Raw genomic sequence first — 60,948 nt, 5'->3', positions numbered from 1 at the left:
ATTAGGGTTAGGGTTAAGATCAGAGGGTTGAGGTTAGGGTTTGGGTTAAGGTCAGGGGTTAGAATTAGGGTTAGGGTTAGGTTTGGGTCAGGGCGCTAGAATTAGGGTTAGGTTAAGGTCAGAGGTTGAGGCTAGGGTTAGGGTTAAGGTCAGGGGTTGGAATTAGGGTTAGGGTTTGGGTTAAGGTCAGAGGTTTGGAATTAGGGTTAGGGTTTGGGTTAAGGTCAGGGGTTGGAATTAGGGTTAAGGTTAGGTTCAATGGGTTAGAATTAGGGTTAGGGTTAAGGTCAGAGGGTTGGAGTTAGGGTTTGGGTTAAGGTCAGGGGTTGGAATTAGGGTTAGGGTTAAGGTCAGGGGTTGGAATTAGGGTTGGGTTTGGGTTAAGGTCAGGGGTTAGAATTAGGTTAGGGTTTGGGTTAAGGTCAGGGGTTAGAATTAGGGTTAAGGTAAGGTTAAAGGGGTTAGAATTAGGGTTAGGGTTTGGGTTAAGGTCAGGGGTTGGAATTATGGTTAGGGTTTGGGTTAAGGTCAGGGGTTGGAATTGGGGTTAGGGTTTGGGTTAAGGTCAGGGGTTGGAATTATGGTTAGGGTTTGGGTTAAGGTCAGGGGTTGGAATTAGGGTTAGGGTTTGGGTTAAGGTCAGGGGTTGGAGTTAGGGTTTGGGGTTAGGGTTTGGATTAAGGTCAGGGGTTGGAATTAGGGTTAGGGTTTGGGTTAAGGTCAGGGGTTGGAATTAGGTTAGGGTTTGGGTTAAGGTCAGGGGTTGGAATTAGGGTTAGGTTTGGGTTAAGGTCAGGGGTTGGAATTAGGGTTAGGGTTTGGGTTAAGGTCAGGGGTTGGAGTTAGGGTTAGGGTTTGGGTTAAGGTCAGGGGTTGGAATTAGGGTTAGGGTTTGGGTTAAGGTCAGGGGATGGAATTAGGGTTAGGGTTTGGATTAAGGTCAGGGGTTGGAATTATGGTTAGGGTTTGGGTTAAGGTCAGGGGTTGGAATTAGGTTAGGGTTTGGGTTAAGGTCAGAGGTTTGGAATTAGGGTTAGGGTTTGGGTTAAGGTCAGGGGTTGGAATTAGGGTTAAGGTTAGGTTCAATGGGTTAGAATTAGGGTTAGGGTTAAGGTCAGAGGTTGGAGTTAGGGTTTGGGTTAAGGTCAGGGGTTGGAATTAGGGTTAGGTTAAGGTCAGGGGTTGGAATTAGGGTTGGGTTTGGGTTAAGGTCAGGGGTTAGAATTAGGGTTAGGGTTAGGTTAAGGTCAGGGGTTAGAATTAGGTTAGGGTTAAGGTTAGGTTCAATGGGTTAGAATTAGGGTTAGGGTTTGGGTTAAGGTCAGGGGTTGGAATTATGGTTAGGGTTTGGGTTAAGGTCAGGGGTTGGAATTGGGGTTAGGGTTTGGGGTTAGGGTTTGGGTTAAGGTCAGGGGTTGGAATTAGGGTTAGGTTTGGGTTAAGGTCAGGGGTTGGAGTTAGGGTTAGGGTTTGGGTTAAGGTCAGGGGTTGGAATTAGGGTTAGGGTTTGGGTTAAGGTCAGGGGATGGAATTAGGGTTAGGGTTTGGGTTAAGGTCAGGGGTTGGAATTAGGGTTAGGGTTTGGGTTAAGGTCAGGGGTTGGAATTAGGGTTAGGGTTTGGGTTAAGGTCAGGGGTTGGAGTTAGGGTTAGGGTTTGGGTTAAGGTCAGGGGTTGGAATTAGGGTTAGGGTTTGGGTTAAGGTCAGGGGATGGAATTAGGGTTAGGGTTTGGATTAAGGTCAGGGGTTGGAATTATGGTTAGGGTTTGGGTTAAGGTCAGGGGTTGGAATTAGGTTAGGGTTTGGGTTAAGGTCAGAGGTTTGGAATTAGGGTTAGGGTTTGGGTTAAGGTCAGGGGTTGGAATTAGGGTTAAGGTTAGGTTCAATGGGTTAGAATTAGGGTTAGGGTTAAGGTCAGAGGTTGGAGTTAGGGTTTGGGTTAAGGTCAGGGGTTGGAATTAGGGTTAGGTTAAGGTCAGGGGTTGGAATTAGGGTTGGGTTTGGGTTAAGGTCAGGGGTTAGAATTAGGGTTAGGGTTAGGTTAAGGTCAGGGGTTAGAATTAGGTTAGGGTTAAGGTTAGGTTCAATGGGTTAGAATTAGGGTTAGGGTTTGGGTTAAGGTCAGGGGTTGGAATTATGGTTAGGGTTTGGGTTAAGGTCAGGGGTTGGAATTGGGGTTAGGGTTTGGGTTAAGGTCAGAGGTTTGGAATTAGGGTTAAGGTCAGGGGTTGGAATTAGGGTTAGGTTTGGGTTAAGGTCAGGGGTTGGAGTTAGGGTTAGGGTTTGGGTTAAGGTCAGGGGTTGGAATTAGGGTTAGGGTTTGGGTTAAGGTCAGGGGATGGAATTAGGGTTAGGGTTTGGGTTAAGGTCAGGGGTTGGAATTAGGGTTAGGGTTTGGGTTAAGGTCAGGGGTTGGAATTAGGGTTAGGGTTTGGGTTAAGGTCAGGGGTTGGAGTTAGGGTTAGGGTTTGGGTTAAGGTCAGGGGTTGGAATTAGGGTTAGGGTTTGGGTTAAGGTCAGGGGATGGAATTAGGGTTAGGGTTTGGATTAAGGTCAGGGGTTGGAATTATGGTTAGGGTTTGGGTTAAGGTCAGGGGGTTGGAATTAGGGTTAGGGTTTGGATTAAGGTCAGGGGGTTGGAATTATGGTTAGGGTTTGGGTTAAGGTCAGGGGGTTGGAATTAGGGTTAGGGTTAAGGTCAGAGGGTTGGAATTATGGTTTGGTTAAGGGTTATGTAGATAGAAAAAGTGTGTTTTTTTTTTAAACAAGATTTAAAATAAAATACTGCTGATAAAAGTACTGTAAGTGTTTAAACATGGTTTGAAGACTGCTGAAGAGACTCAGTTCAAACATCAAGTGAAAGTTTGTTCCACCAGCACCAGAGTCCCAGAACAGAGAAGAGTATTGAAGTATGTCTTCCTTGTATCCTTAGAGATGTTGAGACCAGTCAAACAGTCATTAAACATTGTACGCAGTGTAAACAAACAAACTAACAAACAATTACGCACGTTTTAATTGATTATAATGTCCATCTTACAAGTCCATAAGAGCAAGCTGTTACTAATGAATGCATTGATATATAAAACTGTAAGAATTCTACAAATGTGATGACTAGAATCATTGGATTTTATTTTACACCTCCACTAATCCAGTTAGAATGATTTCCAAAAGGCCTAATTATGGTACAACCTTTACCTTTATTCTGACAGCCTTATATCTCCATCTAGCGTCCACAAAGAGGAATGACAGGTTAATCTCCCTGCGCATGCGCAATAAATATGACGAAAAGTTATAGCAAAATAACAAAAAAAAAAATACAAAATGCTACATTTATGTGACTTATAATAATAATAATAATAATAATAATAATGATGATAATAATAATAATAATAATAATAATAATAATAATAATAATAATAATAATAATAATGTATGAACTATAGTGAACTATCATCACCACCGTGAAACTTAAATTAAAAACAGGAAAATACAAATATATATATTTTTTATCTTCTGGGAAGATTTTGGTGTGTGATTGTGGAGATTTGTGGAGATTTATTCCGCCACATGGGTGTTAGTAAGATCAGGTATTGATGTAGGTTAGAAGTGTAGGAGGCCTGGGGTCTGCGTTCACATTCATCCCCAAGGTGTTCAGTAGGGTTCGAGCTTTATTGCAGGAGATCTTTCACTCCAACTCGTGTACAGCATATCTCCAAAGAGCTGGATTTGTGCACATGGGCATTGTCATGCTGGAACAGGTTTTGGTTCTTCAAAAGTGAATGCATCCAAATTCATACTGCGAGTCTCCAAGTTTGGGGAAGAACCACATATAAGTGGAAAAATCATGTGTCCCAATAATGTTGTTAGTACAGTGTTTTCTTTGTGCACTGACAGGAAATACAAAGAAACTCTATTTTAGATGTGAAGGTATTGATCAACTCAAGTTATGCATTTATTATGTAGTTTATTTTTAGATAAACGCAGATCGAACACGTGAGAAAAATGCTCCTTACTTCTAATCTTATTTAAAATGTAATGTAAAACCAGAATCATATTAATTTTATATTTATTTTAACATGCATCTGCAAAAATCGAAACGATTTGGCAACCTTATAAAGCGCTATTTTGTTGTTGTTACGGGAATCTGGCAACCACGCGCAGCGCTGCAGGGGGCGGGGCCGTTCTGATGTCTTGCACCGAAATACGACGTGGATTTGAAAATAGAAATAAATGCAAAAAAATTAGAGATGAAATTTAACATTTGTTGAAACGCAACTGTTATTTTTTTTATAGCGCAAAAAAGGTAAGAATTACATGTAAAATGAATGTATTTTGCACATGCGTGAGTTGCACGGCGCCTTTGATGCTAGGACGCGATGCTAGTTTACTTGTGAGCGTTATTGCTTACCAACATTGTTTTTTTTTTTTTTTTTAAATATATAAAACTAACGGCTTTTAGATTATAACACGTCCTCAGCATGAGTTTATAGATTTGAAAAGAAATACTACCCATTATAAAATAATGTTTGCATAAATAAACCATGTACTAATATATTCATAGGCGCCTGCAGTGGCCGTGTTCCAAATTCCTCCTATACACCCTACATAGTGTACACTTCAGTGTGCTCGTGCCATTCAAGGTCAATAATCAGAGTAGAAAATAATGAGTTATTGCACCCCAAAGGGGCAAAAGTACAAATCAAAGTGCAATAAGTCTGTACACTCCTCCTGTACAGTGCACTGTGTGTGCTGTGGGATTTGGGGCGAGCCCTAATGTTCCTGGGAGGAATGTTGTGTGTGTGTGTGTGTGTGTGTGTGTGTGTGTGTGTGTGTGTGTGTGTGTGTGTGTGTGTGTGTGTTTGCCCTCCAGTGTCCTTGAGCTGGACTTTCCTGAGTGATGAGAAAATAAAGTGAGCCGCAAAACAAAAAAAAAACATAAGAGCACATCATCCGATTGGTTGTTTCATCTTGTGATGTCACACTATCAACCCTCTTTCTTTCTTTCTTTCTTTCTTTCTTTCTTTCTTTCTTTTGTCTGTTATCTGTCTGTCTGTCTGTTTCTCTCTGTCATCGTTCTGTCTGTCTGTCTCTATCTTTCTGTCTGCCTGTCTCTTTCTTTTTGCTTGTCTTCTTTTCTTTCTTTCTTTGTTTCTTTCCTTGTTGTCTGTCTGCCTGTCTGTCTGTTTCTCTCTTTGTCATTGTTCTGTCTGTCTGCCTGTCTGTCTGTGTGTCTCTTTCTTTTTGCCTGTCTTTTCTTTCTTTCTTTCTTTCTTTCTTTCTTTCTTTCTTTCTTTCTTTCTTTCTTCTGTTCTATACTTCACTATATGGACAAGTATTTGGTCAGTAAACGGACTTTTCCAGCTATATATAAGTTTGAGAATTTTAATACTAATGTTTGAGGAAATGAGCTTCTGTTGAAGAAGCTGCTGATGAATGGAGAATCTAACAGCAGTGTGAGATCTCTGAGATCGGCCACACAGAGTCATTAGGGCGTTAGCCGTGTTCTAGGAATACACTGGAAACCGAATGCAGAGAAGTTATATAAGCGTCAGCTGCACTAAGAAGTGATTTATCTGTTTGTCCACACTGTAATCGAGGTCTTTTCTGCTGTTTTTTATCTTTTCACCCACAGAGTATTTGAGGTCTTATCTGCTGACCGCACGGCTCCACTTTCAAAAGCACCATGGGAAACACAAGCAGCGAGAGGTCAGGAGTGGGGCACGGCGAGAAGGCCAACCGCAGGGACAGCCGCGGTGCCAAAGAGGGGGAGCGGCCCAAAATCCTCATGGACAGCCCTGAGGACGCAGATATTTTTCATGGGGAGGATCTCAAGGTACTGAGTGTTTACTTACAAAACAAAAAAAGGACAACATCATGTCTCCATGGGTTACAGAGTAATCTGAGTAGTCTTCAAGTTCCTTTCAGTTTCCACCTTACAGAATAAGTCTCCTCGATTGTCTAATACCAGGTTCTCACACTTCATTGTGCTTTCAAACAAAACTTGAACATTGTTAAAAACGCTAAGAAAAGTTATTTTCATCACTTTGTTTCTCTTTGTTTTGCGCAAAACTGTGAGTTGTTGACGGAAGAACAGAGCAGATGGATAATGTCCTTATTAGAGGTCGACCGAATAGTTTTTCCTGGTTGCGTTACAGTATGAGAGCGGCCTCTAGAGGCAAATCACTCACACCACATTCTGTTTGAAGTTTTTTTTTTTATTTTTTTTATTTTTTTAATTAATTATAAATTGTAAAATTTTTTATTTATTTGGTGTGATACATTTTGTCTAATTTTAAATGCATGCTTTTTATTTTCCTCAATATTTACTAATATAATGAATATATTCATATTTGTTTTATTTAGCACATTTTTAAAGATATGTTTACATTTCTGCATTTATTTTTTAGATAAAGTAAGGTAGTTTGTGTACCTGTGTTAAAGGTATGTATTGTGCTGTGGTGCACTTGTCCTGCTTTTCACCTCAGGCTCCCTTGGAGAAGGAGGAGTTTTTAGCCTGGAGGCAGGACCTCGAGTCTGGTGATAAGGAGCTCTTGGCACGACCCACAGTGTTTCGCTGGACAGGTGCAGGAAAAGAGGTCTATCTCTCTGGATCCTTCGACAACTGGGCAAACAAGATCCCTCTAACCAGGAGGTAAACAAGGACATGGTATTAAACCGGTTTTAATCTCAACAGGCCACACGGACATGAGATGTGGAGTCACCTGGAGTCCATCTAAAGACACACTCTGTTTTTAATGACACTTGAGTTTATATCACAACGCTGTTCAATTCTCCAATCTCTGAAATCGCAATATTTATGCCGTTCTTCTAAAACATGTTTCATGTTCAAACATGTTCAATGCTCAAGTGAGGCTACAGGCAAACTACAGCAAATATTAAACAGTAAAGAGAAGAGGAGATGAGACAAAAGTAATAATGGAGCATAATGTTTATTATATATATATATATATATATATATATATATATATATATATATATATATATATATATATATATATATATATATATATATATATATATAATTTACTTCTAATTAAAATATGTAAAAAAAAAAAAAAGTCTTCCTGCGGACGTTTTCCGCCAAGACATATTATATATTCGATACTTTACCAGTGCATTCATGACCATTTTAAGACAATTCCTCAACATCCCCTTCTGAATCCAGACACAAGATGTCAAATCGGACCCTCAAGGCTTTACTCATGCCTTTCTAGGAAACTCTGATGAACCCCGAACACGTGCTCCCCAAAGAACAAAAAGGACCATTTAAACATGAATCAGCAACTAGAACAACACCAGAAACTGCTTTTACTCTGGAAATACATTTAGAAGTCCACAATGTTTTAAAAGAAAAAGTTCTGATTGAGTATTAAAGTGAAGGATCTCGTATAGCTGCTGTTGTCGATTTCAACAATACATACCTTTTACTACGTTGATCCTGCCATAAAAATGCTTGGCTTGGCTTTAGAAGAATGATGAACTAACCAACAAATAGATAACTTTAATATTTATGGAAGGAGTCTCCAGTGTATCAGTTTGGCAGGTGCTCTTATCCAGAGTGACTTCCACTTTTATTCAACCCTTCCTTCTGGGGCGAGGCGACTTGGAATGAGCTCTGACAAGTGGACCTTCTGCTTCAGCAACCTCTAAAGCGACGCTGCAGCACTCATGCGTCTGTTTTTTGAAGCAGCTTCCACACCTGACTCACAGCATGAGAACTCGACTTCTTTGAAGGACCCTTGCAAGGTCTGATCTGAGTGGAACCTGTCTCTGAAAAACCTCTGTACGACCACTGACCACTGTACCGTAACTCAGTACTGATCATCTTATCGCCTCGGCATCTTCGTGGAGAGCAACGATTCTAATTCTCAAATCCTCACAGAGTCTTTATCATGAGGTGCCATGTTGAACATCCAGTGGTCAGTATGAGAGAATTGGACTCATACTGCTCTAATGCAAGATACACAAATTCATTTGGTTCTGTCAAGCAGACAAAAACATCAACATGATGAATAGAACATTGCACGGCTGTATGTCGAGTTATTTTTCAGAGGACAGTAAATTCGTACTGCTACACAACCTGCACATTGACTCCTCTAAAATGTATCCAAATCTCATTTCTATAGTTTTGTCCCTTGAGAAGATTCACTAAAACGGTATCTGGAATGTGAGGGGTGCACTCACTTTTGTGAGAAACTGTATATGCTGTTACTAAGACGACTGTAAATTAAAGGAACGAACCTACGTTTTTTTTTCTCCTACAGGTGTCTCATATTCAGTACTTGCGTATTGACCCTGCTCTTTTCCTTCATCCAGCCAGAACAATTTTGTCACCATCGTGGACTTACCCGAAGGTGAACACCAGTATAAGTTCTACGTCGACGGACTGTGGACGCACGACCCGTCCGAGGTGACCGACCCGCATTCATGCTTTTAGGAAAATCACGCAGATTTTCAGCGCAATCTCCTCAATCGTGTATATATATTTATATATATATATATATATATATATATATATATATATATATATATATATAATGTATTTTTTTTTTTTTACGTTAGCCTGTAGTGACCAATCAGCTGGGTACGATCAACAACATCATCCAGGTGAAGAAAACCGACTTCGAGGTGTTCGATGCGCTCATGGTGGATTCGCAGAAATGCTCGGACATGTCAGGTAGATTTCATTATTTAATCAACCGATATTATTATTTTTTAATCGGATACTGGATTAAAAAAAATTAATCTAGTCCTGTACTTTATTACAAAAATAAAAATGTGCTAAATAAAAAATTATTATGAATATTTTAATTGAAATATAATTCCTTCTAGAAAGTACTTTGAAAGTTTCTTGAATTTCAGACACATGGATTCAAAGCCTGGAAAATACTTCAAAACAAATATCTTAAATATTTAAATATTTAAACAGCCTTTGATGCTTTTGTCTGTTTTTTTTTTTTTTTTTTTTTTTTTTTAAACAAATATACAAACTTACTGTTATTGTGAAATAATCATCTCAATAATTTCTATTTGATGTCCCAGGCCTTTTCCTTAATATTCCTTCAGATCTCTCAAGTTCTCCTCCTGGACCATACCATCAGGATGCCTACGTCCCCAAACAGGATGAAAAGTTCAAGTCTCCACCCATCCTCCCTCCTCACTTGCTGCAGGTCATCCTCAACAAGGACACGGGCATCTCCGTATGTGCCTTTACTCTTCTGGGTCTTTACAGTATTTCTTGTTCATGCTTCTGTTCATAGCACACTACAATATATGGACAAAAGTTTGTGGACACCTGACTATAAGGTTCTTCTGTGCTTATTGAACATCCCGTTCCACATCGTGTTCCTATTTGCTGCTTTAATAAGCTCCACTCTTCTGGGAAGATGTTCCACTAGATTTTGGAGCATAAGGACATCGTCATGCTGGAAATGGAATGGTTTGGGTGTCTTTAGTTGAAATGAAGGGAACAACTTTTTGGAAACACTATGGCTGGAAAAATTTTGTCAATATACTGAATCTTTTTTACAATTTAATTAATTATGAATAGTAAAAATTCAGTACACTCGGCACTGTATACATTTTTTTTTCCCTCTTTCTCACCAGTGTGACCCTGCATTACTTCCCGAGCCCAATCATGTGATGCTGAACCACCTCTATGCCCTGTCCATTAAGGTAAGAGATCCGTTCCAAATGAAAAATTAAGGACATAAAAACCAAAGGTGACCTGAAACGATTTAGAAAATGGAAAGGCCTTTTTATGATCACTTATTAAATGCATTCTCAAGAGCCTTGTCTCACAAAAATCGCTGTTAAGCTCCTGCTGACAGGATTCTTCTTATTATTCCAGAGAAGTGAAGAAAAAGGAGGCATCTAAAGTCAGTTCATGGAGCCAAACCAAAATGGAGGACAGAGTAGAAAACATCTACATTAGAAAATAGCTGGTGGGGCAGAAACTAGTGATTTTAATTTTTGCCCTAGAATAATACAGAAGGTGATTTGATAAGCGATTATGTTAAACATCTGTAATCTGTCTGAAGACACGATGGCGAACAGGACACTCAAAATGTAACACACAGATTTATACTAACGAGAGAAAATCCACCAAAACGCCAAACCTGTCCAATTCCGATGTCCATGTTATATGATGGACTGTAATACTTATAGCCTGGAGGAAATAGTTTTACTCTTAAACTCTCGAAAAGGTTTTGAAGGTTTTTTTAATTAATTAATTAAAAATTAATTAATTTAAAATGAACGCAAACGACGTATCAAAGTTTTAAGAGAAAAAAAATTAATCTAAAACGTATTTAAAATTTTCGGTCAAATTGTATAGCAAAACTAAGCTTTCGCCATGAATATAAACATAGAAGTGGACATGGCACTAAGAAGAGAAAGAAAGAAAAGAAACCGATGAGACAAAATGAGAAAACATTGAGTAGATATCAATCAGAACAGTGTATCATGATGTTAATACACCATATGGACACCTGACCAAAAGATAGGTAGATAGAGAGAGATTATTTATATATATATATATTTATTCAATTGTATTTTTTCCAACACCCCATTCCACATTTAGTCCCTATTTGCTGTTATAATAACCTTCACTCTTCTAGGAAGATGTTCCGCTAGATGTTTGAGTGTGTTTGTGGAGATTCATTCAGCCGCAATGGTGTTAATAATGTCGGGTAATGATGGAGGTGAGGAGGCCTGGGGTGCAGTCAGCGTTCATCCCAAAGGTGTTTAGTAGGGTTGAGATCAGAGTTCTATAGCAGGAGATCTTCCACTCCAACACTTTTAAAGCATATCTTCATTTGTCCTGCTGGAACTGAATTGAGTTTCTGAGTTCAAGCAAATGTGCGCCTCCAACAATATAATTAATGAAAAGATGAAAATCTGCTGTGATTGAGATCGATCGTGTCTGAGAAAGCCTGTATTCCAAATCAGGTGTCCCAAAACTATATCTATGAAAGTGTATATTGCATTGTTTACCATGTACAACACCTTCATGGGGAAAAAACAATAATATTTTATCTCATATATAAAATATACATCTCTATTTTTTATCATTCCCAGGATGGAGTCATGGTTCTTAGCGCCACACATCGCTATAAGAAGAAGTACGTCACCACCCTGCTCTATAAACCCATCTGACACCGGCAGCAACCTTCTTTTTGCTCAACAACACCAGTCCACTCCACTACTGAGAACTAGTGTCCAGTGAAGGCGTCTTATCCTGTCTATATATATATATATATATATATATATATATATATATATATATATATATATATATATATATATATATATATACACACACAATTTATGGCACTGGTTGCCAAATCTAACCATTATAAACTAGACCAGTAACGTAGACAGATGGCGTGGAGGAGACCAAAAATATACCTAGATTTAGATCTTTAAGGTTCTATCATAAAGAAAGGATGAAACACTCGGGCGTGTGCTGTTACATTTTGAAATGTTTTATTCCGTTTATTTTTTTATGTATTAAGAAGTTTGTTTTTGGTTGTTTTTTTTTTTTTAACCCGTTAATAGTTACATCATGGTATTGAACGTGTCGTCGAAAAAGCGACAAACTCTTGACCTCTCGCTGACACTGGAAACCGCTTTCAGAAATGAGCGACTTTCACATCGATGACTTGAAAATTTTTTTCCCCGACGGGCACCAAGTCATGCAATTATAAACCTGTGACCTGCAACCTCCACGAGTGTCCGAACTGCCGTTCTAGAAAACGTAAAAACGCCTCCTGACTAATCCAGAATTCAGGATGCGGAGTTACGTTTTAAAATAGCAGTACGAGATGACGGAGACTGAATCGGAGCTCAGGGTGAGGTATATATTTGTTGAAAGTGCAAAATGTGGAAACAAAAAGGGAACATCGAGATTATGAAACGTGAGACTTGTTACTTTTTTAACATAGCGATCATTTTACAGAGTTTATGATTTTAAAACTGGTTGTGCTCGTCGAAGAAACGGACCAATTTGTGTATAATTTTTTGTTCATTTACTTTCATATAGTCAAAGCATTTTGTCATGATTTATTCAGTATTTTTTGTATCTTCTCTGACTAATCATCAGCATCTAGATTTGTGTTTTTTTTTTTTTTGTACAGCATGATCGTGTCTAAAATGTAACGTACGCTCTCAAAGGAAGAGAATCAAAAACCTGACTGTCAATAAACCTTTTTATTTAAACCCCATAGATTTTTCTGTTTATTCTTTGGGTCAAAAAATAACCAGCGTGACCATGGACTAAATATAGATTCCCAAATGAGCAAGCCAGATGTCACTGAGATGAGGAAAACCATGAGGAGAGGAACCAGACTGAAAAAAGGGAAGCTATCATTTTCTGGGAAAACGCCAGATAGTGTAATTATAAATTGCAGTGTACAGGTTAGGCATGTGAATCTCCAAAACTGAGGTTTCTGAGTTATGCATAGCCAATAATACGATACGTTAAAGATATTTATGAAGCAGCTACAGATGCGATTTGATTCGACACAATGCGATGGAAAACACGACGCTAAGCAATTCAGTATGGTACGGGTACTTCACTTTAAATTCTTTGGTTCAGACAAACAGCAAATAGTCAATATACCTATGTGACTTCTAACGCATGGCCCAGCTCTACCTCTGCCATGTTAATCTGTATTCTATGTGACTCTCTGGACACGCCTCAGTCGTATTAGCGGTATGTCATATACGTCACGTAGCAGCAGCAGTGCTGAGAGAATGTGCTCGAGAAATCAATCTACATAGAAAATATTGGTCAGTTTCTTAATGAATAAAAGTATAGTGCATTTACTAATAATTAAATCTAAATTGTTTTTTATCGATGCAAATATGTTTTTGTAAAAAAATCTAACTTGTATCCGTTGCACGCCAAGTCGGTGCATCACATTGTTAACTTTTATGCTGATGCGAATTAGTGAATCTTAACATCCCTGTTAAAGGTATAAAAGAGTAAAGACACTGTTCTCTATTGGTATTGGTGTTGTGTATTAAAAATGAGTTTATTTGTAATAAAAAGAGAAAAGTAGGAGGTTTATGGATGTGGTGAGGGAAGGTGGTGGGTTTGAAAGAGGCAGATGTGGAGGACAGAGAGATATGGAGATGGATGTTTCACTGTGGAGACCCCAAAGCCGATAGAAAAAGATTGAAAGGATGTTGTGTATATAAGGTTAAGACCTGAATATAAGCTGTTCACTTAACAGTGACTGGTCTCCTAGGTCGAGTGAAGAGAAAACGTTATGCTATCGGATCCTATACAATTGTGTACCTCCACCTTTGTGGTAAGGGTTTAGGGATTGGTCAACATTACAGGATGGATGGATGGATGGATTGACAGTACAAGGAACCCATGTTGGCTCAAAAACATTATGCGAACCACCAGATTTGTTGGATCAAGTATGTTGGATCAAAAAATGTTTCTGACCAGCCAGTCCAAAAACTCATGATCTACCATTTCTACTTGGTGGCATCTCTTCTGCCATTATAATGGACAATATATCAAAAGAAAAAAACAAAAATGTGAATACAGGAAAACGAAACAAACCCAGAACGTGTTTCCGCTTTGTGTTAGCGTATCATTTAGGAGTTCCCCATCATATGGGCGTATCCCGATGTGAGATAAAGTTGACTTTGTCAGCTCGTGAGAATTTCCAGCCATGTATCCACATGTTCACAGAAATTAATGCACGTCCAAATCTTCGTTATCTAAACAGGTTGAACCTTTCAAGGCTGTGTTGTGACTACATAAGGAGAAATTGCTGAAGCATGATTTCTATGTGAAACTCTCCACAGGACGCCATGAAGACCCTCCACACTTTTCTCCTGCTAGTATTTGGCCTAACTGTTGGCAAGTGCAAGCTTTGTTTTTTTTCTTTAAAACTGATGGTAGACCAATGGAACTAAAAATCCATAAAATGCTGTTAAGCAGTAAATCTGTGATGGTCTGGACATTAGGGTCTGGTTCGTTTCCTGGTTGTTGAATTTCCAAATTGAAAGCAAACCAAATTGGTTAATTATGTATAACTTTCTTTCGGCTTCTCCCGTTAGGGGGCGCTACAGCGGATCATCCGCATGTTTGATTTGGCACATGTTTTTACGCTGGATGCCCTTCCTAACGCAACCCTTCCCATTTATCCGGGCTTGGGACCGGCACTAAGAGTGCACTGGCTCGTGCAACCCTAATGGCTGGGGTTGGTTCCCTATAATTCATGGGTCTTAAACAATTTAAAGATTTACTACAAAGGCAATGAAAATGCTGAAAAACGCAGCTTTGAGATGAAGCTAATTGTTTTTATTATAGGAATTCTGGCTTGAACCATGTCTCCATCTGGAATCTTTGTGAATCAAGACTTATTTTGTGTGTGTGTGTGTGTGTGTGTGTGTGTGTGTGTGTGTAATTCAGCTCAGGCTACTGACTACAAGGCTCTGTGGCAGTTCAGGGCTATGATCGTCTGTGTCAAGCCCGATAGCTGGCCAGCTCTAGACTACGCTAACTACGGCTGCTACTGTGGTTTGGGAGGCTCAGGAACCCCTGTTGATGAGCTGGACAGGTTCAACATCACCTTTAATTGCTTTGCTTAAGCTACGATGAATTGAATGCTTGTTTGTAGGTGTTTAATGTTCTTCCTTGCTTGATTGCTACAGTATGACTTAAATTGTTCAGGGTTAGTTCAATCCTTTCTAAAATGTAATTATCCCACACCATTGCACGACATTGTACAGGTCTCAACTGTAAGGTAGATTTACTCAACTGTAAGGTAGATTTATTTTAGAGCATGCTAGTTCTTTTTTGAACATTTCGAGAGATTGGCAGAAGGCTGCGATAAAGTTACATCATTTGTTTCTTCTTATTCTTCTGTGGCGTGAGAGTTTAGGGTTAAATATTGGACTTCTAATCAAAATTGCTCAGTTGTATATGTAATATAGTTGTAAATTTCTCTACATAATAACATCTGCCAATATACAATAAATATTATGTATATTTCTTTTCTTTTTTTATGGATTTTTGTGAGTTATCTCTAAATAAACCATAATTTGCTAGATACCTATATACCATGTAACATATATACAGTAGCTCTATTCCTCTCTTTTATGTTTGAGCTTTAGATTGAGATTAGGATTATTGACTCGTTGAGATTTGGGGTAGATTAATGATTTTGGCCCAACGTTTGGTGCACGATGTCGCATAAAAACGGACTTTTAAAAGCTGATGTCTCTGTGCCAGGTGGTTCATCAATCGCTGATTTTGTGAGAGGTTTTTAGGTTTTATGTGGGAAATTACTCTCCTAAATAGCTCAATTTCTAAAAAATCCTCTTGCAGCAAACCGTTTTTTAACTATAACAAATAGTACATTTTTGTCATATACTGTTATATATATTTTTTGTTTGTTTTGTTAATTTACTGTTACGCTTAATGTTGTAGAATGTCTGCAAATCAAGTTGAATAAGTCAATTCTTTACCAGTATACATTTATTCATATTCATGAATAAAAAAAATTAATAATAATAATGCTAATGATTTACTACAAAGGCAGCAAATATATAAAAAAAAAAAAAAAAAAAAAATGACTGCTTAGTATCAGAAACAGGAAAAAAAAAATGCAGATATTAGTTTGCAATGTTTCATCCAGTAGTGGACACCAATAAATCTTAATTCTGCACAGCCTATAAAAATTTCAATTACACACACACACACACACACACACACACACACTGGTTGGGATTCCAGTCTGTTATATAGCACCATGCACTGACATTTGCACAACCTCATTCATACCTTGGGACAATTCCACTATTTAGCCAAAACTAAGTTTTCAAAGTTGAAGGAAAACTAGAGAACCCAGAGTACATGGAAAACTGTAAAGCTCCAATTAGGTTCAAATCTTTGTACCATGAATCTCTGAAATGGAAAAACTAGCTCCAGGGCCCACATTCTGCCCAGGAATGGAAATAAGCAAGCATTGGGAATACTGGCTACTGAGACCTTCATAGTGGGACTTCCACCATGGATTACTGAATTATACCCTTCTTTCCAACTGCAGATGCTGTGAAATACATGACAAGTGTTACAGTGATGCCATGCAACACGAAGCGTGCTGGCCAATCCTGGACAACCCTTACACCGAGATCTATGCCTATAGTTGTGACAAAGCAACTAAGACAATAACCTGCAAGAGTGAGTGACGATCGATGAAACCTTTTTATCATAATATTTTACAAGTTCTACAGACTGAACAATAGTAGTGAGTAGTAGTATTATATAAAATTGTAAACAATCCTTCCTTCCTTCCATTCATCCCTATACCTTCATTTCTTTTTGTACATACTTAGGCAACAACAACAATTGTGAGATGTTCATCTGCGAGTGCGACCGGAAGGCTGCCGAGTGCTTTGCTGTTTCTCAGTACAATGAGGAGAACAAGAACATATCCAGCGACCGCTGCAAATAACCATGTAGATTATTGTGTAAACATTACACACCGTACCAAACAGTAGAGCTAGTAACTATTAACACTAAACATCTAGCCATTTAATCTTCTGTGTCTTACTCAGTGATTATTTTATATTCATCAGAAATCAGTTTTACTCTTTATCTCGTGAAAAACTTTTACTCAAGCAATAATCAATAAACGACTCATGATAATAAGCAGCTGCTTGGATTTCTCATTCAGTTCTCTTTTTCCTTTCATCATTATTCCTCTAATGTATTTAACATTCCAAATTGTTGTATTGATTATGCCCAGTGTTTGGGCAATGGTCTCTGATTACGTTCTATTTTTATCAGCTTTATTCTTGCCTATTTTTTTCCCTATAAACATTTCTTTATGTATCCAGAGCTATTAACTGTTTCAACAATTTATTTAATAGGGCACAACTTAGTCATATTCCAATTGTCAGATGTACATTACAGCGTGGTACCCAACCACCGGGCCGTGGAATAGCACCGGTCTGAGGGTCAATTGGTACCAGGCCGCACAGAAAGAATACATAACATACATTATTTCCGTTTTTATTTATTATCTGATTCTGAACGATGTTTTATTTTGGAAAATTACTGGATTCTCTCCACCACATCTGTCTATGACTCACTCTTGATGCAGGTCATGATGCCTTGGTCACATGACTTACCTCCATCCCTACCTTCTTAAAGGGGCTCCGGCCGCTAACACATAATACATTACTGCTAAATTCAAACCCCCAAGCGAGCAAAATGAACAAAAAACAACACAGTGGATTTACGTTTATTATTATATTTAGAAAATACCAGTTTTTATGGTCGTATCATTTTATTTTGTCTGTGGTCTGTGGCGCAAAAAAGGTTGGGGACCGCTGCAGTAGAGTGCAGGGAAATAAATTCTTTATATACTTGTAGGGTTAAAGGCTTTGCTCAAGGGCCCAAAAGTGGCATCTTGGTCATACTGGGGGCTCCATTAATAACCCAAAGCTACGACTTCCCCTACTGAATTGGTTTGGTGATGTGTTCTACACTGTTTCATACATTTACACAGGACTATCAGAAAATTAAAGATATGTTTTTCATCTTTTTCTTTAACCTCAAACCCAAATATTTTCATTATATAAGGCAAATATTTCATTTTAATCGTTTTCTATTATTTGATACAATTGTAAAAGTCAATTATATTCAAGACAATTATAAAAAAATAAATCACTGTTGTCTTTTCAATACATTTTTATTAGGAAACCGAATTACAAATTACTGTCTAATTGTTTATTTTTGCTTAAAATTTCTTCCACTGTGAACAAAAGTTCATGCCCCGAATGAAAATGAATGGTTATATAAATAAACGTATAAAACTTCATACTTTATAACAGCGTTTTATATCGCTGTAAAAAAAAAATAATGTAAAGAAATTATTTTTTTATTGTACATTTGTGCAAACAGAATTGGGAATTCAACAGTTCTTCACTATCATGTAAACAATCAGTAGTGGATAAAGGAGAATGTATCAGAGTTAATGTCAGAGTGGGATATTTTGAGTGGGTGGATGTCTGTCTGAAAGCACCAGGAAACATAGAATAGAATAAAGCTGGCAGTAACAAGACACAGGTGAGGATCATCAGTCGACTCGAATCTCTCGACAAGACCTGATGATGATCCTGTGCTCTGTCTTCTTTCTCCTGGTGCTCATCTTTAACACTGGTAAGTGCCATTGACTTTTATTTGAAACTGAATTAGAACAGCATGTAATCTCATGAAAGACTTGTACACAAATTCTTGTCTTAATGTGTGTGTGTGTGTGTGTGTGTTGATTCAGCTCATGCACTTTCCTACCTGGCACTGTGGCAGTTCCGAAACATGATAATCTGTAACATGCCTACAAGCTGGCCAATCCTGAGCTATGAAGACTACGGCTGCTACTGTGGCTTGGGAGGCTCTGGTACCCCTGTTGATGACTTGGACAGGTTGGAAAGCATCAGTTGTATTTCATATTTGCAATTGATGATCAATTGAACATAATAATGATAAAATCCTCAGATGTTAATAATAATAATAATAATAATAATAATAATAATAATAATAATACTGTTAGATTTTTATCATGCCCAAACAAAACTTCATTCTTGGAGATGTTTTCTATGTGATCATCGATGCCCATGGTGCCTTTTCTGATCAGGGAAGAATCACACAGCTCACAGTATGGCACATATGTTCTTTAGTTTAATGCAGATAACAGATAAGTGTGTGTGTGTGTGTGTGTGTGTGTGTGTGTGTGTGTATATATACACACATTGGGAAATTTTTTAAATATTTTTTTGTAAATGCAATGCGCTTCCGACCACATGAGCAAAGTATCACAAAATCCCAGTTGGTTATGTGCAGGAAACGTGATTGAGTAGCTCATCTCTTTTCTGGTCACCTGGTCCGAGTCGTTCGTTCTTGCATCACTAATGCCTTTATCTCACTTGTACAACTGAGCAGTTGAGGATTAGTTGTTCAAGTCTCTGCTTGGTGGGGATTGAATTTAAACTAAAGACCATCTAAACCAAATGTCAACCTCTCAACCACTGAGCTCTGACTGCTGTTACACAATTCTCTCCAATGCTTACAGATGCTGCCAGGTTCATGACCTCTGCTACGGTGAAGCTTTGAAGCTTAAATCATGCCGGTGGCTTATTGACAACCCTTACACAGAAAGCTACGCCTACGACTGTGACAAAAAGGCTAAGAAAGTCACCTGCAAGAGTAAGTGATTATTTGAAAAAGATTCAGCTTATGGAAATTTACAGAGTAGGTATAATTTTAAAAATTGCTTATTCTTATTAAATTAAATGTTGTTTTTTCTTTTTTCTCCTCTTCAGCAAAAAATGGGGTTTGTGAGATGTTCATATGCGAGTGTGACCGGAAGGCTGCCGAGTGCTTTGCTAGATCACAATACAATAAGCAATATAAGAGACTGCCTGAGGTTCGCTGCAAACAAAGATAACCGAGATCTGTTCTGTCATCACATATTGAGAAGTTTTGCAGTGAACCTTCCAAGATGAAATGACTGGCACATGCTTCATGTAGTTCCATCCTATATGTATTACATCTAATAAAACTGTTTCTAAAACTGCACAGGTATCTGCCTTGGGTTTATAAAGTCTCTCCAGGTGTAATTCAAGCATTAATTCAGCTTCAATAGAAAATTGTTTTCCCAGTCATGCAACTAAGCTGATGCATCAAAAAAGCTTTAGTTTACCAACGTTCTTGGACACCACTGCTAGTTTGGGCACTATTGCATATTGTAGACCATATTCACCGATTCCAATTAGAGCTTTTTGGTATTCGCTCATGGGGGAGTGGTAGCTCAGTGGTTAAGGTGGTGGGTTATTGATTGAAAAGTCAGTCGTTCAAGCCCCGCTATCGCCAAGCTTCCACTCTTGGGCCCTTAAACAAGGCCCTTAACCCTCTGTGCTCCAGGGGCTGACCCTGGGCTCTCACCCCAGCTTCCGAGTAAGCTGGGATATGCGAAGAACAAAATTTCACTGTGCTATAATGTATATGTGACAAATAAAGCCTATTCTATTCATACCAAGAGAATACAACCCTCAGCCGAACCATATTAGAGGCTCTGTTCCAATTACTGATCGATTAGAAATCAGTTGCTGCATGGATGATTTATAGAAATATAGTAAATGGTGCTTAGTGAACATAAAGCATCAGAAGAAAAGCTATTGGTTCTGCTACTACTACAGAAAGGAAACAGTGGATGGTGCTATAACACAGGAGATGAACTACTGACAGTCGTTACATGGTAGATTGTAATGCACTGAACATGCTGGAAGAAGCAACATGGTACAATATACACGATTTATTTATATATATTTATATATATATATATATATATATATATATATATATATATATATATATATATGTAGTATCTGACAAAAGTGACTTTAAAAGTGAAATTGACCTTGGACTTGTAAACCTGCAAAGCCACACGTCCTATTCTTCATGTTGATGTTTTTGTCTGCTTAGCAGGACCATACAATTTTGTGTATCTTGTATTAGCAGTTACAATTTGGTGCTTTGAATCCGATCCTCTCATACTGGCCATTGGATGTTCGAAATGCACCTCATGGTCAAGACTCTGAGGATTTGAGAATAATCATTATTGCTCTCCACAAAGGTGCTGAGGCTCTAAAAAGAACGGTAACCACAGAAAACAGTGTTACTGTACAGTGGTCAGGGTCACACAGAGGTTTTCCGAGACGGGTTCCACTCGGAACAGGTTGAGTCCTCGTGCTGTGCGTCAGGTTCGGACGCTGCTTCAAAAAACAGACGCATGAGTGCTGCAGCGTTGCTTTAGAGGTTGCAGAAGGTCCACTCGTCAGTGCTCAGACCACGTCAGTGCTACGCCACTCACTGCAACAAGTCGATTTGCATGACCATCGTCCCAGAAGGCGCTTTTTCTGAATCTGGCTCACAAAAAAAACCTGCAAAAAGTTTGCTGAATCACTTGAACCATGGCTTGTGGTCTGACGAGACTAAAATAAACATGTTTGGCTCAGATGCTGTCCAGCATGTGTGGCAACGCTCTGGTGAGATGAACCAAAAATTGCCTACAGTCAAGCATGGTGGTGGTAGCATCAGGGTCTGGGGATGCATGAGTGCTGCTGGTACTGGGGAGCTGCGGTTCATTGAGGGAAACATGGATTTCAACATGTACTGTGAGATTCTGAAGCTCAGTTAGAGGATGTGTTGTACAGTACATAGAACTGGCTTGATTGTCCAGCCCACTATATTTTGCTATTTTCAACTTCTTACGCCAATTAGCAGAGTAAGAACTAATAATGATGTCCTGTTCATAGCACCGAATCCACAGCTCATAGACCAGTATAGGGATTTCATTTCAATCTTATTTTGAGCTATAGAAATTGTTGTGTGGGAAATTTCTTTGGTGAAAGTGAAACAAAGAAAAAGGAAGAGAAACACCTGTGTGCACCTCTATATGAAGTGATGAGGGTCTGAAGGACCTCAGACATTTCCCAGCATTAAACACAAATCAATCTTGACACCATTAAAGTTCATTTTAGCATTTTTGTTATCCTTTTTTTTCCCCCACTGCCGGAATCCTTTAATACGTATTAGGAAAGAGTTTAGAGTTTTATGATGCCTATGACATCAGTGAAGCTTTCCAGCTTAATTCCAAACACATCTTCAATTTAAATTTTTTGCCCAAATATGGACATGAGCATGGTATGATGACCAGATAAAGGAAGTCCGTTATGCAAAATACGCTAGAACTGAACTCTGAGGAATTTGTCATCATACCAAGCAACGACTTGCTTGCAGAAAAAACTTCAGATAACAGTGACTTTATGCAACTTATCAGCTGCCAGATCGGTGACTGTACAGTATGTTATTATGTTCAGCATGACTGACATGAAAAATAAAGGACTCTCATGAAAACTGAAAAGTTATGAGATAAAATTCCAGCACCACCAAGCTGCCACTTCAAGACACAAGACATAAGGTAGCTAGACTGCATCAGCAAGATCTCTATAAGGTAAAGATTTCAAAGCAGTCTGGGGTTTCAAGATGTGCTGTTCAAGCTATTTGGAAAAACCAGCAAAGAAACAGGAAATGTTGAGGATGCATTGATAGGCCAAGAAAACTGAATGCAGAGGATGAAAGACACATCATGCCAAGTTCTTCTCAACAACAGATGTCTGGCAGTGCCATCGGAAATAAAAAATGGCTGAAACCTATTGGACCTAGAAAAGTCTGTCCAGAAGTATTTTTCATCGAAGAATTCTGTCCGTAAAACTATATGTAGAAACAATACTAAACTACTGAACTATGCATGAAAATCTTTTTTTGAAATATTTAGCTCTAGCAGGAAATTGTTTGCCGAAGGGCTGGAGAGGGATACATTAATGAGTGCAGCAGTGAAGCATGGTGGAGGTTTCCTTGCCAGTCTGCATTCATGCAAATGGTTTTGGAAATTTGGTCAGGATTAATGGTGTCCTCAGTGCTAAGAAATACAGGTGAATACTTATCTATCATGTAATATCATCATGGAGGACAAGGACTACAAACATACAGCCAAAATCATGAACTATCTTCAGCGTAGAGAACAACAAGGAGTCCTTGTAAAGAAATAATTAACACTTATTTTTGAGAGCATACTTTCTTTCCACAGCTGCCTAAATATTAAAATAATAAAAATAAAAAATAAATAAACGAATAAAGATATCCTGCTCCCTGCATCTAAAAAATATTTTTATTTTTGTTATTTATTTATTATTATTTTTTTCATTATATAAATATTCTGGATAAAATGTAAAGAAAATAAAATTATTTAAAGTATTCAAATAATTTGTAAATAAATAATTCAAAATAAAATAAAAAAAATCACTCTCTTTTAATTGGTTTACTATTTTAAACTTTTAATGATTGCATTTTTTTTTTTTTTATTAGAATCTTCATTAGACACCTACATGGTGTAACAAGGTTTATTAAAATACAGCAGGGCATGTGATGACTAGAAGTACAGAATTACATTATGTGTAAGTGTGCTACTTAGACTGGGCAGAAATCTGGTGAGTGTAAAAAAGTATTATGGTTCATATGGTTCATATTTTGGTTTTTATGTCAACAAAAAAAAAGCAAAACAAATTCCCAGGTACATTTTTAGACTCACAGCAACCCTGGCCAGGATCTGCTTACTGCAAATGAATAAAAACCATAGCTCAAATACAGTTAACAAAATCAAATAAAGCTGTGGCAAGAACATGAGTTACTATCATGGTTCTTGTGGGAGTGTGTGGTGTAATGGTTCTGAGGAAGTGGTAGTTTATTGGATAATTTGTACCCAGTTAGCCTTCTGATCAGAAGGTTGTGATTTTAAGTCTCAGGACCACCTAACTGCTACTTCTGGGCTCCTGAGCAAGGCCCTTAACCCTCAAGTCAATGGTTCTCTCAGAGTGTAACTAAAGAAAACTCTATATATATATATATGTGCAGAAGGAATGGAATGGACAAATCAACTGCATCCATTATTCACATAGCTTTCATAGATACATACTGCTTTTTTTTTAAGTAAGATTTAAGTATAGACTTATTCAAGTAGAAATGTAAAAAAAAGAGGGAGTCTTACTTTCATTAGAGTCATAAATATTCTTTTTTTAATTCAAATATGGTGGTGGTAGCATCATGGTCTGGGGATGCATGAGTGCTGCTGGTACTGGGGAGCTGCAGTTCATTGAGGGAAACATGGATTTAAACATGTACTGTGAGATTCTGAAGCTCAGTTAGAGGATGTGTTGTACAGTATATAGAACTGGCTTGATTGTCCAGCCCACCATATTTTGCTATTTTCAACTTCTTACGCCAATTAGCAGAGTATGAACTAATAATGATGTCCTGTTCATAGCACCGAATCCACAGCTCATAGACCTGCGTAGGGATTTAATTTCAATCTTATTTTGAGCTATAAAAATTGCAGTGTGGGAAATTTCTTTGGTGAATATAAGCAGGGGATTAGTACTTGTCAGTTACAGGAACGATCCATCTCATTTACCAGTGTCTGAGCCAAGATGACATCAATACACACTGTCATTATGATTGTTCAAATGTATCCAAAATGATACAACACACCTGATTCATTTTGTACTAAGCAGCAGACAGCTGACGTGACTCTAAGAGCAGAAGAACAAAAAAGAATGAACATTGCAATCCGGGTGTCAGAGGAATCCCACGGTCCAAGAGTAATTATATTAATATAGTATAATAACTTACATCATCATATTTCATACATTGCATTTCACAGCATATTCAAAAAGGACAGAAATAATGACATTTGCTAGTAAATATTTTGGGCAGCATCTTAGTTACATGTGTGACCTCTTATCTCAACTTACGTATTAAATTTTGCCCCGAAAATACATGGATATTATTTCAGCAAAAAAAAATCCAAGACTAAACAAACATGCAAGACGCTCTATAGCTGAACATTTTATCCTCCTGATCAAGCCCCGGTACTACTGGACTGTGAGAACGGAATGTTCTTTGTCTCCGTCCCAACCATAAAAGAATCCATGAATACATGACACTCCCGAATACAGAGTCACATGGACGTGTTACTCAAATCTTGTCTGTGTTACACCAGGCGAACTTGTATACCAAGTCTCCTGTGTGTGTGGAACAGATTACACATTTACACACATATTTTTTCTTCCTGAGTTTTTCTCAGTTGCTTTAGAGCTTATTTCTTGCATCATTCTTAATATTTTATATAGTTCTTTTGTCCATGTTCACAAACAGGATCGTCAAAATGTTTAGTCATGTTGTTAATATGCAAATTTTTAGCATTTCCTGAGGTAAACTTCGGTTTGGATTACAATGAAAAATTGTAAAATACACAAGGCTGAATTTTCTTCAGTATGAATTTCAACAGCACAAATGACTGTATGTGGGATATTGATTGCAGGACACCACACTTTTACTGTACTGTACTTGTGTTTTCGTTTGTTTTCTGGTTGTCCATCATTCTGCAGAAATTGTAATTCTGTGTTTCGCTCCGTCATCTATCGAAGGGTCACGAGATTCACCTTTGACCTGTTTTACATTCGCCTTCATTAGTGACGTTCGAGGTTCGTCTGCAAAATTCATCAATTCGAGACACATTTACAAAAAAAGGTTTTTCTCAGTTGCTTTGGATCGTTTCTCAGATCAGAGATGAAATTCTCAAAACTACTTGTTCCTCCACATCATTTAGTCACTTGTGCATAATTGTGTCATTTCTTGTTGCTTTGACCAAATTGTGAAAGCTTGCGTACATTCATTTAATAGATCGTGTACAAGTGGCTGCTGTTTCCTACATTATCAGTTGTTTATGTTCATGTTAATCAAAATATATTATACTGATTTCACCTTAATAGTTTTAAGCCCCAAAAACATCTCGGCATCAGTTCATTGTGTACGTCATTGAATGCAAAATGATTAAACCAGTCGTCAGAATCTGTCGTCTAAAATTTCTCTTAAACTTTTTATTTGTAAATGTGTTAAATTGATGAATTGTGCAGATGAATCTTAAGTCACTAATGAAGGTGAGTGAACGACATCAGATCAACCAATGATCAACCAGTTCTCTAAAACAGGGTCAAAGGTGAATCTTGTGAAACTTTATTTTGGCAACAGAGCAAAACAAAGATTTACAGTTTATAAAAATGGATGAAAAACCAAGAAACGAAGACACTTATACAGTACAGTAAAAATGTGACTCCTGTATGGTCTCTTGCAGTCAATATAAATCAAATATGCAATCAAATAAATAAATTTGTTGCTATTGAAATTTAGATGCCGTACAAAATAAAATTTTAGTCATAATTTTTTCAGTCAAACCGTAGTTTATAACAAGAAATGCTGAAACTGTGTGCCATCATACTGAAAACATTTTGACAATCCTGTTTTGAACAATGACAAAGGGAATGGCATGTTTATTGACACAAAACGTTTTGAGAAAAGTTCAGGCTTTTGCAAAGAAATCCAATGTTTTGTGATGTTTGTACAAATTGTTTGGAGAAATGCATCAGTTTGCAAATATCAAGGATGATTGGAGAAATGCTCCAAAACAACTGAGAAAAACTGTAAGCATTCAAAATTTGTTCAAACAAGAAACTGCTTTTCTGATGTGCACAAGTGATGACATGATGTGGAGGTTCAACACGTAGTTTTGGGAATTTCATTTCAGATTTGAGAAACGATCCAAAGCAACTGAGAAAAAACTTTTACTGTTGAAAAACCCAAAAAGAGATTACTGGAATTACCAAAATGGTAATAATCTAATAATCTGTTCTTTTTTACCCAGAAGGTTTAGGTTCAACCCCACAAACAAAGATAGATCCAATTATCCTCAACCTCCAATACCTTTATGGTTGGAAAAAGCACTCAACACAACCCAAATTATTCCTGTAACTAGGTTGCAAAATAAAACATCCCTGAAGCTGTATCGTGGTTTGGGTTTGATCCAGCACTAATACATAAATCAACACATTAACAGTCAGAAGCAAAATGTTTAGAAAAAAAAAAAGAGGTAAAATTTACACTAAATAAATGCAACATAAATTTCTTAAGGGTTTGTTCTCTACCAAGATCTTATTTATTTATTCATTTTTATATCTCTAGAATTGACGAATGATTCTTGACAATTTAAGCTTTCTCAAATCATTAATCCATCCATTGAATTGATCCACCTTGATGCCTTTTCTTCTAGATAGAGTTCTTTTCAATCAACCACTCCTGCCACTGATGGCTTCAAATAAACAGAACTGGAAAATCCATGAGGTCACTGTAAAGGTTTCCACTGAAGACCCAGGATTTGGAGTGTAGTTAATATAAACACTGGTTTAGGGCTGCAGTGGCCATGAACAGTTTTGCACTCAAGTGTCCATCGGTAAAGGTTTATAAGTTGATAACCTCATTGATGATGAAAATACAGGTATAATAAATACACATTTGGTGTCACCAAAATGAGGATGGTTTTGTCCCCATATTGTGTCAGGTGGTTTTTCCCTCCCCACTGTCTTCTAAAATGCTTATTAGGAATAAACTTAGAAGGAGAAATTTATGAATTCAAAAATCATATTTGCAATCAATTTCTCTGTAATTTCTCTGAAGTAAATTAGAAAATCATGTCAAAAAAGAGAAAAGAATGAGTTGTTTCTTGTAAAGGTTGCGTTTTCCTAATAACAACATTTCCTGTCTACAAGTCTAAAAGGAGTTCCAATAAAATTTTGGATCATCAACTACAGCCAACATGCAAGACTACCATGGCATTTGAATTTGCTTCCAACATGGAAAATCACAGCTTGTGGAAAAATACATCATTCCAAGTGGTAATTATAAAACTTTACTGGTGTTCATGTGTTTTTACCTCATCATCACGATCCTTCAAAGTGGATTTACGGTAGTTAAAAGCAGGATATCTCTTGGACTGTGCTGTGGTCTGGAAAAGCTGCTTTTTTTTACGTCTCTGTGCATAAATTACAAAAGATCATCTTACCCGTAATGCTACAGACTTTATTGCAAAAGTTTTCCATTAATTGTCAGTTAGATTTTAATTTGTTAGTAAAAATAACAGAAGTACACCAACACTACATCATGATTTTCTTAACTATGTCAGTATGAGTTCGAATGAAACGTCTCTATTGCCTTGACCTTGATTCAATCCTGAAATTGGAGTGACAGTTTGAAAATACAAATTGCCTCACGTTTTTTTGAACTTTGCAGAAATAAATGTGTAAAAAGCTTATGTAAGAGCTTATGTAACAGTCTTCTTGGAAAAAAGGTTGAACCTGAAGTCAGCAGGAGGGTTAGGACAGAGCCAGGCATGCCTGCTATGAAAAATAAACCATACACCAATGGAAATGCTTAATTCCCATGCAGAATGCGAACATTATGTAAATTATTGCTTAATTATACATTTGGTGCCAAAACCTGTTTCAGGAGATGATTAGTTTTCAGTTACAGTTAAAGGATTTTTATTTTTGTAGAAACCTGTAACTGGGAAGTTATCCAATTAGAACGTATTTAGAAAACTGAACTGCTTAACCATCAAGACTTTTAAGCATGTATATTTCCTTTGTTGGATTTATCAAAGCCAGATTTGCCAAGTTCCATTTTTGCAAAAACATTGTCTTCTACTAGAAACTTCTATGTAGAGTTCTGCAAGTGTTATCAGACCAAAGAATCATGTAAACAGTGAGAATGATAAGAAATCTCACATAATGTATGAGGAAGCTTCTTTTCTAAAAGCACCAGCTGCTATTTTCCTTCTTATGGTCCACGATGTCCAAAAACTTTTATGTCTTTACAAAAATCTTGACCAATGACTGTTTGAAATGTAGAATCAGATCCATTAAAATTGTAAATGAACCACAACTATAAAATCCAGACTGTTGAGCACATTTATTTAATAATTTTCTAACTATGTATTGGTACCTGGTGAGAGGTAAGTACACTTCTTCTTTGTTCTGGCACCGAGGTGGTGGAATGAACTTCCTCTAGATGCAGAGTCCCTGATTATCTTCAAGCGACGATTGAAGACTTACCTCTTCCTGAAACACTTAAATTAGCACTTTTCAGGTTTGCTTTGTAGAATTCAAGAGTTATATTTATATTAAGTTTGTAATCTTGCGTACCAGTGTAGATTTATTCATTACTAGAGACTCAAAGCACTTTTGTACTTCGCTCTGGATAAGGGCGTCTGCTAAATGCCGCAAATGTAAATGTACCAGAGGAAGCGGTCTCTCAGGGGTTAAGACCAACTGATCGGAGTTTAAATCCCAGGACCACCGACGCTACTGCTCCTGGGCCCTTGCGCAAGGCCCTTAACTCACAACTGCTCAGTTGCACAAATCACAGACGACATCTGTTAAAATAACACAAATGTAAATAAATAACGCTCTTTCAACATGCATTTCTTTTGTTCCTTGATCTGTCCACTCACAAAACAGATCAGGTTTAACATTCTTTATTGCCCTATTTGTTGTTTAATTATTTATACTTATCTATAGCTATAAATAAAGACTAACAGGCAATATCACAAAATTTTGGAGCTTAATCAGCTTGAATTTGATCTGTGTATTTGAATGACTAGATTGAAGATTCATTTAGCTTCTCATTGCACATACAGTGAGCAGCAACAGACAAGCAAAGTCAATAAGATTGATCGCCTTGTTACAATGGCAAAGGTCAAGGTATAACTTATATTAGGAAAAAACTGAGCGGTCCGTTTTTAAAGTTGATGTGTTAGAAGCAGGAAAAATGGGCAAGTGCAAGGATCTGAGTTCCAACTTTTCCAAAACAGCAAATCTTGCAAGATGTTCCCAAAATGAAAGGGTTAGTACCTACTATAAATGGTCCAAGGAAGGACAGCTGACAAGCTGGCGACAAGGTCATTGATGCTTAAAGACAGCTGGTCATGCTCTCACTGATGTGTGTGTAGAGGTTCATATATGCAGAGCAGTCAGAGTAACCATGCTAACTCCTGTACACCACTCCAGTCTCCGACAATGGTACAAGATTCAAAACTAGAAACATGGAGCAATGGAAGACAGTGGTGTAGTCTGATTAACCATGATTTCTTTTGTACCTGGGTGCGTGAGCACCAGGATGCATCAAGAGAACAAAGCAAGCTAATGGAGAGAGTTTGATGCTCTGGGAGATGTTCTGCTGAGAAACCTGGGATTTTACTTAGACATGTTCTACCTACCTAAACATTGTTAAAAGTCACAATGTTTTTAAAGCTGGTCTGTGGTTTTTTTGCACTCTGTGGACAGATGAGTCCACATTTGATCTCTATCAATAGAACTTATTTGAGACAGATAACAGTAAAGAAAACTTTGGCAGACTCCCTCACTCCCACAGTCAAAGATAAAAATTTCAAGTTTGGGGTTGTTTTAGAGCAGGAAAGGTTGAAAACTTCTTCTGGAAAGTAAAAGGAATCCTGAACCAACATGGCAACCATTCCATACAACTCATTGGAACTGACTTCTCAATACAAGAAGACGATAAGTCGAAGTGTACGTCCGAGCATTATTTAGAGAGCAAACAGTCGTCTGGAGTGTTAATGAACTGCTCTGGGATGAACTGGATCACAAGAAAGAAACCTCCAACTAGTAAAGAGCACCTTTGGTGAGTTTTACAAAAGGCAAAGTATTTTAGCTGAATGTTTCAATAAATGAACTGTCCTCAGGCTAAGAATGTGTAAAGCTGGTATTCATGCTAAGTGGAATAAAGTGGAACATCTGGACATTTAATGATTTGTTTGGTCAGAGTAAATCCTCATACTATAACACCAACTATATTAGTGGTCAAAATTCTAGGCTTATACCTGAAACAGTAGAGGTAATAGGACAAGCAACACAACAATTAAAAAGCCTTTGCACTGAAATGTAAACAACAGTCAGACAGGTAGCAACACATCAGTCATCAGAGTGAATGCCACACCCACATACTGGCTAAGATATGTTTATATTTCAGCTGGAAAACATGCACACACTAGTCAGGACCAGTAAAGTGGTTGGAAAGAAATGCAGCTTATGAATGAATTGCTTTTATTTAATTAAGGAAACATACTCTGACGCTTGACTTGCTTTTGAGTTCACATGTCTATCAGCTCCAGTAATATAATTCACTGTCACAAAGTAGCCTAACAGTGATTAGATTTAGATCTCAAAGGGAAAAGACCAACCAAGGAAAAACACTTAAAGGAAACCCAGTCAAAGGGGAATTTTTGGGGTTTTTCCCAGAAAGCCAAACCAACCATGGTGCTTCGTGCAGGTTCTTTTTGTTTCAATGCAACGAATTTTACATTGGCATTCAGACAGTTCGTTTCTCCACACATTAAGCTGAAATACTTTGCCATGCCTCTTGTAAAACCCACCAAAGATGTTCTTACTAGTCTGAGATTTCGTGTTCATGGCAAAGCAGCAAAATAAGATTTAGGTGCCGTGACTAGGAAGGCCATTCCATAAAAGATATCACTCCAGATTACTATTTGCTCTCTGAATAACACTTGCAGAGCTTGGGCTTACACTTCAGCTCTTGTCTTGTTTTTTTTCATGTCCAAGTCGTTTGCAATGAGCCGCAGTCCAGACGGAATTGCATAGTGCTGAAGTATGGAATGGAGCCATGTTGGTTCAGGATTCCATTCACTTTCTGGAATAAGTCTTCAACCTTCCCTGCTTTAAAACAACCCCAAACTATTAGGCTTACATCTCCATGTGTGACTGTGGGGGTGAAGCAGTCTGCTAACATCTTCTCTACTGTTGTACGTCTCACAGAAAATCTTCTGAAAGCCAAAAGGTCCAAACTGGACGCAACTTTCTTACAGCCATTCACTGTCCAATTCTTCCGTGTAATTCTTTTTACCTTGTTTTGTTAAAACAGTAAATACTTTTTTAACATATGCATATTTTAATAAATTAAATTATAAATATTCAATTTGACCTCAATAGAGTGAAAAGCTTCGCAGTCTTGAGCTTTCATTGTGTACTTCACAATGTTGTGATTCACCTTGCCAGAGAGAGCAAGCAGTTGGCTGGAGTGTTACCTATCTATATCTTTAGCTATTTATAATTTTACAAAATTTATATATAATTGTTTTGATTTTTAATCTTTTTTGAATAGATACATTGTGAAAACTGCCTCTTTGTCTGTTAAAAAGATTTTGATGTAAAATTACTTGCTACATTTAGTGGATATCACATACATTATATCTCCTTCCTGCTCTGCTAGTCTGCTAGAAAACATGGTATGAGTCATATTTGTTTCTAAAAAATAGTTCCCACATTACCTATTTTGGAAATCGTTCAGCAGAAAAGCAAATGAAATCGATGTGCGATCTCAAATGCTGATGAGAATGAGGTATTTTATAAACTTGGCTACAGAGATCGAGTCACTTTATAATCACAGACACCACATTATTGTGTTTGTTTTTCTAGAACATCACAAAATCTTGGAGCTTCATCAGCCCCAATTTGATTGCCACTGTGAAATTAAATGACCAGTTTATAGTATGACATTGAAGAATTGAAGATGATGACGAATAGTGAATTCTTTAATACTATGAGTGATGAGTGATGCTTATCTGGGCAACAGGATGGACTAAGAGAAGAAGGCAATCTAATGAAGAGAGGATGGAGCTCTGGGAGATGTTCTGCTGAGAAAAAATGGCAATCTCATTTAGACACATACCCCCTTAGTTAAACAATGCTTTGGACCGAGGCGGTTTCAACAGCTGGTCAGTTTATATTTGCCTGTTCAGTTAATGCTGTTTGTTTTTTTGCTAAGCCACTGAGACTGTGAATATTTTTTCGTGGTTCTTCAGGTTTGGCTTAAACCCCATCAGCATAAGACGACATGCATGTTCCTTTTGTTTCTATGAAACAATCTATGTAAAAATGCAAAAACACAAGAATTGGACAGTAAATGACTTGAAGAATGTTCCGTGGAGTCTAAATTTGAGGGCAAACAACAGAGAAGATATTAATGAATTGCCTCACCTCCACAGTCAAACTTACATCCAAGCTTTGTAAGCATTATTTAGAGAGCAAACGTTCACCTGGAGTGCTATCTATCATGAAATGGCCTGCCAAGTCACTGGACCTAAATCCTATTGAACTGCTCTGGGATGAACTGGATCACAAAGTCAAAGAGATTTCCAAATAGTGAAGAACACCTTTTTTTATTAAAAGGCATGGAAAAGTCAGCTGAAATGTTTGGAGAAACTTTATTTCAATCATTAACTCCCAAATTCATCCTATTTTTTAAAAACTTTAAGAAATTTTTCCAATACAGTATAGGACTCCATATTTTAGAATTGTAACTCTATACAGTAAAAAGCTTGGAGATCTTCAGCTTTTATTGTGTCCTCACCATGCCAGACACAACAGAGAGCAATCAACTAGCTCAATCTATCTATATCTATAGCTATATCTATATATTAATAAATATAATTGTACAAAATCTTACAATTGAGATGTCATTGGTTTAACAGTAGACCTGGTGATTTGCAGTGCTTTTTATTATTATTTTTTTATCTTTTCTGAATTGACACATTTTGTAAACCGTCTCTTAGATAGATAGTGCCTCTTTGTCTGGTTAAAATATTCTGAAGTGATAATATTTGCTATATTTAGGTGCTTATCACCGTATATCTACTTTCCGCACTGCTAGAAAACTTGGTACGAGTCATATTTCTTTTTAAACAATAGTCAACACATTGCCTATTTTCGAAGTTGTTTTTAGCAGGAAAGCAAACAAATCGATGTGCGATCCTGAAGGCTGATTAATATGAGGTATTATATAAAGTCGGCCACAGAGATTGAGTCACTTTATTATTCAGACACCACATTATTGTGTTGTTTTCCTTAATATATTTACATTTCCAGTGTGGATCTCATAAAATCCGGAATCATTTACCGATACATGCTGTGAAATAAATAAATGTGACTAAATGACCACATGTGACTCAAACAAACGGTGATATATGGATAGGATCCTATGCTCAAGAATTCTTCAATGATTTCTTAAGGCTTCTTTAGCTAATTAAAGGTATAATAATTGCATAATTACCAGCTTGAAATAAAAAAAAATAACATTTTCTATTAATGAATATACATATAAAACATTCAGACAGGTGAATATCCTCACAGGTCATTTCACACCTGCAGCTGCAGTAATGATCTGCCTCAGTACACCCAGCTCACAGCAAGCCAAAGACCCTCACAGCTTGTAATTGGCTAATCTTAATGTTGATGTTTGGTACCTAAACAGATGGTTCTCTGATATACAGGTGCACAAAACTCGAGAGAGACATACATCTGTCTCAGTCTCTTACTGACTGACTCACACAGGGAAAATGAAGCAGGCAGAACTAACATCTGCAGGCTGTCTGGATGTCTGGATGTTTTTTCTCCCTTTTAGATCCTATCTAAGCAGAATTCATTGAACATGGATGATGGAAATGAGAATGGGGCAATATACAAAAAGCAAACCACCAATGCATGCTAGCTTTAGTAGTTAGCACTGGTAAAATGTGATCGCTGAATTCCTGTTCTTTGGCCTACTCAGGGTTTTAATGCTAATCTCAGAAGAAATGAGGGATCTAAGCCTTATAGAAAGATGGACCATTTTTCGGTAGCATTGGCCGTTTATTACGGGTCAGGAGCGCCAATGTTTTTCCCCCTATCAACTGCTATTCTTCTGAGTTTTAGTTTTTCTTATTCAATAGTTTCATCCACTGTTGCTGTCCCACTGAAATGTGTTGCCAGATCCAGGACTGAATGACACTTAGGATTCCAGACCGTCCTGAACATTAGGGCAAGACAAGATCAGGACATTATAGACCAACAGCTCTGTCCCAAGGGTTATTTATCTGTTCCATGTTGCTATTCAAGTACAAAAACATTAATTGAAAAAATCGAATCCATATAGGGTTATTGTCAGTTGTTATAAACCTTTTTAGAAGGTCCTTAGCTTTCAGGTGTTTCAGGGAATCCTTTATGTGAAACTTGTAAAAATTATTCCCTAAAAGATTAATTATATAACACAAAAATGTGTAATATTTATGGATTTTAGGCGATTAAATGTAGCACTTTATTTTAGATACACAATAAAGGCAAAGATTTGCCCGACCATTAGATTAGTATGTGCCTTTTGAACATCCCATTCCCTATTTACTGTTATCATTAACCTCCACTTTTCTTGGAAGATGTTCCACTAGATTTTGTATGAGATTAGTGGTCACTCAGTCAAGTTAGTAAAGTCAGATACCTAGAGTACAATTATATCAAAGATGTTCAGTTGGGTTGAGGTCAGTGGTTTACTTGTGCATGGGGCATTGTCATGCTGGAACAGCTTTGGTTCTCCATTCAAAGACACCCCTACAATTGTGTGCCTCCAGTTTTTCTAACAAACATTTGAGAACAAACTACAAACATTTACTTTGGGGAGGTGGTAGCTTGGCATTTAAGGCTTTGAACCCTGGCTCAGGTCATGAGTTCAAATCCCAGCCACATCAAACTACGACTCCTGGGTTCTTGAGCAAGGCCCTCAACCCCATAGCTGCTCAGTTTTATGATGCGATAAACATGTCACTCTTGATAAGTAAAACATAGATGGAAAAGTCAAGTCTCCCAATATTTTAGTTGATATAATACATTATCATTTATGGCATTTGGCGGACACCCACTTACAACTGAGCAGGGAGGGTTAAGGGACTTGCTTAAGGGCCCAGCAGTGTCAGCTTGGTGGTGGTGGGATTTGAACTGATCCAAAGTCTGATGCCTCAACCACTGAGCTACCACTGTAGCTCCACTAGGAAGCTGATGTGGAAATTTGATATCAGTGAAAAATTGTTGATATTTACACTCTGAATGATGCACCTCCAGGCTTTTCTATCAGCATTAAAGGCAGGTTCTTACAACCCATCCCATAATATTTCTTGTTGTCTACGAACGAATGCAAAGACAAAAACGAAGACATTCTCACAAAACCGTGTTTGTATCTGAATGTTTATTTAACAGTCTTAAAAAATTATCAATGAATATACATTTACAAGATTTTCAAACTGTTATATGACATAAATGACACTAGCCAGTTCATATCTGCAGGTACATCCATGATCTGTCTTAGTGCAATGAGCTCACAGGAAGTAAAAGTCTCTCACAGCTTGAAATAGACTAACTTTGATAAAGTGCTAACAATTCATCTGAGCTACAGGAATAGAGTGCTTAGGACTGAAAATCCATCTCACTGTCTCACCAATGACTCAACACTTACTCACAAGGACAGAACATGCTCATGCATGACTGTGTCTGTCTGTCTGTCTGTCTGTCTGTCTGTCTGTCTGTCTGTCTGTCTGTCTGTCTGTCAGTCTGTCTGTCTGCCTGTCTGTCTTTTCACCATTAGATTCCATTTTAGCAAAATACATCAAACATGGATGAAAATTACAAGGAACCAACATAAACAGAAACCACCACATGTGCTAGTTTAGCTAAGACTTCTCATCCTTTGCAAAACTGGAACATTTCTATGGGGTAGTGATTGTGGTATTTGAGAATTTTTTGGCTTCAAGGGTTTTTTCTTAAGCAAGTGCACTTGTTCCGAATTCGAATCTTCTACTAGGATTCGATAGTTCCGTCCATTGTTGCTGTCCCACAGAAGCATGTTGCTAGACCCAGGACGGAATGTCACACAAAACTCCAGACGATCCTGTACATTTGGACAGGACAAAAGAGGAATGTTAAAGACAAACAGTTCTGTTTCGGAGCTTTCGTTCTGTTGGACAGGGGTACACTGGATGTCCTGGTGGCTCCTCCATGAGTCATATGTGATGCGAATATGTACAGCTTTCTCAGGACTGATGTTGCACACCCGCACTTTTCCGAATAGCGATCCACTTCCCAAGCTGCAACTCTCCAGACGCACCTGAGATTTTTCCAGACTTTCAAGGAAGGATGGTAAATCGGCATATGGCTGAGGGAAGCCCAACCGGAGACAAAGCTTTCGGCTCTGTGCAGGTGACTCAGTCTTTACACTTGCAGGAGAACGCTCCTCCACATCGGATATCTGGGGATCAGAATTGAAGATCCGGACTGCAGTAAGCTCCAGTCCTTTAGCATCTGCGAATACCACTTGTTTCTTCTTCTTGAGAATCCCACAAGAGCTCGTACAGTTTAAGGCACTTACAGGAGAGGAGGAAAACTGTGGAGATCGAGAAGCTTTGGATCGGGAAGAATCGCAGGTGTTTGATCGAATAAGAGCTCGATGGGATCTATGTGTGGACATTCCCAAAAGTTGTCCAACTGGAGGATGGCGATTCAGGCACATATGCATGGCCAGGTCCACTGGCATGACTCTGATTGGAGAGGAAAATAAAGACATTAGAGCAATCTTACACTGAAGGGAGGATTAGTTACAATTCTTTGAACCTTGAACCTTATAAACTGCTGTCAGTACACTATATATTAATATATAGTACAGTAAAATATACTATATATATATTTACTGTATTCTACCATATACCTATTCCCTTCAAAGTTCTTTTATATTCTTGAAATTGTTCTTACGAGTTTTTGTTTGCTTTATAAACCATGACTAATGCAAACTATTCTGCTCAACATTGTCAATTCTAGCAGCTGTTCTAGTTGCCAAGCACCGAAAAGTAAAAGCACCATGTCTTGTGTTACCCTTGTTTTAACAAGTTATCGCATGTCTGATATTACTGTAAGTACAAAGTGTTCCTAAAGAGCTGAACCAGGGATGCCAGAGACAGTAAAAAGACACCTCTATAGTGAATGAACACAATTCATGCTAAAAATACTTACTTGGCAGCATTCATTTGTCCGTGTGGAAAATGAGTCTTCTCGATGGAGTTGCACTGAAAAGAAAAATCCATAAATAAATTTCATTGTGGTGCAGAAAAAAATCAACAACACAATGCAGTTCTAAAGAAAACAACCAACGGCAACGATAAAAAAGACCTTACCTAATGCTTTTACTTTGCTTTGGCCACAATGCAGTCTTCTGTACGTGTTTTTACCCTGTTAGTCCTATGCAAAAAGACGAATACACGAGCCGTCTAACGTTGCTTTGTTTGGTCTGAAAGAAACTCTCACTATGCCACAGTATTATGGGTGTTACTCGACAAGCTTTAACGCCTTCAGAAACGTTCCACACTACGCTGTGACTCCTCCCTGTACAAGAGATTAGAATAGGTCATGTAGGGGAACTGCTTTGAGAAAATTTCATATATCAAGATATATAATGTTAGCATATGTAATATCTTTATCAGTGTAAAGAGATAAAAAAAATTCTATAGCTAAAAAAATGATGTATCATAAGAATGTGTGAATGTCGACATCTAAAAGATGTATTGGACACCATAAATTAGATTAAATGATGTGAAATTTTCTATACTTCATGTTGGTCCACATATTAATGTATAATTCAAACTATTTCCTGCAGTACACTGTCAGTAGACTAGACAAAAGTATTAAGATGCCTAATTTAGCCAACTATATGTGGTTCTTTGGTGAATGTTGACAAATTTGGGGGCATACAATTGTATAGGACGTCATTCAAACTTGGAGACCCAAACCTGATCCAGGGCACAAAGCCAGCTCAATGAAGATATGCTTTACATGGGTCTCAATTCTAGCCTGAATATTTGGTGACCTATATGCCTGTTTACCCATTCTGAATCTGCCTGCTGATACAGTATTTCTGCCAATGCATTTATTAAATCTGTTGTAATCTGTAGTATGAAGAAATAAAGAAATAATATTGTTTTTTTCATGGCTGTAGTATACAATTGTGTTCAACAGTATAGTGTAGTTTAGTCTAGTATAGTAGAGTATAATGTATTATAGTACACAATAGTATATGATAATATAGTACAGTACAGTATATTATAGTATAGAACAGTGTATTATAATATAGTATAGTATAGTAGAGTATAATATAATATAGTATAGTACAGTACAGTGTAGTGTAGTAATATAGTATAGTATAGTAGAGTATAATATAATATAGTATAGTACAGTACAGTATAGTATGGTAATATAGTATAGTATAGTAGAGTATAATATAGTAGAGTATTATATGGTAGAGTATAATAATAATATAGTATAGTACATATAGTATAGTATAGTATAGTAGAGTATAGTAATATTGTATAGTAGAGTATAGTAATATAGTATAGTATAGTAGAGTATTATATAATATAGTAGACCCTAGTACAGTACAATACAGTAGAGTATAGTATAGTAGAGTATAATATAGTAGAGTATTATATAGTAGAGTATAATAATAATATAGTATAGTACAGTATAGTATAGTATAGTAGAGTATAGTAATATAGTATAGTATAGTAGAGTATTATATAATATAGTAGACCCTAGTACAGTACAATACAGTAGAGTATAGTATAATATAGTATAGCACAGTATAGTAGAGTATAGTAATATAGTATAGTAGAGTATAGTATAGTACAATATAGTATAGTAGAGTATAGTACAGTATAGTATAGTAGTATACTATAATATAGTATAGTATAGTACAATATAGTATAATAGAGTATAGTATAACATAGTACAGTGTAGTACGGTGTGGTATAATATAGTAGACCCTAGTACAGTACTGTACAGTAGAGTATAGTATAATATAGTATAATGCAGTATAGTAGAGTATAATATAGTATAGTATAATATAGTACAGTTCATTATAGCACAGTACAGTAGATTATAGTATAATGTATTATCATACAATATAGTATAAGTGTCAGTTCTAGATTTAATACCAGTATACCATTAATATAACATAACATAGCATTATAGAATATAGAATACGACAGCATAATACACTAAATGATCAAAAGTATGTGTTCGTTGCATCCATATGTCGTTCTTTCCCTGAACTATTCCCAAACTTTGGATGCACACACTTGTCCAGAATGTCTCTGTTTGCTGCACAATTACATTTTTGAGTTTTGAAAGAACTCTTCAACCCCACTGAACACCTTTAGGAAGAATCGGAACTGAATAAGCACTAATCCCATGGCCATGTTTCAAAATCTAGTGAAAAGTTGAGGCTTTTATAATAGCAAAAGAAAAAAAACTCAAGAAATCCATGTACATATTGATATTAGGTCATCTGTCTACAAACTATTAGCCATATAGTGTATAGTGATGTCAATATTAAATATTATGAAATATTATGAAATATTATAACACGTTATATAACAGTGATGTCAAACTTAACCCCCACACAACCCCCGGACTCTTCCGGCCCATCATATCCTGCTTACGGGGAAATATCAGATTTCTAATATAACTGGAAAAGTTTGACTATTTGGGCATGGCATAGTTTCCACACTTCATCGCTAAAATAATGCCCCATCTCCACCTACAGGCTGCTCGAAGGCTCTGCAAACTTTTACATTTACGAAATTTGGCAGACGGCCTTACAGAGACTTACAGTTATATCTTTTATACAACTGAGCAGTTGGGCCCAGCAGTTGGTGGCTTGATGGTGGCTTGGTAGTGCTGGGATTTGAATTCATGACCTTCTGATCAGAAGTCCAACATCTTATACACTGAGGTACCACCTCGCACAACTTCATTTCCACCTGTTTCCTGTCAGTCTTATTTACTAAAATGATGCCCATCTTTGGCCCTCTACTTTAGACCCTCTACTTGGCGATAGCTTTGTGGTTTGAAGGTCATGGGTTCAAATACCAGCCACACCAAGCTACCACTTTTGGGCCCTTGAGCAAGGCCCTTAACCCCATAGCTGCTCAGTTGTATGAATTAGATCAGTGTAAGTCACTCTAGATGCTAAATACTCAAGTGTAAGTGTAAAAACTTAAAAAAAACACTTACAGAAAGTGTAAATACTTACTACGTATTTAAAGTTTGGGTCCCGTCTATGATTGATTTTCACACCATTGATATATAAAAAGGTACTGTGAAACTTTGAATTGGATTGTGAAAGTAAAAAAGTTTCTGTATTTCAGATGACATCCATTACAGTTTAGAGACATTATCCTCATCGATCTAGTAGGAAGCTAAAGGAAGGAACTATAGAGCACATGGTAAAAGTAGTAAAAGGAAAATTTATATTTATTCACAGTCCTGCTGGGGATTTCTGTAACTGGAATCAAACAAATGAAAAATCGAATCAAATAAAACCTTGAATCTTGATTTCTGCTGAACACTCTTTTTTTCCATCAAAAATAAAGCCACATTTAAAAAATGCTCTCGCTAAAGTTCTTGTTTTTTTTCGGAGGAATGCTAGCATCAAATAAATAGTTCTTCTCCCAAAGTCAGGTTTTTATCAGAATTCAGGTTTATTTCGCAGTCAAAAATCATGACATAATAAATATGTATAAATAAAATGACATTAAATAAATAGATATAAATAAATAACAAACAGTTACAAGTCACCTCACAGCTGAGGCTAATGATCAGTGGCTAATGCTGAAGATCAACTTCACTGGAAGTGAAGGGTGGCTTTGATGAGCAAATGATGATGTTTGGCATCAGGAGAGATGCTCATCTGATTTCAAAGTACACAAAGCTCCAGAGAAACATCTGTTTCAGTCTCTCATCACTGACTTGTCACTGACTCACTGACAAGTTGGAAAATGTCATCATAATTGATGATGTTGAAAATGACAAGGGACCGATATACACAAAATCTCACCACTCATCCGAGAACAAATTGTCCGCATTATTCAAATCAGAAGATTAATAAATCTTTGGGATAATATTTTCTTGCCTACCCAAGGTCTTCATCATGTCCATGGGGTACATGAATGAGCTAAAACTTTTTGACTTATACAAAGCAGGACTATTTCTAGTGGGCAATGATTTGGGGCTTTGAAAGTTTTGTGGCGTTAAGGGTATTTTCTCAGATGAGGATGCTTCTTCTGAGTTCACATCCTCCACTAGGATTTGATAATTTTGTCCACCATTATTGTCCCACAGAAGCATGTTGCTAGATCCAGGACGGAACGTCACGCAGAACTCCAGCCGATCCTGAACACTGGGACTGGAAGAAACAGGAACATTGAAGAAAAACAGTTCTGTCTCGGAGTTCTCAGTATCCTGTTGGATCAGGGTACATGGGATGTCCTGGTGGCTCCTCCATGAGTCGTATGTGATGCGAATATTCACAGCTTTCTCCGAATTGACATTGCACACCCTGACCTTTCCGAACAGCGTTCCGTACATCAAGCTGCAACTCTCCAGACAAACTAGAGATTTTTTCATTCTTTCATGGAATGATGGTAAATCAGCAGATGGCTGAGCGAACCCCAACCGGAGACGCTTTCTGCTCTGCACAGATGGAGGTTCCTTGACAGGCTCCTCCACATCGGATGCCGGGGGATCGGTATTGAAGATCCGGATTGCAGTAAGGGAGAGTCCTTTATCATCTGCGAATACAACTCGTTTCTTCTTCTTGAGAGTCCCACAAGGGCTCGTACACTTCAGGACGCTCACAGGAGAAGGAGGAATCTGGGGAGATCTAGCAGCTCTGGATCGCAGAGAATCGTAAACGCTAGGCTTAGAAAGAGCTTGGTGGGATTTAAGTGTGGACAAAAGTTGTTCCACTCTTGGATGGTGATTCAGGTACATATGCATGGTCAGGTTCACTGGCATGGCTCTGATTGGGGGAGAAAAGAAAATTATATTAGAGCAATTGCATAACAAAGAAGGGAGTGGCTATAATTCTTTGATTAGCATACATGTAAAGGTCGAGTAGAGAAGTGTGTATGCCCTCACGAAAAAAATAAAAAGATGATGCATCAATTAATTTTTACCAAAATAAAAAGAATTTCACAGGTGCTCTTAATTCAATCAATGATGTTTTCAATTCAATACAAAAAATGCTAAATCAGTGAAAAACTCTATTTCCTTCACTGCATTAAAAACTATTCTTTGTCAATTTGGCTTTCATTTCTTTTTTCAATTCTCAATTGCAACTTTTTTCACTCAACGTTATGTCAATTATTGCAGATAAAGTGTCCCTTTAAACAATTCCCAACAACCTCTAACTATTTAGTTGCCAGGTGCCTGAAGGTAATAAATCCAGACATGCAGACAGTGCTTCACCCATCTTAACATGTCTAAACTGATGAATCAAAAGCTCTAGATATTATGCATCGAGGAAAGGTGGAAAGAATACATTAATTTGGCACAATTCTCATTGACTTACTTGGCAGCGCTCATCCTTCAGCTTGCAAAAATGTATCGGTCCTCCCACTGTCCAATGAAAAGAAAATGCAAATGTAAATTCAACAAATACTAAAACCAAATAATGCTTATTAAAATATCTGACTATGTTAGATACCAAAATAATGTAACGTATAAGCCACTCACCTCAACGTCTGTTCTGTGCACTTTGATTTGATCGTCTGAATTTGACTTGTGACTTGTACCCAGTTAAGTCCTATTGAAACACTAGTACTGAGCATTTCAGCCCAGTGTTTTGTATCCTTTGCAAGCGTCACACCGCATTCCACGTGATCGTGGGTGTTTCATAATGAGCTGAAACACCTTGTTGCAGCCTGATCTGCATTGTAACTCCACCCTGGCAAAGAGTTTAAAGAATGTTCTCACTAGAAGGTAAATGCACTGTATATTGACATGCTGAATTGTTGCCAGGTAACCAGGAATACTAACATGGTAGAAACAAAATCAGCTGGCAGCAGAAAAATGTTTTGTACTTTAACACGCATGATAATCGGTTTGAAATATGTTTGAACCGCCTTGAAGTTACGTCAATAACATACAAAAAAAACTATCCTCAGACTGCAGCAGCAAAAAAAAGTGTATATTATGTGACAATAGTAATTAATGTCATAATTCTAATTAGATTTCTGGTTCCAGAAATGGTATAATAATAACATGCATAATTATTTCTCAGTGAATAGATTGAGAAAATACAGCGAATTTGTATGCGGTATTAAACAAATATCAGAACAGAAACAGCTATTATTGGCTCAACTGGCATATATCTAGTGTGGTCTCTTTTTACAGTTACAGCAACAGCAAAAACTTGTCTCTAATAAACCTTAATTGAATTGAACCGTAATTATGAGGTGGTATCAAAACAGTTCGAGTGCTAACTGGTGCTATTCTGATTCTGTGCGTTACCAGCAAATTAGTGCCAAGAGTAAATATAAAATTCTGCATGAAACTGGCCGAATCTGCCACAGAGCTGTTTTACACATGGCGATGCTGCAACGAGTCATCGAGGTGATTTGAGGGGCGCTTCGAGTGGAAGAGCATCAATGCAAGATTACGAGAGATCGGGAAGACCTACAAAGAGCTCAGCCCCCGAAAAAGGGGAAACCATTCGGCAACTTGCGCATGATGATCGTCGGAGAACAATCCACATGATCTCACTTGCACACCCACCCTACTCGCCTTCCTGGAGATAAAGATCCATTGCAGAGATCCAACGTGAATCACAGAAGGTGCTTGGCACGTTTTGAAAAAATGACTTCTAGGACACGTTTTAACAGTGGCAGGAACACTGGGAGCGCTTCATTGTTGTATCACTCTTTTGAAAGTGATATTGTGTAAATGTAGGTGGGATTTATTTGGCAGCAAGTGAACATTTTGTCCTCAAAGTTGATGTTAGAAAAATGGAAAAATGGAAAAATGGAAAAATGGGCGAGCGTAAGGTTTTGAGCGATTTTGACAAATTGTGACGTCTAGACATCTGGGTTACAGCATCTCCAAAACTGCAGCTCTGGTGGGATGTTCTGGTCTGCAGTGGTCAGAATCTATCAAAAGTGCTCCAAGGAAGGAACAGTGGTGAACCGGCGACAGGGTCGTGGGCGGCCGAGGCTCATTGATGCACGTGGGGGCTGGTCCGTGTGGTCCGATCCAACAGACGAGGTCCTGTAGCTCAAACTGCTGAAGACGTTCATGCTGTTATTTCTCAATGGGTCACAACTGATTTAGCAGCAAAATGGGGACCAACACAATATTAGGCAGGTGGTCATAATGTTATGCCTGTTTGGTGTACCTCCACATATTAAGGGACATTGTAGCAAAGTGAAGTATAATAAATTATAGTACAATATCTCATTACATTAACAGCATAGATTGATATAGAATGGAATAATGTAGTCCAGTCAAGTATGTGCTGCCCATTGCACCATCAAAAGGTCTGGATGAATTAATCCCATTACATGCAGCAAAAGCTAAGTTCACTGCATTATTAACATTAATCTGAGCAACTTTGACAAAGGTACAATTGTGATGTCTAGACAACTGCATCAGAGCTTCCCCAGAACAGCACGTTTTGTTGGATGGTAAAGAATGCATAGGTTGGAACCTACCAAAAGTGGTCCATAGTGGAACAACCAAATAATCAAAAGACATGATCATAGCCATTCAATACTCACTGATGTGTGTTTGGAGTGAAGGCCAGCCCATCTGGTCTGATTCCACTGAAGAGCAACTAAAGCACAACCTGCTGAAAAATGTAAATGGTTTCTATGATACAAATGTGTCAGATCTTACAATGGATCACAGTTTGCTGTAAACTAGACCTGTGAAACCCTGTACACCAAAAGCTCCTGAAATGGGCAAATGAGAATCAGAACTAGATCACTGAGCCATAATAAAAGATGGTCTGATCTTATCTTTTGACAAGGATGGCCAGGTGCATGTGTGTCATGAATGTGGGGAAAAGATGGAACATCTGGCAACGTGGCATGTACAGTGGCCCAGTGTTTTATCATGCATTCAATTTCAGACATAACAATTCAATAACAACAAAACATTCTGGAATGTTTTGCCTGTGTGTGTGTGTGTGTGTGTGTGTGTGTGTGTGTGTGTGTGTGTGTGTAAAAGAGTAGAAATAATGTCGTGCGAGTAGAAGATTCCTTGCTGCTTTTCCGAGCCACTCCTTCTACATGCATATTGTTCTTGGTGTAACAAGATTAATGCACCTCGTGAGATATTTAGAAAAGAAGGATTCGCCGTGAAACGTTCTTGAAAAGAGATCTTGGAAAATGAGCTCATGTTCGCTTCATGCCCAGGGGTGCCTTGAAGGAAAGGTGGTGGTGTTTTGGGAGAGGAGAGGGCGGGGTCAGATGGGTTGAAGTTCTCTTGCACAATAGAAACTCTTTTTAGGTCTCACCCTGTACCTTCATATCGTTCATGTTCATGTTGTGTAACCTGCTGTTTTGATAACACACACAAAAAAAACAATTTCTCACTCATGCTTCCAGACACACCAGCTGCAGAGAGGAATAACTCATTGATGATGAGGAACGAAAAAAAAGCTGTGAACGTCATGTTGAACAGGTTTTGTGGCGACAGGCCAAGTGACACAATGCGCTATAACGTAAGCAAGGAGAGAGAGCAGTCAAGCAGCCGTCATTATCTTCATTAAAGTGCCTGGGGACGCAGGCAGTACTTTTGTTTTTGGTACAATAAGAAATGACATTTATTTCTATAATAATAATAATAATAAAAATAAATGCACAACAAATATTCACACGAAATACACACAATTCTAGTGTGTCCCATTACTGATACGTGGCTCACATGTCACAGGCCGGTCCAGAGTCCATCGATCATGATGGCAGATGCATATATAAGTTATCTGAGCCAGGACAGCTTCTTTCCTTGTTTTGTTTTTACTTATCATCTGAGCGCTTTGTTCTCCTTTCTGAGGAACTTCCCACCAAAATGTGTAAAACCTCAATGCTAAGGTTTTTAAAGTTGGACATGATGACTGCCTGTACGCTCTGACGCTCTGATGAAACAAAGTTTACAACAACATACACAGAAGACGTCAAGCACAGTACGTCGATGAGACGCTCAGCCGCAGACATTTGAACGGTGTAAAGAATCTCGCTCGTGGTGGTCCTAGGATGGTTCAGGTGTACTGACGAAGCTTTCCGTGCCGAATCTTTCCAGGCGTTAGTTAAACACTGGGACGAGCGTAAAAAATAAAGGCAATTTTCACTCCTTGAAATTTGTCTTTTTATTTTATAAACGTCAAAAGTCCGGGTTGACTTGAACACACCTTGTAATTCGTGCCACGTTTGTACGGTTGATCTCGTCATTTAGAATTTTGAATATATTTTCTCTTGGAAATTTTTCGCAAAGTTTTCCATGTGAGATTTTTTGTAGCACAACAACAAAAATAACATGCACAAAGAAAATGCTTTTAACACGTTTTTGAGGGAAAAAAAAGGCAAAATCTATTTCTCTACAAGAGCCACTGATGAAAACTCCCTCCCAGAGGCGGATATAGCATGAATGGATAGATAGATGAATAGATAGACAGTTCAGCAGCACTACATACACACTCTCACACACACTTGAACAAACTGTTCCCCAAGGCGCCGCTGCAGAATGGTACAGTCTGTTCGAACAACATTGACAGGAATGTTGGAATTGTCACTAAAAACATGACAAGGAGCAGTTGGTTGATTTACAAGTTGAACACTTGAATAACAATAAAACAGCGTAAAAGGGTGAAGTGTTGACAAGAAATAAAGTCGCCGCCAATGTAAATCATGTTGTGCTTTTTCTTCTTATGCAATAGCATTTTCTAAGAAAGTATTTTCATAATTTATACTTTTTTTATAGCTACTTTATAGTTAAATGTTGTGGAAGTTTCTGTTATCACTTACATTACATTACTGGATATTATAATCGGAAGGTCATGAGTTTAAATCCCTGCACCACTGAGTTGCCACTGCTGGGCCCTTGAGCAAGGCCCTTAACACTCCTTAATTGTAAGCGATTCTAAATACGAATATGCAAATGTAAGAAATTTTAAATCTAAATTTACATTGCAACGTGAAATTCACTGCTGCTAAGTGGTACCAATTTACCACGAACATACCGTTCAGCATCAGTTCAGCATCAAGCAGAACATTTAAAGAGGAATAAATGATGAAGAAACGCCAGACTCGAACTCAACACAACACCCTTGTGTTTTTATGCGTGTTTTTATTCAAGTAGTTGAAAAGAAGGTTTTGGGTTCATAATAATTGTAATAGATATCAGTGTTTAAGTTATTAATATCGTTCTATTAAAAGATCAGTGTGCTGAGAGTCACATTTGAGTCTTTTCACATAAACTGAGGTGATTAAGTCAAAAGTCTTGTGATAAAAATGATAATAGAAACATTCTAAATCAAAGTACTTGGATACTTAAGTACATTTCAGAGCAAATACTTTTGTTCTTTTACTCAAGTGAAAGTTTAAAGGACACTTTTACTTTTACTGGAGTCATATCTTACCTGTTGTATCTTCTTCCACACGCTATTAATGGTCTCTGGACTGGCCCATGACATGTGCGCCATCAGTAATAGGACATGCTAGCCGCTTACTTAGCGTGTAGTACCGCCATGCTAGCATCCATTTTTATACCTGTACAATTAAAAGCGCCAGTTTGACTTGAACACCCCTCGTATATTAAAACGTTAATCAGCAATACTGAGTGAATCAGTGATCTTTGCTGAAACTGATGACCCACCACAGTTGTTAGGAGATAGGAGTAAGGGTTCTCTCACTCTGGATCGATAGAAATCTCTCTTCTTTTAAAATTTCTGATGCGCAGAAAAATGGTGTTCACTACTTTAATGCTTAAATCCTTGAGGACATTTTGTACTTTTACTCAAGCAAAACTAGAAAAAGGAGGAGTTTTACTTTGACTAATGTCATTTATGCAGAGGATTAGCGTGTTTAAACAGGTACAGTGACGGTCTACTTTATCCACCGCTGCTCATTCAGTAAGTGTTCAACAATCATCCAGAGAAAACACCAACATATCAAAAAACACGTTCAAAAATCCACCATACAAAAGCTGTGAGTTTGCAGTTGCACTACAATCAGTCAGCAATCAGAACTGATGAATTCGATAATATAATAATATAAAAAAAATCTGTAGCATACAGCAGTATGCTTACATTTAACTTGTCTGTGAATAAACCAGTGATTTATTTAGAACATTCCAGTCAGGGTCACATGGTTCTTCTGTTGTGCATTAATTAGCATTTGATTATCAGCATTGCTATAGCAGCAAACAGTTGAACAAGCTAATAATGCCCGAGGCATGCTATTCGGATTAGGAGAACAATGCTTACATTAAGGAGTTTTCCTGGTGTGCAACATTTTTAACAGTCCCGAGTGCCTGAGTGCTGATTAACTGCAGGACTTGGAACCCAACCCTGATCTCTGAGACTGAAGTTTCTCACACACCTAGTCCCCAAACCTGGTACACACTCAGTTTACATAATGTAGGTGTGTTTGGCTATGAAGCTGGGAGAGTAACTTTTAAATTGTAGGTCTGGATTCACTGTAGATTACAGTCCATCCCTTCTTACTGATTAAATCAAGAAGATCTATGCAAGTCAGTGGTGGGTGGTCAGGGCCAGCAAATCCTTCTCTGCTGGCCTAAACACTATCAGATCCACTGACCTGCATTTACAACCTAAATTCTAATATTTGTTTGATAAAATTGTATTAATTTATTCCCAACAGTTTATTCTCTTCATTTTGTAGCGTTTCTCTCGGCTGCACTGCTTCCAGTACGTGAATGTGGATGTTAGATTTTTTGGTCCAATCAGATTTCAGCCTCTATGTGCTGCCATGTCAATCTAATCTGCCCAGGGCCTTCACAATCAGTACTGCTGGCATTTTTACCATAGTCTCCTTAATAAATAGCTCTGTTTCTATAACCAATCAGATTTCAGGTTCTCCTCACAGGGCAGCTAGCTGGCTCAGAATAACGTCAGTATTTTTCCGTCCTCTGATTGGTTGGTCAGAGGGAAACTGTTACAGCCAAGTTCGACTGGTAAAACACGTGTGTAGCTCTGCACACATTAATACATCTGAGTTAGACTTTTTTACGCCTACGGAGGAAGAGAAATTTATTTGGTCTCGGACATACTTAAAAAAACATTTTGAAGAAAAGTTAGACATCGTGAGGAGGTCAGTAACCCTGAAGCTAGCTAGCGTGTCTCAGCCCGGGAAAGGGTTTGTTCTTCGCTTCCAGACCAGCGAATACGAGCGGTACCACTGGCTTACAGCCTCTGGGGGCGCTGCACATTATGAGTCTATATCTCTAATGAGTATGTTGTATTTTATTTACATTTTGATGTTTTTGTCATGTTATTAGAAAAATATTGATTCAGTTGTGGTTGTAGTGTAGAGGTTTGGAGTCTTAACTGGGTTTCTTGCTTTAGTAAAATGGTTTTCACCTCCATATGTGAAATGTTTCTCTCTCTGTAATGCCACGTGTTATATTGCGTTTTTGTTTAGTATTGATAGTTTGTATAATTGCGATGTGAAAGTGGTGGTATTATGAGCTGGATTAAGTCGGGTATGTCCTCACTGAAGGCCCGCCATTAATGCAAGTACTGGGGCACTTGAATTCTTCCTGCCAAAAACTGGTTCTTCAAACTGTTACCACAACATTGGAGGCACACAAGTGAATACAATGTAGCATTTAATTTTTCTTTCACCCAAACCTGTTCATGATGACGATGCTCCTGTGCCTCAAAGGCGACTCCATGAAGATATGCTTTACATGGTTTGGACACATTTGGAATGAATGTGAACTCTGAATGCACCCCAGACCTCCTCACTTTCTCACCTACATCAGTACCTGACTTTACTAACACCCTTCTGGCTGAATGAATCTCCAAAGCAAACTCCATCATCTAGTGGAACATCTTTTCATAAGAATGGAGGTTATTATATGAGCAAACGGAGACTGAATGTGGAATGCGATGTTTAAAAAGCACATACCAATCTTGTGATCAGGTGTCCACACACCCCACACACTGTTGACTTTGTAATATATACAGTATGTCTATACACGTTTATCTAATTACTCAGATTACAGGTTGAACCTGAAATGCAGAATTTTTTTTATACAATTTAATGAATTCAGTTTGAAGCATATTGAGGTGAACCACAGCATGTGTCAGATTCATTCTATCATTCAAACAAAACGTTTGCACTCCATTCAGGATGAGTTTAAACGCCGACGCCTAGAGACACAAACAGTGCGCCACCTGCTGGTCAAACATTTAAACCGATTTGGAGTTAATGACGATATGAGTGTTTAATTGTGCTGTAAAAAAATAAATACAGAATGGTGCATTGTGATATATATATATATATATATATATATATATATATATATATATAAATTGCATGCATGTACACTGCAATAACCTCCACTCTTCTGGGAAGATTTTGGAGTGGTCAGGTACTGATGTAGGTGAGGTAAGGAGGCCTGAGGTGCAGTCAGAGTTCAGTTGATCATGTTCAGTAGGGTTGAGGTCAGAGCTCTAAAGCAGGAGATCATCCACTCCAACCCATGTAAAGCAGATATTCTTGATTTAAATCAGTAAGAAGGGATGGACTGTAATCTACAGTGAATCCAGACCAACTCTTTAAAAGTTCATCTCCCAGCTTCATACCAAAACACACCTACATTATGTTAATGAGGTGTGTTTGAGGTTTGGGGAGCAGGTGTGTGTGAGAGAAACTTCAGTCTCAGAGATCGGGGTTGGGTTCCAAGTTCTACAATTAATCAGCCCTCATGAGTTTCATGCTGAGACTTTTTATACAATTCTGTGCCTCCAACTTTGTGGTAACAGTTTGGCAAAGAACCACCAAGTCACGTGTCCCAATTTGTTTGTCCATATAGTGTGTGTATATACACATTATACATTATATACATCGTTTGCTTAAAATAAAAACTAATGGTGTTGACCTACTGGTAGCACATGCCAGAGTCTACAATATCTCATGTCCTGTAATCCATACATCTCCTCTTATTTTCTAATACATCATCCTGACATTTTGTTAAAATCCAGAGATGAGAATTTCAAAGAAATAACTCACAGCTGTCACCTTCAATCTCTTCCCACTAAAGTGTCATAAATGTAAATTCCAGCGCCTCCTGACAGCTTTTTGCTGCATGTCGTGATGAGCTCGCGCACGTGCAGTCATTAGGGCGTAATTGGTCGCTCAGGCGTCACTGAATCCATCATTTCTTACCGATAGTGAAAGATCAATAATGCTAGCCTCAGGTGAGTGATTCTGTTACACAGCAGGTATGCTCTGTTATTAAGAGAGTCTCGGTTTATCACCGAGACGCCACCGGCTAACCAAATGTCACTAACGCTGTCCCCTGGCCCTTCTACTAATCTCATTATCGATCGTTAAAGGTGCAAGACGGGTTGCAGGCACTCGGGTTTGTTTCACTGGAAAGTCATTCATCTCCAAATTAGCGCTAGTGAGGAATAAAGGAGGCAGAGACTCAGCCACGTCATAGACTCCTTTCTCTTCATTTTCTCATTTACCGAGGCTCTGCTAGGAGTCGTAATTGCTGTCAGTATTGATTTGGAAAATCCGTGTATCTCATGTGGTGTGTTTTGTACGTCATGACATCTCAGAATGTTCATACAGGTGAATTTCAACACACTGTGCACTGATATTTTACAAAATACGAACGTGGCTTCATACATAAATAGAAAATGGATAAAAAAATTAATGTGCAATAAATTCACATTGATCACTGAATTTCTGACGTCGTATAATACAGTGTTAAGCCGTGCATTTCACACCTACGATGTCTGTGGTGTCCTACTTGAGTCGATGCACCTCTTCATACCAGCATTAGGATCCTACAACTACAGAAAACATCAATATTATAGAGAATAGATGTCATTACTTCTGTCAAAACAAGAAACCCAATGAACACAATTCAACACATCTCCTTTCACTGTAGCCACAGCTGCACCCCCGCATACATCATTTCTAACAGACGCATCCATATTTTCCTCATACGATTTTTTTTCTGTTTATTTTATTACACCAACTAACACCCACAAACACACCCATACCCAGCCCACTGCACACTTACCCACACACACTTACACCTACAGGCATACACACAACACACACACTCACACCTAAATGCATACACACAAACACACACTCTCACACAAGCACACTTACTCAATAACCCACACTCACTCCCACATCCAAACACCCCACACTCTCACACCCCACATACATCTATACACAGATTCTCTTAGCTGCGCACCCACCCAATAAACCCCACACACACTCACAGACGCACCCACTCACTAACCCACACATTCACAAACACACACCCAAACATACGCATACACACTCACAGACGCACACCCACTCACTAACCCACACATTCACAAACACACACACACACTCACACTCGCACACCCACTCACTAACCCAAACATTTTACACACACACACACGCACACCTACTCACTAACCCACACATTCACACCCACACTCAAACACATACACACACTCGCACCCGCACACCCACATAACCAACAACAGGTTCAAACAATCGTTAAACACCAGCAATGACAATTAGAGTGTAAAATCAAAGTCCACAGGATGGCAGCAAAACGCCACATAAAGATCTCTGTTAATTTTAATCTCTCTCTCTCTCTCTCTCTCTCTCTCTCTCTCTCTCTCTCACTCTCTCTGCAGTGCAGTGCATGTTCTTTTCCCCACATTTTCTTTAACACATATACATCCACAAAAACCTTTAACACAAAAATTCTTCGTATTTTCTGATTTTACATTTCCAAAATCATGGGTTGTTCACATCAGGTTTGAGAGGCAGTTATTTAAAGAGCTTGTTGCTCAAATTGTTGCCATAACGACAAAAAAAATAATGTTGCCCCAAACGCTTAACACTACTAGCTCTCAGAGACATACTATAGCTTAGAAACAAAGATAGAGTCAGGGCCAGTGAAGGGAATGTGCTCACTGTCAGTTTCAGTTAAAGGGGGCATGGGCTTTTACTTCGAAAAACTTACACAATCTAAATTCTTGACACACAACCTTCCAGTATCGGGTTGTGCAATCCCCCCCCCCCACTTCTTCATTGATGTCTTACATGAATCAATCCACTGCTTAAAACCATCATTATAACTCCATGACTGTTCTAGAGAAGTGCAGTAGAACAGAGCGCTGCATCAAACACATGACCTCATACAGGGAGAATGAATGTCGTTACTAAAGCAAGAAACCCAATAAACACGATTCAACACGTCTCCTTTCAGTGAAGCCACAGCTGCATCATCACCCAAATAGATCATCTCTAGCAGAAGCGTCGATATTATTATATATTTCTGTTTATTTGTATGCATTTTTTCCATGCATTACGCTTTTTCTGGGTATTTGAAGGCGAATGATGAGTTTTTGTGCAAATTCTACAGGAAAGAAAATGCAAAAATATAAATGGTTTATAAAAAAGTGTATCATTGAGTATAATAATAAAAAATTGCTTTAATTAATTTGAAAATGTAAAAGAATTTCACACGAATATATTATATATTGTGCAGTTTGCTACAGATGCGAGTTGCGAGCTCTGACTAGTGTTCTCTCTGATCATCCAATCAAAGGACGTGAAAATCCTGACGTTATTGTACGCCTGCTAGATGGTCCCAAATCTGATTGGTTTAAAGCAACAGCTTCAATCAACATGGAATTGAAGTTACCAAGGTCCCGTGCTGTTTAATTCTACTGGCCTTATAGCAACATGTGAGGTGACGGCTGAAATCTGATTGGATAGAAATTCCAGTTTAAGGCATTTTAAGGCCAAAAGCTTATGGACACCTGCCCACACCACCCATGTGCTTGTTGAACATCCCACTCCAGCTTTTTTGAGTATAACTTCCACTTTTCTGAGAAGGTTTTATTCTAGATTCTGGAGCCTGGTTGTTGCCCCGAGAGTATCAATGAGGCCAGACGCTGAAGATCTAGCATGTAGCCACTTCATGTTTTTTGGAGGTTTTGGACCAAACCGCTTTATAATTAACAGAGTATCTCAAGATGGCCGCCATTGCAATTCGTATTCTGAGAAGTTTTGTTCATGGTTATAGATGGTGCTGTGTTTTTAAGCATTGCTAAAGAACTCATTGTGCTCATTTGAAGCAGGGACGGTTCCGGAAAGTGAAAGGAATCCTGAACCAACACGGCTCCCAATCCATACTTCAGCACCATTGCAGTTCCGTGGACAGCGGCTCTTTGGAAACGACTTCACCGCACGACAAGATGATGATCCGAAGCGTACGTCTGAGTTCTGTAAGTGTTATTTAGAGAGCAGACAGACGTCTGGAGTGATATCTATCATGGAACCACCTGCCCAGTCACCACACCTAAATCCTACTGAACTGCTCTGAGATGAACTGAAGACATTTGGCGAGTTTTACAAGAGGCATGAAAAGTATTTCAGCTGAATGTTCGTAGAACCGAACTGTCTGGATGCCGAGAGCGGGTAAAGCTGATGTTCGCGATGGATTTCTCAATGAAAATTAAATGGAACGTTTGGACAATTTGTTTGGTCAAAGCAAATCTTCATACTGCGACAGTACCTTGTTATTTGTATATGAACGAAAGGAACATGCACGTGTCTCCCAAAAGTCTAGTTTTCCTAACTTAATATTCTACATCCATATTTCTTATAATTCTATATCTTTTTCATTCATTTATATTGACAACGAAGTATTCCTTTATAAGCATTTTTTCAATCTAAGACTTGTGTTTCTTTCTCAGTCTGTTTACACCAATTTATAATCTTTATAAATATTTCAGATTTGTATCTACATGTGTACATTGCACTGTGTGTTATAGGGAATAATTTACTGAAGTCCCATTCAGGAGCTGTGTGTATAAAATCACAGTGTGTAACCGTGCAGTCTGTTTTATTGCTAAAACCGCCTAAAAAGAACGCATGCGGCAGATATCTAATCTACACGTGAGGCGATTTAATCAAAAATCCATTTCGGCTTTTTAATAAAGCAGCGCTTAACAGTGTGGGAAATGGAGAGAGGTGAGCAAGACAGATCTTATTAACGGACGCGTTTCACTGCCGATGAAGCACTAATACTCAAACCCAGTAGCACCTCGTGTCTTTTTTTATGACTTTTTTGTAAAAGCATTTTATACAGAAGGTGATGGAGTTCAGAAGACTGCGGTTCCAGCGAACCATTTCAGGAAGCGTCGATGGTTTAAAAAAAAGAAATGCGTGTAAGCAGTTGTAAAAGTCACAATAGCTTTCATTGACCTATTGTGTGTGCATGGAGTTTGCATGCTTGTCCTGTTCTTGGTGGGTTGAAGGTTCGTCCAGGTGCTCAGGTTTTCAGGGTGTCCCTCACCCTGGAATTTTCCACGTAAGATAATGTATCTACAAGCGCGTACCTTCATAGTTTGGGGTTTGAATCTCATCTATGGTAAATGTGCATGGAGTTTGCATGCTTGTCCTGTTCTCTAGGGGTTGAGGGTTTCTCCAGGTGCTCAGGTTTTCTCCTTAAATCCAAATACATGTCTATAGTGTGTGATTGTACGTGTCGTATGATACATTGGCATTTTGTCCAGGGTGGGATGAGTTCCCCGGCATAGACCAAGAACTAAAATAAAATGTAGGGTAAGTAGAATAAAAACTGACTGGATGGAAGAGTGGATGAATGGACAGACAGACAGACAGACAGACAGACAGACAGACAGATAGATAGATAGATAGATAGATAGATAGATGGATGCATTAATGAATAGATGGAAAGATAAATGGATGGATAGATAGATGGATGTACAGACAGACAGACAGACAGACAGACAGATAGATAGATAGATAGATAGATAGATAGATAGATAGATAGATAGATAGATAGATAGATAGATAGATAGATAGATAGATGGATGGATGCATTAATGGATAGATGAAAAGACGAATGGATGGATAGATAAATGGATGTAAAGATGGATTGATTAATGGATAATGTATAGATGGATGGATTGAGAGAAGTATAGATGGTAGATTAATAGATGGATGGATGGATGGATAGAGTGATAGGTGGATGTATAGATGGAGGAATGAATAGACGGATAGTTGGATAGATGTATAACTGGATCAATAGATTTTTAAAGGTTTTCATTTCCTGTCCTTTTTCTTGTGTGATTAATGATATGATGATGCCATTGACGGAAGTAACATTTAAGGAAGTCTGGATGAAGGTCAGAATTCACGGCTTGATTTTTCTGTAGCAGACTCATAAATATGAGTCAAATTCTTCCGCTAATGGCGTTTTTTTAAGCCGCAGTCAAATGAGCGTAAACCTCAGTGCGCTAGATCACATTCTATGTTGGGCGAGTTAAAGAGTTAAATCGAATAAAACAAGATGATAAGCGGAAACTCTGCCCAAAGCGTTCTGTTGTTGTAAATGTTTCTCCGAACGCTGAGAAAGGAAAGAGCGAGAGCAAGATATGACTTTCTACCATACTGAGGTTCATTTCTCCTGACAGATGAAAAAGTGGAGGGAAAAAAAAACCCTCTGAAATCTGCCACACATGGAGTCAAATACACGGCTGCACATTTCTGCTGCTTTTTTTTTGGAGTTTCATCTGCAGGCTGCGCACGTCGCCGGAGCAGCGGGAGCGTCTGCGCAGCAGGAAGTCTGATAGCTGTTAGCTGCTGGCTCGGAGAGAATCAGCCTCCTGACTGCATGGTGTTCATGATTGCTGCTATCTGAACAGGTTTCTGTGTCGGGGTCGTGCGCCTCTAACAACCCCATCCAGCGTTGTGCACAGGGGTCCTGTGGGTCCTTAAAGAACCTAGGAATTATGGCATGCTTTTCCAATTAGGGCAGGATGTATAGGAAAAGTTGGAAGGAAAGTCGGGGAAAAGAAAAAAAACACGTTATTCACTCCACTTTCTGTTCCATCGACTTTTATTCATACACAAGTTTTTTTTTTTTTTTTTTTTTTTGCTCTACTTTTTTTATTTTTTAACAACTTCTCAAAGATTTTTTTCCTCTATTTAATTTTTCTCTATTTTTGTGACTTTTTTGTCCCCAAAAAAGAGAGCAGAAAACTTTATATATTTATTTTTATTTTTAGTTCGGTTCATCCTTTTTTATAAAAAATCTTAATGGGAAAACCAGGGACTACAGATTTGTCTAAAAACTGTAAACCAGCTCGGTTTTCATTTTAAAAATAAATAAATAATAATAAAAAAAATCACTACACTTTCCGTTCCATTTACTTCCATTGATACGAATGCGAATGCTGGAGATGAGAAGCTTTACATTTCGATGCGATCTGAAGTTCTGACCTGTGAAGACTCAATGTGTGACGAAAATAAAAGATCGATAGGTCGTGGCGTGACCTCTTCTGAAAATTCATGATGGAGGAAGTAATGATTATGTCCATGCTAAATTCTCCAGTTTTACATAGAAAAGATAAACAATAAGAATAAAAAACGACACGTGATGCGGCTTTACTGCGTACACGAACACACTTGTGTTGTCTGGTTGCTGCTGGTATTCACAGGAACTCATTGGATTGTTTGAGTATTTAAAAAAATGATCAATTCATTCCAGTATAATTAGATTATGTTATTATATTGAGATTAAACATGTAATTCAGTGTCTGTGGACATCTGGAAAGGTTAAGCTTGCTCCACTTAAAATATTAGGATGCTATAATGTGATTTACTAGGATGTATTCTGAATTAGGCCTAAGTCAGGATTTCAGGTTGGTTTCGAGATTCTACTCTTTTTCATTCTCATACGCTGTCTGTCTTATTTTCCCCCACCAGATGTCGCCATTGCGTTACTTTGCTATGCATTAAGTACCCATTGTCTCCACCTGTGTCATTACTTGTGCCTGTATATATGTGTTCTCTTTTTGTAGCAATTTGTTTGCTTGAGTTCTTAAAGATGAGTTATAGATTGTGTATTCCTAGATTTTTCTTAATTTTTTAGATTTTTTTCATTACTAATACAATTATAATTTATTATTGCACCTAGGTTTATTTGAAAAATCCCATCATTCATGTTGCCGATCCCAGTTTAAGCCCAGAACCTGACAGCAAAGAAAGAGAGCAGTGTCAACCAGCTGCTCTGCAGTCCAACACGGCTTTTGTTTAAAGAAATAAAGGTGACTTTTAGGAGAGTTTTGGGATTTGTTGTGTTTTTGCAGATTGTCTTTCAGAAGAACGTTTGCCAGCCAAAAGTCTATTGTGACTCTATTATGGAACAGTAGCTTAGTGGTTAAGGCATTGGATTTTGGATTTTTCTTCTTCTTCTTCTTCTTCTTCTTTCGGCTGCTCCCATTAGGGGTCACCACAGCGGATCATCCGTCTCCAAACCCCCCTTTCCTCTACATCTGCCTCTTTCACACCAACTACCTGCATGTCTTCCTTCACCACATCCATAAACCTTCCTCATGTTCTGCCTCTTTTCCTCCTTCCTGGTGGCTCCATCCTCAGCATTCTCCTACTGATATACCCCATGTCCCTCCTCTGCACTTGTCCAAACCATCTCAATCTCACCTCCCTCACCTTGTCACCAAAACATCCTACATGTGCTGTCCCTCTAAAAAACTCATTTCTAATCCTGTCCATCGTCTTCACTCCCAACAAAAACCTCAACATCTTCAGCTCTGCTACCTCCAGCTCCACCTCCTGTCTTTTACTCAATGCCACTGTCTCTAATCCATACAACATCTCAGGTCTCACCACAGTCCTATAAACTTTCCCTTTCATTCTTGCAGATACTCTACTATCACTAATCATATAAAGGTCATAAATTAAATCCCAGCCAAACCGAGCTGCCACTCCTGGGCCCCTGAGTGAGGCCCTTAACCCTAAAGCTGCTCAGTTGTATGAGATAAATGTTATTTGCTCTGGATAAGGGTGTCTGCCCAATGCCATAAATGTAAAACGTGATGTATATGTATAATATGTATAATATAAATGTCTAATATAAAGTAGTTTGTTCATAGTTAAGTGTATTTTACTGTCATTTTAACCAAATACAGTTGGAAAACAAACAACAAACCTCCAGAACTGAGGGACATAGTGAGATCTCTGTTGTCTCATTAAGACATTTAGAGTGTGGTCCAGTACAGATTGTTAATGTGCAATAAAGTGCATTGTCTATATATAAAATTTTTTAAAATAATTTCTATAATAAAAAAAAAAAAATCGCTTAATGCACATGATAAAGGACAGAAGTTTTGTGGACACCTGATCATAATATTGCTGTGTTTTCTAGTTTGTTTTTTTTATCTCATTCCACATTTAGTTCCTATTTCCTCAGTAATCTAAAAAGTAAAACTATCCCAAAAAATGGCTTAAGCACAGTAAGAAAGTAAATTTACTATAAATACTTTACACCAGTGATGTAAAACAAGTAGCTGCAACTTGTATTTACTATATCAAAAAACTCTTGGTTGTAAAATCTTCCATGAGACACCTACATTTTCTGTAATATTATCCTCATTCGTAGGAGAATATCAAGACCTCTGTGCAACCGAATACAAACGCAGTTCAAGCTTCTAGCTGTATTTATTTATTTATTTTGCAAAAGGATGATCAAATCGGTCGGATTTGAGGATTTCAGTATAAAATGCCAAAATCGGATGTTCTAACTTGGGAAACAGAGCCGCAGGTGCAGTTTTAAAGAGAGCGTGGACTACACAACGTTTACACACACGTCTGAAAGTCTGTGTATGTTCCTCCCTCAGGTGTTATGAATAGCTGATTTTACATTACAAAAGTATCTCACGTTCTCATTTCATCTTAAACTCATTAGAATCCTTGTGTGTGTTGTGTTGTGTTGTATTGTGTTGTGTTGTATTGTGTTGTGTATTGTATTGTGTTGCATTGTATTGTGTTGTATTGTATTGTATTGTGTTGTGTTGTGTTGTGTTGTGTTGTGTTGTATTGTATTGTATTGTATTGTGTTGTGTTGTGTTGTGTTGTGTTGTATTGTATTGTATTGTGTTGTGTTGTATTGTATTGTGTGCCTTCAAGGGATGTAAAATGATTATTAGCCTTAAGATAAAATCCCTTAACAATTTCCTGTAGCACAATTTCATAGCATATTCATATATTAATGCAGATCTTATGGCTATACTGCATTATAAAGGCCCAAATTAGGTAGCATTAGCCAGAGATGATCACCCTCATGCTAAATGCTGCATGCTAGCTACAACGCTACAGCACACTTCCAGGATTTATTTAGTGTTTACATGTACCATGTGCCTTAGTTTTAATTCAATGTTATGTCTATCTTGTGATTTTCTCTCTCTCTCTCTCTCTCTCTCTCTCTCTCTCTCTCTCTCTCTCGGTCGAGTTAAACATGCTCCTGAGGTTCCAGTGACCACTGTTCCTGCCCCTCTCCCCTCCGTGGATCTTCGTCCAGGTCTGCTTCTGGATGATGTTCTCCTCCTCGACTGGAGGAGACTCTGTGCAGCTTGGGATGGTTTCTCATTAACGCCTTTGGTGGTTCCATGAAATTCTGGAG

The 60,948-nt window shown here is 38.0% G+C and overlaps 5 protein-coding genes across 9 annotated transcripts; 3 read left to right on the top strand and 2 right to left on the bottom strand.

Annotated features, from left to right (window-relative positions):
• The first annotated feature begins 4,148 nt into the window (after nt 1–4,148).
• On the top strand, nt 4,149–12,245 carry prkab1a (protein kinase, AMP-activated, beta 1 non-catalytic subunit, a). 5 transcript variants are annotated; one of them, XM_046861971.1, is made up of 9 exons: nt 4,149–4,303; nt 5,633–5,833; nt 6,486–6,652; nt 8,338–8,431; nt 8,584–8,698; nt 8,884–8,921; nt 9,088–9,221; nt 9,628–9,696; nt 11,101–12,245. In XM_046861971.1, the coding sequence occupies exons 2-8, from the start codon at nt 5,684–5,686 to the stop codon at nt 9,662–9,664; spliced, it is 735 nt and encodes a 244-aa protein (XP_046717927.1). In that variant the 5' UTR covers nt 4,149–4,303; nt 5,633–5,683; the 3' UTR covers nt 9,665–9,696; nt 11,101–12,245. The 5 variants fall into 5 exon arrangements, with proteins under 5 accessions (XP_046717927.1, XP_046717924.1, XP_046717926.1 ...); XM_046861968.1 differs by lacking the exon at nt 8,884–8,921 and having other exon boundaries at nt 4,149–4,300; nt 5,631–5,833; nt 9,064–9,221; XM_046861970.1 differs by lacking the exon at nt 8,884–8,921.
• Nucleotides 12,246–13,811: 1,566 nt separating this feature from the next.
• On the top strand, nt 13,812–16,702 carry LOC124393667 (phospholipase A2, minor isoenzyme-like). The gene is made up of 4 exons (XM_046861628.1): nt 13,812–13,903; nt 14,459–14,606; nt 16,098–16,231; nt 16,387–16,702. The coding sequence occupies exons 1-4, from the start codon at nt 13,855–13,857 to the stop codon at nt 16,503–16,505; spliced, it is 450 nt and encodes a 149-aa protein (XP_046717584.1). The 5' UTR covers nt 13,812–13,854; the 3' UTR covers nt 16,506–16,702.
• A 1,356-nt stretch (nt 16,703–18,058) lies between these two features.
• On the top strand, nt 18,059–19,631 carry LOC124393676 (phospholipase A2-like). Its single transcript, XM_046861651.1, has 4 exons — nt 18,059–18,217; nt 18,333–18,480; nt 19,128–19,261; nt 19,378–19,631. Exons 1-4 carry the CDS (start codon nt 18,166–18,168, stop codon nt 19,500–19,502), a joined length of 459 nt encoding a protein of 152 aa, XP_046717607.1. The 5' UTR covers nt 18,059–18,165; the 3' UTR covers nt 19,503–19,631.
• Nucleotides 19,632–35,567: 15,936 nt separating this feature from the next.
• On the bottom strand, nt 35,568–37,717 carry LOC124393631 (protein phosphatase 1 regulatory subunit 3C-B-like). The gene is made up of 3 exons (XM_046861577.1): nt 37,563–37,717; nt 37,402–37,454; nt 35,568–36,932 (listed from the first exon to the last, which is right to left on the bottom strand). The coding sequence occupies exons 2-3, from the start codon at nt 37,413–37,415 to the stop codon at nt 36,065–36,067; spliced, it is 882 nt and encodes a 293-aa protein (XP_046717533.1). The 5' UTR covers nt 37,416–37,454; nt 37,563–37,717; the 3' UTR covers nt 35,568–36,064.
• A 3,181-nt stretch (nt 37,718–40,898) lies between these two features.
• LOC124393597 (protein phosphatase 1 regulatory subunit 3C-B-like) lies at nt 40,899–43,114 on the bottom strand. The gene is made up of 3 exons (XM_046861515.1): nt 42,958–43,114; nt 42,794–42,840; nt 40,899–42,241 (listed from the first exon to the last, which is right to left on the bottom strand). Exons 2-3 carry the CDS (start codon nt 42,805–42,807, stop codon nt 41,323–41,325), a joined length of 933 nt encoding a protein of 310 aa, XP_046717471.1. The 5' UTR covers nt 42,808–42,840; nt 42,958–43,114; the 3' UTR covers nt 40,899–41,322.
• Nucleotides 43,115–60,948: the final 17,834 nt, after the last annotated feature.

This window comes from Silurus meridionalis, chromosome 11 (assembly GCF_014805685.1).
Source record: "Silurus meridionalis isolate SWU-2019-XX chromosome 11, ASM1480568v1, whole genome shotgun sequence".
NCBI classification, from domain to species: Eukaryota; Metazoa; Chordata; class Actinopteri; order Siluriformes; family Siluridae; genus Silurus; species Silurus meridionalis.
This window is presented reverse-complemented; position numbering and strand designations above follow the sequence as displayed.

Excerpts from the sequence above, each read along its gene's own strand:
- prkab1a (XM_046861968.1), top strand. The coding sequence starts at position 5,684 with ATGGGAAACACAAGCAGCGAGAGGTCAGGAGTGGGGCACGGCGAGAAG. Across the intron at positions 9,222-9,627 it reads ACAAGGACACGGGCATCTCC|TGTGACCCTGCATTACTTCC; the intron begins GTATGTGCCTTT and ends CTTTCTCACCAG. Across the intron at positions 9,697-11,100 it reads TCTATGCCCTGTCCATTAAG|GATGGAGTCATGGTTCTTAG; the intron begins GTAAGAGATCCG and ends TATCATTCCCAG.
- LOC124393667 (XM_046861628.1), top strand. The coding sequence starts at position 13,855 with ATGAAGACCCTCCACACTTTTCTCCTGCTAGTATTTGGCCTAACTGTT. Across the intron at positions 14,607-16,097 it reads CCTGTTGATGAGCTGGACAG|ATGCTGTGAAATACATGACA; the intron begins GTTCAACATCAC and ends TTCCAACTGCAG. Across the intron at positions 16,232-16,386 it reads TAAGACAATAACCTGCAAGA|GCAACAACAACAATTGTGAG; the intron begins GTGAGTGACGAT and ends GTACATACTTAG.
- LOC124393676 (XM_046861651.1), top strand. The coding sequence starts at position 18,166 with ATGATGATCCTGTGCTCTGTCTTCTTTCTCCTGGTGCTCATCTTTAAC. Across the intron at positions 18,218-18,332 it reads GGTGCTCATCTTTAACACTG|CTCATGCACTTTCCTACCTG; the intron begins GTAAGTGCCATT and ends GTGTTGATTCAG. Across the intron at positions 18,481-19,127 it reads CCTGTTGATGACTTGGACAG|ATGCTGCCAGGTTCATGACC; the intron begins GTTGGAAAGCAT and ends CAATGCTTACAG.